This window comes from Thunnus albacares, chromosome 3 (assembly GCF_914725855.1).
Source record: "Thunnus albacares chromosome 3, fThuAlb1.1, whole genome shotgun sequence".
In the NCBI taxonomy this organism is placed as follows: domain Eukaryota; kingdom Metazoa; phylum Chordata; class Actinopteri; order Scombriformes; family Scombridae; genus Thunnus; species Thunnus albacares.
In genome coordinates this window covers 3764536-3830934 of record NC_058108.1, presented here as the reverse complement: position 1 = coordinate 3830934, position 66399 = coordinate 3764536, and the positions used below count along the sequence as shown (strand labels likewise).

Below are 66399 nucleotides of genomic sequence, written 5' to 3'. Positions count from 1 at the left end.
CTTTCTTAATGTTACTAAAGTGGAAACAAACTGTGTGAAACTGAGAAAGCAAGCAAAAAATTACAATTCTATGTTTTCATCTGCACACTCATAAAATATAAATTTAGCACAAAAAGTAAGGAAATTTGTGTTTGGTCGATTATTATTTGTTGTAACAATGCTTCTTGGCAATACATTTTATACCATTGGAAAGCCTGGTTATTTCCCTTTTAAATGGTGCCACATTTGTAAGGAACATGCATTTGTGAGATGAGCAGCAGAGCTGAGTGTGCGGGTTATGCCCATGAAAAATTTGCCAAATCTTCTCTTAACTTATTCTGCCATTGACTCTTGTTTGGTGGATTGGATGATTGAAGTTTGAAGAAACAAGACATATTGGCAATTTAACAATTTATTCATTTAACAGACAGGAGCCTCAGTAGCGTGTGGAAGAACCATACACAGCCACAACAGCCTGGCACCTCCTCCTCATGCTGGTCACCAGCCTGGTCACACATTGCTGCGGGATGGCATCCCATTCTTCAACCAGCATTTGTCACAAGTCAGCCAACATGGTTGTGTTGGTCACTCATGGACAGCACGCCCAAGTTGATCCCACATGTGTTCAATGGGGTTGAGGTCAGGACTGCTGGCAGGCCATTCCATCCTCTCCACTCCCAAAATCTGGAGGTAGTCTCTGATAAACTCCGCTTGGTGGGGGCAGGTGTTGTCATCTTGGAGGATAGAATTCGGTCCCAGACTGTGGAGATATGGGATTGCCACTGGTTGCCAAATCTCATCTCGATATCTCTCTGCATTGAGATTGCCTCCAGTGATGACAAGTCTCGTTTTTCCAGTGAGAGAGATGATGCCCCACACCATCACACTGTCTCCACCAAAAGATGTTACTCTATCGGTGCAGCAATCAGCATAGCATTCTCCATGTCTTCTCCACACTTTGATCCTATGATCCAACTGCCATAGGCAGAAGCACAAGATTACAATGCTCTGATCATTGATGTAGTTTTATCATCATACTTTCCAAAGTTATTCAGATTTGTCTTCAATGTGTCTCTCTCTTCAGTCAGGTTTTTGCAACTGGCATCAATGACTAAAACAGAATTTGCATAGTGTATCCATGGTATTAATCTATCAATGATTCAGTAGGTTGTTTCCTCTATTTGATATCATAGAGTTTCTCTATTGTATAGTGGCTATCTGTCCACTCCGTTACATATTCCATACATATGGAGAATGATCCCCCTGCTGTCAGGGTATGTGGACACTTCTTTAAGACACACAGGCTTGCTCGGCCACACCCTACGGTTTACCTATAAAATACCTGTGCTAATGTGGAATCACTGATTGTTTGATCTCCACCAGAGTCAGGGTACAATGTGTGATAATCTGTGTAATGACTTTGAAAGACAGAGAAAATGTGTGTGTGTGTGTGTGTGTGTCCTTTTGAGTGTATGAATTTGTGGTTTGTGGCTGAGAGATGTAATGACAGAAAGAGTGGAAAATGTACTGGAGGTGAGTTCGCTGAGGTGGAAGATGAATGGAAATCATTTCCATTTCTATTGATTACTGTTTTTCTCTGTTAACAAGGATTTCACAAGAAAATTCCACAAGCTCACATGGATCGGACTGACTAAGAGAGAGACCATATGGAAATGGGTGGATGGGACTCAGCTGACCAAAAGGTTCACACATTACTCTTTCATACAAATTAAATCAACCCTGAACTAAAGGCCTTAAAACTTTTTAAAAAACTTTTTAATAAATTAATCTGTAATGAATCACATGAGACTTTTGAATTTTGCAGTTTAAACCTGACCATGTTTTAGCATGTTGCTCTCTATCAAATGTTTGAATTGTTTTGTTTTTGTTGTTGTTGTTGTTGTTGTTGTTGTTGTTAAGATTATTTGTTTTTGGGTTTCAGCTACTGGAGCCCTGGGGAACCCAACGGATATGAAGGCAAAACTGAAGACTGTGTAGAAATAAGGCTCCATGACAAGGAAAACAGCTGGAATGATATACCATGTAAAGATCAAAACTTCTGGATCTGTGAAAAGATGGTGTCTCTGTAACGCAAGCTGGAAAGTCCCTCAGAGGAGGATGATGTAACAACTTCACTGCAGCAGATGCTAATTTCTTATTTTATGAACACAGCTGTAATGCTTGCCTGAATACACTGCCATGCTTGTATGGTTATCTTACTGAAAAGTGATAATTATTGGGCTGGATGTAAATTGTGAAAACTACTTCCATCTGTAATTTACAAAACCATAGAGCTGAGAGTTTTGATGGAGGCTCAGTCTTTATTTAGCCACTCTGACTTGTTCTTACTACGGTTTTTCATCCAGAACAGCAGCTCTCACCAGCTGTCCAGCTGCTAGCTTGTAGTTCTTGTCCTGTTTAAAAGAAAGCATTACGGCCAGGTCTGCATTGTAAAAAAAATGTATCTTAAGAGGCTTCCATGTTAAATGAAGGTTAAATTAGAAAAAAAATACTGCTGCCTACTTCTCCTTAAAATCTCTAAACTGTTCTTCCTCTTCTGCACCTAATGTGTGGTGTAAGAATCACCACCAGTTAAGACTTAGATACACTTGTCACCATGAGGCCTCATTGCCTACAACCTTAACCATTTCGTTGTATCCATTTAGTTAGATTTGTATATACAAAGTTATTTTATGTTATTATTTTGTCTATTTTTTTGCATTTCCCTCATGTCTTTTTGTTTTGATTTGTTTTTTCTTTTTTTTTGTAAGCCGACTTCAATGTCATGCCCTTACTGTCATTATCTGTTGTTGTTTTTCTGTGCTTGAGAAATAAAATAAAATGAAATAAAAATAACTATGCTTGTTTGTCCTACTTATCAAATGATGTTATAGTCAAACAGATGAAACAAACAAATCTCCACAGCATCATCAGCATGCAGTGAAACCTCATGCTGTCTCCCAACTCTCAATAATTTTTATATGAATATTAACAATAAACAAATACAGATAAACCTATAAACAACCGAGTGAAAAAAGATGAAGAAGCATGTTAATACAGATTGTTAGATGTAATGTATCAGGTTAGTAAAGCCTGTGTGGTATCAGGGTCTGCACTGCAGCCGTCTATCAATATAATTCGTCGACTCGACAATCAAGTTTGCACAACAATAACCCTAACCATATTTTGTCTGCAGTGTTTTATTTCTCTTGTTCTTCCGTTTGAATGTTTTTGCCAATGGCTTGATCACAATGGTAAATATTAATTGCATGTGGGGATAGCCAAGTCTCTGTGGGAGATGCATTCCTTATTCAAGTGAATGATCTTCTAAATCTGAACCTTTCCAGTCCATTAAACAAGCAGTCCCACTCCATTTAGTCGAATACCTTTTCAGCATCAAGTTAAATGACTACCTCCAAATGTTCAGGTGTATTATATTACAGTAAAATGACACCCACCAAAAGGTATGTTTTTTTGTTTTGTTTTTTTTAAATCAACCCCACCTGATTAGGTAAAGTAACACTGAAGAACTTTCCTTCAGCTAATTTAGGTAAATTAATTAGTAATTTGCCTAAATTCTTCTGTCCACATTTAATAATGAAACCTTTGTCTTTTTAATATCACTGAAATGGTTGCTTGCTTGTAAAGACTGTGGACTGTCTATAATCTGCTGTATTTGTGACACAATATAAAACAAATGTTGACCTAAATTTATTTGATTTGATATTGAAACACAAACTAATGACAAATATTATATTATAGATCCAGGTGCAAAAAAGGTTTCCTGCAGAGGTGTTGCAGTGTTTCTGGGTCTGCTGTGTCTTCTCCTCCTGGCTGCACTCATAGCTCTGGTCTTCCTGTGTAAGTATTTTACTCAGATGTTGCTGAAAGTATCACATAGGTGATGGTGTTTAACAATGTTTCTTCATTTGCTGTTTATGTGCCAAATACAGCCAAGAAGTTCATCGATGACTGTAGAAAAAAGGGGGACGTTCACATCCAATGACAGACGCCATCCTTGAACAGCAGGGGTTACCTTTTCCCACCTATATACAAACAAATATTATTATTCCATACTTGGGTCTCATGATAACAACTATCTCCATGACAACTGAACTACTCCAACTGCTGAGGAAAGCAACGTGATGTGTTTGAAAGCTTCGGAAACAATAAGCAAATTGGACCATGTGTTGATAACTAAAAAAATAAAAACAATTAGAGACTTGCTCTACATCCTTTTATATATTACAGATTTGCTTGTGATCAAATGTACAGTGTATATGGTAAACTATCAAAATCATAGTTCTCTTAAAATGTCCATGATAAAGGTATCACAAGTCGTCACATGTAACCAAAACAAGAGAACGAGACTGAGGCTGAACAATTGATCATTTTTATATTGATTTTTATATGCTATTTGAAAGTGTGCACCATTTGAAATGTATCATTTTGTATTATTAAGTGTTTTATCTGATTATATTACTTCAATGTAGAAACAAAATAAGTTTGTGATAAAATTATATGTTGTTTAATTGTAATTTAATTTTTAGAAAATTGTTGCTATTGAAATCATAGTATAGGTCAGAAAAATTGCAATTACATATATTTCTTGAACGGAGATGTCAACAGACCTTTTTCACAGCAGACATTTTGGTTTGTCATGTCAGGAAAAGCACAGGTGTTACTAATACAACTAAAAATGGCTCTGTTATATTCAAATGTCTCAGTAACGCCTGAGTAACTGTGAGCCAACAGGCAAAATAGCAGCACCTTGAAACTGAAGCAACTAAATGTAATTCAGCCTTTATTAATTTCATTAGTTATAAATGTGCTTGTCCTACTGTGACATGTCAAAGTGTCTTCTGTGAAAAAGGTTCGTTAGGCACAGTCTGTGAACATCCACACTGTCCTGAGAAGAGGTCTAATCAGACACAGTAAGTAAAATAACCTATTTCACCCATTTAAATGTCCAGCAGGTGGCACCAAAGCACAGCCTTTAATGTAAATAATCACTTTCCTTTGTGTTGTTCATCTTCCAAACAATAAACATTACTACATTTCAATCCCCACTATTCCCTACTTCCTGGTTACGTGCCACTATCACGATTCTGTATTGACCTCTACTGGCTAAAACCGGCATTGCATGTAGTACATTTGCAGATATCATTACATCCTTCTTACGTCACAGTGTATGAGACATTGTGATGTTCCATCAGACTGTAGTGCAGCATTTCAGGAGAGGCTTCAAGCCCAACAATGGTCTCCCTCTCTCCCTCAATGAGATTTTTTTCTGTGTTGAGACATTTACAAATATGTAATCTCATGTCTAGGTCAAGTTATAGTCTGTAATTGGATATGTTACACAAAGCTTTTTTTAATCTAAGGTGTTTGGTCAGAGAGAATGTTACAGGTGATGTGATGTGGACCTGATGGAAATAACAACAGGATATGGAGAGTAAACAGACTGCCTGCAATATTTTGTTGATTTTAATTATGTTTTTCTCCATTGGAAATAACTGCAGGTGTGAACTTGTGATTTGATGCATTGTGCATTGTGTGATGACAAACTGACTTGCTGACTGTATTTTTGAGAAACCAAAACTTTTCAGAGAATACATTTGCTGTTTTGCAAAAAGAAACACAGTTTTGGTGTTTGTGTTATTATGTGGAGTATGCAGTATTTTACTGCATCAAAACTATGGAGAAAAACTGTAACATAGAGATGAAGAAAAGAAGTGGGTTATCAGTTATGGACTAATATTTATGAAATCATAAATCATCATAGATCCAAGTCAGTAACATTTTACTTTAAAACCCCCTAGTTAGCATTTATAAGCAGAATACAAACATTTAATAAATGGTTTATAATACACTATAATGTAGTTGATAGCAGATCTATAAAAAAGTCTTTGTTAATGTATTTGTCAACAACTGTAACTCCTCATGTGGACACACCAAGTGGAGGCGGGTTTATAAACAGATAATGAATTACAATATAGTACAACAGAGTTGATAAAGATGGGATCATCCACAGAAAAATAGATATTACAAGTGGTGAGTTGGAAAATAAATATTGTATGATTTGAAGCCACCTGCAACAGCAGTTTGGACTCTATCAGACTTCACAGATTAAACTAAATGTTGTGATGTAAATAAGTTCATGATTTGCACATTTCAAAATGTCACTGATCTGATAAAAGCCAAGATATAATATGTCTTAAAGTGAAAAGAGCCTCTCACACATAACAAGTGATTAAACTCATTCCAAAAAAGGGAAGCAAAGCTTTTGACTATATTCACCCAGAGACAAAAAACAAAGTTTTGAAAAGTCTTGCAATATCTATACAGCATAAATACATTATAATCTGCATTTGAGTCCTTTACATTGTTTGCTTCATACACACCCTGTGAAATTTTTCAGTATTACCAATTTTACATGCAGCTATCAACTAAAAATAATACACCATCATTTTTATGGCACGCAATGACTCTGCCATATTAGGTTTGAAACAAGGTTTGAAACCAAGCATTATAATTTAATAAAGAGTAAGCTCTTGAAACTCATTTTTAGAGACAGATACCAGATCAACAGATCGCTGAAGTGTGAAAATATGAATACAACATCTGAGACCACAAGCACAACACATACCACACCCACATCCAACCATTTGTGCTCTGTTGGTAAATTGTCATGCACCACTTCACAAGTTGACATTACACTGTAGTACTTTATTTGCATTTAAATAGATTTTAAGAAAAGGCCAATTAATGGCTGATATATACAGTATACTGAAGGTCATACAATGTCAGGAAAGTAGTACATACTTTTTTAGAGCAGCCACCCTTGTTGCTGGAGTGAGAAGTCATATTAGGGGATAAAAAAGAGGTAGTTTCTGATTTAAAACTGTTTCATTGTTTGAAATCCACCAAAAAGAACGTCCTTTTATGTGGCTGCATCTACCGTCAATATATACTGTTATTGTTTTGCTTAGTTACAGATCAGTGTTCAGTAAATGATTTACACTTCAAACAAGGTTCAGAGCAAAAAGCCTAAAGATGCCAATGCCAGTTGGAATACTGTTGTGTTAATAGTAAAGTAAATTGATACGACTTTTTCATGATGGAAATTAATGATTATGTTTTTGTGAATGTAGTCATACAGTGAGAGCAAGTATATGGAAATCTTTTTTAATAAATCAAGACACTTTGAAACTTGTAATCAATTTTTACTAAAGTTTACCACCCAAAACTGATGAAACATGTACTTACAATGGTATATAAAGGCTTAAAAACACCTCACCAGAGGAGGAAAATTATTCAAAACTAATTTTAGAGGCCGTTGTTTGGTGTTGAATTGACTTGCATTGCTACAAGTTTGTTTTTTTGTGATCAAATCATGAGACAAACTCAAATGATCATGTAGCGTGTGTGGAAACAGGAATGATGAAGCTGAGGAATGTTTGTGTTGCTCGAGCGTGAGGCTCATCTATCTTGCAGGTACACAAGGATCTGCACTGGTTACAGCTGGAGCAGCAGTCAATGTGTCTAGTATCACAACATTGTTGAGTTGAGAAAGAAAAAACTTACTGAAAAAAGAGGAGGAACAAGAAGATTGTTGTTCTGTAAGGACAAAACATAAAAGAGGAATCAGACCACAGACCAGCACCATTAAATAAGACAACATTACTAACACCTTCATCAACAAGAAAAATATGGCAACAGTTTTCCATGAAGAGGAATCTGAGATGACGGTGATATATGAAAACCTCCATGATGATTCAGTCTGGAGTGTTGCACTGAAGAGTCGCTCTGATGAAGACAGTAGAGTGTCTGCTGCAGTGACTGCTAAGAAATCAGTTCACATAATTACAGTTCAATAATTTTCAAGATCAGTTTTAAACATTAAAGCAAGATGGACTACAATGTCAATATTAATCTGGTACACTAAATTGCAAGCTTTTTGGTCATGTAACTTTATTCAAAAGTTGTGCCGACCATTTGTCATGTTTTGTCACATGTATCCTGTGATACCATCTTGTTTTATTGGTTTTAGTTTTAGGTGACCATTAAACCACTTGTTGAAGTCAACAAATGTGGCTCACTTTTATTAGTACACTACAGTATGTACACAAGATTTACAATAGACTAGCCTGGATGACTTATCCTCAGCGACATTTAGACTTGCTGTTCAAATCACTAAGTTTTAGTAACTCTTTAAGGAACCAGTACCACTTTTTGGTCGAGTGTATGTATCAAACCAAAATTTGTACATTTTGATTAGTGAGAAGGTAGATTTGTGCTTTGAAGAAGACAAAAATAAAAAGTGAACAAATAACCCGTCTGCAACATTTTCCATTATATTTGTAAGAATGTGTGAAAATTTACTTTTGTGTTTGATGTGAGTGTGTGTGTGTGTGTGTGTGTGTGTGTGTGTGTGTGTGTGTTGGTGGGTCGGTGGGCAGTTTCTGCACACAGGAATAAAACTGTACAGACTGGTTGCTGTGAGCTTTGGACTCCTGTGTATCCTACAAGCTGCTCTCAACATTTCCCTGTGTCTTGTTCTCTGTGAGTCATCTTAATTTGTGTCTTTTACAAATTTATCACACTTACAAGCTATGACGATCATGTGCTCTGAGTGCTTTGGAGAAATGTTATGTTTTTATCTCTGTTTACTGTAGGGTTGGACAACTGATGAATATTAATTTACATATTTCAGAAAAATAAATTAAAACATCTTTTTAAATAGACCTATTCATAATATTCTCACAGTGGAACATATATCCATTTTTTGTACTGAACAATGATATAATTTACACTAAATTATAGTGGTTAAGAACGCCTTTAAGCATTTTTTTTGTTGAAATAAAAAATCAAAGTGAAGCAGTCTCTGTTTCACTATCAAATAATTAAACTCAATTTGTGGAATATTTTAGGGTTGGCAAAAGTTTCTGTAATAGACTCTGAAGGTCGGGTATCTGTTCTGTCTGCTGTCTCTATGGGAACGATGTTACACATTGTCAAGGTCCAATTATACCAGATCCACTGGTTATATTTTATTATAGATAATTACATATAATAAGTATAATAAGTATTATATTATATATATATTATATAATAAGTATAATAAGTACCACATAAAAGGAGTGAACACAAAAATGTTTAGACGCAAAAAATAAAACTGGATCTGTATCAACAGATTAAAAATAGATCAAAGCAATAGAAGGTAGATTATGAGATAGCAAGCACCAGCAAAAATTCAGTCACCCTTTGAGCTTAACCTGGAGTCTGGACTGTGGGAAGATACCAGAGACCCAAAGAAACCCACACAGACACACTGAGAATGTACAAAGTCCACAATGAAAGGCGACAGTGTTAAAAACTGAATCAACCTTGTGCATAATTAGTAAGATTTTATTTTTATTTTTAAATGGATTTTGAAAGAAAACGACAACCAGTGTAAAGAAGTTAAAGTCACATTGTCCTCTACATTTGTATCAACGATGGTAGACTAAATATTACAAACACTTTTCACAATATTGCAATACAATTCAACAGGGACACAACCTACAAAATAACCATGACGTTGAGTCAACACCTCTCAAAAACAGCTTCAACACAAACTAAACATTATAACCTTCATGAAGGGTGGATTTGTTGCTGGGCTGCTGTATTACTGCATAAGTTTCAGCTCTAGGTGGACCTAATACACTTTTAGCCATGATCGTGGTTCCTGGATTTTATGGCACCTGGACTCCTGCATCACTACTGTCTTTACATCAGGGACCACAATGGAAACAAGTGTCCTCCTGTCCGCACTGACTGTGAAAAGATCCCTCTTTGACACATTTCCAATGTAAGCAATGGGAGACAAAATCCACAAGTCCTCGTACTTTGTAAAAATTCATTCTTAAATTCAGCTGAAGTTAATATGAGCCACTGATCCTTTGCTAATCTGCAGTTTAGGGACAGTAACACAAAGAAAGAATGTCGTACTAAAAGATTGTAACTTTGGAAGATACTCACTTGCTGCAGATTACACAGGATTTTGTGGATTTTGTCCCTATTTTCTTACATTGAAATCACGTTAGGAAGAGATCTCCTCGGGGCCGTTACAGACAGGAGGAACGATGACGGCAAGTAAAAACTTTTTCAACGTAGCTACACACACACACCTGACTACTGATTTAAGATAGGCTTGGAAAATTGGTGGTTGGTTTCCCATCTGAAATAATTATTTTTAATTCTCTTTTTTAATCTATAGAGTCAGATTGATTGAGATGGAGAAATTTATCAATATCTTTTTCTGGTAGAAAATTGATTATAAAATTGAACTTCTTCTCAGGATAAATTTCTTTAGTTCAATGCTTTTTTATCCGCCTCCTGTTGGAGAAACTTCATTGCATAATCTCACTATATTTATGGAAAGAGAAAAGGTCAAGAATTATATTATTATTATTATATTAATTATACTTTCAGGCCTTCCAGTTTGTTTGATAATAAACTGGTTCAATTCTTCAAAAGTTTATATATGTGAGACTAAGCACATATGTTTCACATGTACACATTTTCTTTCTTATCTTTATCAAAATTGAAAAAAAAAAGAGATATTAAAAATTGTGGACCTATCCTTTAAGATATAGTGCAGTGTGGGACGTGACAGAATGAAGTTTAACCTGGTGAGACTGTCTGTCCCATTCTTATGATGACAACAAAACACTTTTATTTAGCGATAACATGTATTAGAAATTAATCAAAGTATGGATACATTACAGTCTATCATTTTCTAAACCAAGTTAGATATTTGTGTCTGATGCCACTTTGCCTGCAGCTTAGCAATGATCATGTTTCAGTGCTGTCTTTAGCTGAAAGCGGTAAATGAATCTTATCTTCATGTCTTAAACATACACTAGTTATATATAGTAGTAGATGCCATGGTGGTGTGTAAGCTGAGTTAGAGAAACATTTTCTTTTCACAGATCCATGAGTTTCTATTTCCACATACTGCATCATTCCAGCTGTCTTTGTCTCTGAACTTTGTTTCTACACAGTCTTCATTTCGTCCTTCATAATCGTTAGGCTCCTCAGAGATCCAGAAGCTGAAAACAAACCCAAAGGAAATGAGGTTTTAATAAAGAACACAAACCATCAAACATTTAATGAACAGCAACACACAGAATGTGCAATGATCATGTTTCGGTGCTGTCTTTAGCTGAAAGTGGTAAATGCATCTTATCTTCATGTCTTAAACATACAGTAGTTATATATATTAGTAGATGCCATGGTGGTGTGTAAGCTGAGTTAGAGAAACATTTTCTTTTCACAGATCCATAGCCTTCTCTCTCCACATATTATATCATTCCAGCCAGTTTCCTCAGGGTAGAACCTTGTTTCTACACAGTCTTCATTATTATTATTGTTAGGCTCCCCAGAGTCCCAGAAGCTGAAAACAAACCCAAAGGAAATGAGGTTTTCATAAAGAACACAAACCATCAAACATTTAATGAACAGCAAAACACAGAATGTGGCCAAGTTAAACTTAAAATCAAAAATATTTCCCTAAAAACTGTTGACAATGTAGTCAGCTTATAAAAATCTAAAGTCTACTCAGCTGCTATTGTGATTTGAAAGAGGCTTTAGTTTCACTACAAAGATTGATTTAGTTTGAATGAATATTAATGTGTGAACCTTGTTGTCAGCGGAGTCCCATCCACCCATTTCCACGTCCCCTCTCTCTCGCTGTCAGTCAGTCCAATCCACATCATCTTTTGGTATCGATTTATGAATTCCTTGTTTTTAAAGAGAAACATACAATAATCAATAAATATTTGACCAATTTCCGTCATTCTGTACCTTGGTGAACTTGCATTCAATCAATATTTCACTCTTTCTGTGTCTGTGATAAACACTGATTCATCCATTAGTACACACACACACACACACACACACACACACACAGACCTGTTCTTCTTCGCTGTTGACAACCACTAGGTCCATCCCTTTTTGCAGACAGTCAGTTCTACTCTCATTCCAGGTTTTCATGTTCGAAGAAATATAATAGAAACTACCGTTGAAATACTTCCATCCTTGTTGGGAGTAGTTAACTGTGAGCAAAAAAAAGGACAAATCCTTAATACGCCAGTAACAAGAATTAACAAATATATTTCCACTGAGGTATCAAAACTGCATCATATTATTCAGAAATATGCAAACAGGGATAATAAAGAAATCTATGCAAGAACAGAAAGATGATATATTACAGGCTTGGAGTCAAAGTGTTATAAATGTTTTATACAGTAGTAGAAATCCACAGAGTCATAACAAGAAAAGATAAGTTCTTAACTTTTCAAGTCTGTCCTAAAACAATAGTCAGGTGTCAGAATGAACATTGAAACATGTTTTTCTTGCTGTAATCATTCCTCCTGTTCATATGGGCAATTAAGAGATCTCTTCATAATGCACTTTCAATGTAAGTGATGGGGACAAAATCCACAGTCCTCCTTCCATGAAGATCTTTATTTAAAAATGTATGATATGAGGCTGCAGCTGCACAAATTAGTCAAATCAAGTCAAAATCTTTCAAAGTTTTTTTAGTGCCAAATTCCTTCTTTTTGTTACGATCCTTCCACTGCAGCTGAACAGGAAAACACTGTCCATCGAGACCCAAAGAGGGAAACTTTTCATTAAAAAAGACTAAAACTGTGGAAGATATCTGCTTCATTTGACTTACTCAGGTGACTGAAGCATCATATTATCTTCAGATAAACTTTTAAATACATCTTTGCCCAAACACGGACTGTGGATTTTGTCCCCCATCACTTACAATGTAAACACGTTTGGAGGGGATCTTCTAACAGTCAGTATGAACAGGAGGAATGATTACAGCGAGCAAAACCTGCTTCAATGTTCATTTGGGTTCCTGGCTGTTGTTTTAAGAGAGACTTGAAAAACTGTGAACCCGTCCTTTAATATCTAACTTTGACAAATATGTAACACCCTAAATAAACAATGATTACATGATCAGTTAATAACAGATTTAAAGATAATCAATCAGTTCAAATGTACATTATTGTCATTTGTTTGTCAGCTATATCCCAATAAATCGACATCAGTCCATCATTACTAATGACATTGGTTTATTTTTTTAACATTAACAGTCAGTATTAGGATTTTTACCACATAAATAATATAAATAGTTGTCAATCATTCACAATAAGATTCACACCACTTTCACACTAGATGATGATGAAATCTGAGTTAAATGATTTTTTTTATCAATCAAATCAGATTTTTTTCCTTTACATCACACAACACATAATGCTGACATTGTTTCCAGAGCACGAGTAGTCGGCTGAGACAACAGCACATAACATGGCTGCATATCAATCTTCTCTGCTGCTCATGTTGTCAAGTGTGACAAATGGACTGCAAAACTTTTTGTGATTGCTTGGTGCAGTTTAATTTTCACACTTACCAAAGTCAGTCAGCTTCTTCTTCAGCTCATCTCTCTCCTCAGTGAGGGTTTTAAAGCTGGCCTCAAAGTCCAGTGTCTTCTTGTCTGAGAGCAGAAAGAATAATATGAAGCTGTCATGCAACAGCATCAAAGCACGTCCACAAGTACAGAGATGATGTACAAAATGGAAATTGTGTTTTAATTATTAATGAAAGGTAAAGTTTAATATTGTTATACTGTACATAAACCATTCCCTCATACAAAGCCAAGGTGATATATGTGACTTTATATCTGCAAGACTAAAAGCAGAACATTTTGATTTGGGATTAATTTTTACTTTGATGGCCGATATTAATTACCTTGAAAAGCAGCTGGATTCACAAGATCACACGAGAATCCATCTTGTCAGGCTTCAAGTTCTGCACTTGTGTCCAAACCATCGATGGTTCAGACCAATCAGCATCCTATAAGGATTCTGGCGTGATCTTGTGATCTCGCAAATCCAGCTGCCTCGCAAGGTAGGACGATGACAGAGAGATAGTTCATCCAATCACCTGCTGAGATTACCATCAGTTGCAACAGAATTACAGCATGACCACAACATAAGAGACACTTCATTTTAAAACTGAATTTCCATTTAATATATAAGCAGATTTACAGGCTGAAAATTCTGACTTTGGTTTAATGTCTTAACAGCCCAAAATGTGATCCAAACCCTTCTTACTTGATCTTACAGCGTTGTTGTAACAGTAGTTTTAATATTATTTTGCTTTGTGATTATAAAGGCCCACAAACTTGTATCTCTCTCTGAATGTCAGCCAAACACATTTTTCTCTGCAATACCAAACAGGACAGAACTTTTAGAAACTGTTATGTTTGGACAGAAATATGTAACAGTAGACACTTAACACTTTACAGTCTTATATATAATAATCAGATGGTGAATTTCAATGCAGGGGAGACACAGATTGGACGAACAAACACAATTAAAAAGGACTCACAGAGAGCAAGACGCAGGGAAATGTTGAGAGCAGCTTGTAAGATACACAGGAGTCCAAAGCTCACAACAACCCCTCTGTACAGTTTTCTCCCTGGGTGCAGAAATCACACAGACTCAGAGTAATTATTACGTCTCTCAGCCTAATGATAGAGTTCTTTTAAACATGACAATGGAAAACAATTGTGAAGCTGAAACCCGAGTGCTTCGGCTAATAAATATTTTAATTCATTAAATTTAATTAATTCTTATGAATATTATTATTAAATATTTAATTTAATTAATTTTTTTTTTTTTAATTATTAAAATTTTCCTTAAATGGAAAAAATGATGACTGTCAACAGGACAGATTACTTCAAGGATGACATTTATGTACTATTTTTTAAATTGTTTTTTCTACTCACATTACACACCATAGTCTATAATAAAAGTTTGTCTTACCAACCGACTTGAGAGTGATAGCAGGTTACAGTCCTGTGCTTTGACTTTGGGTGGTGGAGCGTATTTCCAACATATAAAACTATTACTTGAAATAACATGACTGATATAAATCATATTCACATCTGTGGTTGACTAAACTCTATTTGAGAGGTGCTTCTAATCTTTAATAAAATACATTGTAAGCAATATGTTATATATAAGCCTCTTTCACAACAGACATTTTGACTTGTCATAGCAGGAAAACCACAGGTGTTACTAATAATATTAACGATGCCTCAGTAAGTCATGACAGTGTGACAGTGAGCCAGCAGGCACAATATCAGGACCCTGAAACTGAAGCAGCTAAATGTAATTCAGCCATTGTTAATTTCATTATGTACACCTGTGCTTTTTCTACTGCCACATTTAAAACTGTCCTCAGTGAAAAAGGCTGATGGGAGCTTTTTCTCCGTCTTCATGTGTCCCCCACACATCAGTGTCCTTGACAACTGCCTGTGTATGTTCGCCTCGGAGAAGTTCTCCTCTGAACGCCGTTTTGATGACACACAAGCGCAGTCTTTAGTGGGAGTCACGCATTGCACTACAGTATGTGGCATTTGTACAAAAAAAAGTATAAAAAATAATTTGGGATTAATAAATTCAAATGAATGTGCCTCTGAGTAAGAACTGAGATTAGTATTTATTGAGATTAATTAAAATGAACATGTAGTAATGATGGAAACTTTATGCCTTCAAACATTTGATCAAGTATTTGTAAAATTATGAAGAAATGTTCAAACAGGTTTAGAAATACAATAACAAATTATTGCTGATGATAGCCTGAATCTTCTTTTTCATCTTCCTCATCTTTGGTGCAAATACTTTGATATGAAGTAGTAGTAGTAGTCGTACTAGTAGTAGTAGTAGTACTAGTAGTAGTCGTAGTAGTAGTAGTCGTAGTCGTAATAGTAGTAGTAACAGTACTATAGCAACAATTCAAAGATTAAATTTGTGAAAATTTGTCATAATTTAGTGATTTGAACTACAGCTCTGAAAGTTTCTGAGGAGATAGGCAGGCCCCTTTATGTCATTGTGTATAAAGTGAGGGACCATCAAATAATTGACTCAAACAGATTGTACACTACATACTACAAGTGAAACAAGAAGGTAGAAAAAAAAATATATATATAAGGTCAACACAGTTACTGAATAAATTACACCATATTAAAACAGATCTATACATTATTTTATGCATTATAAAATGAACTCTCACAAACACTTAGCTATATCAAACTTTGCATTTCATGTTTACATTTTGATATTGTAAATAGAAAAGATGAATGTTTACAATATGATTACAATATTTGCCAATAAGGTTAAAACTGAGAATAAAGATGTTTGTTTAGTTATAAGATTTCTGTCTCACCAGGCTCTGCAGCAGCCATCATTTCATCGTCTTCAATGTTGCTGCTCAGCACCAAATTTTATCTACTTGAGTTAGACAAATATGTGTGAAGATGTTTCGATGTTAACTGCTTCCTCTTTTCTATTGTTTTTCTCTGCTTCTGCAGAAACACAGTTTTGGTCTCAACTTCCACCTTTATTTGTTCCCACAGGGCAATTGGTTTTGCAGCAAGACATAGATACAAGATGATAAAATACATAATATAATACATAATATAATATAAGTTTTGGTCTTCCTTATTTGCCATTCTTCCTCAACATAAATTTCTCCATATAACGGACTTTGACTGCTGCTCTGGCAGCAGTGAGTTTTCATGTGTTCAATAAACATAGATTAAACAAACATATGATTATGCCTTCATTTTGACAATGTAAAGGATAATTTGTCCTGTTATTTAGATAACAACCTGAGCCATTTAGTTTTAAGAAATATAGCAATAAGCTTTGGCTGCACTGGATACAGTTGCCCCTTTAACACCTCAAACAGTGAAATCTTGTCAAATCATCTCCTTGGAAAAAGAGGACGTCTGTATCCTTCAAAGAACATGCAGGAAAACACAGCAGAGTTTCTGTAAAGTCCATGTCCACCACTCATAAAAGACTTACTTGCCATATAAAGTAAAAAAAATAAAAGTGGCAATAGATCAATATTTGTTAATCCCTGCCAGTTTTTATCTACCACCACTGACCTGTCATATTAATTCTCCAACTATCATCTGCTGCTGACTGTGACTCATTTTAAACTCTCATCCAGAAACTTGACTTGATCTCCACTAAAGAGTTCTAAAAGGTGATGACCAACATGTACGACTTTCTATGACAGCAACACTTACAAGAAACAATCGTGTGGCTTCCCCTCAGCATGAGTGTATTTATACACCATGAATACATAGTGTTACGTGGTTTGCTCTGACTGCCAGAGCAGCAGTCAACGTCCGTTATATGGAGAAGTTTATGTTGAGGAAGAATGGCAAATAAGGAAGACCAAAACTTATATTATATTATGTATTTTATCATCTTGTATCTATGTCTTGCTGCAAAACCAATTGCCCTGTGGGAACAAATAAAGGTGGCAGTTGAGACCAAAACTGTGTTTCTGCAGAAGCAGAGAAAAAAAATAGAAAAGAGGAAGCAGTTAACATCGAAACATCTTCACACATATTTGTGTAACTCAAGTAGATAAAATTTGGTGCTGAGCAGCAACGTTGAAGACAGTGAAATGATGGCTGCTGCAGAGCGTGGTGAGACAGAAATCTTATAACTAAGCAAACATCTTTAGTCTCAGTTTTAACCTTATTGGCAAATATTGTAATCATATTGTAAACATTCATCTTTTCTATTTACAATATCAAAATGTAAGCATGAAATGCAAAGTGTGATAGCTAAGTGTTTGTGAGAGTTCATTTTATAATGCATAAAATAATGTATAGATCTGTTTTAATAAGGTGTAATTTATTCAGAAACTGTGTTGACCTTATATATATATTTTTTTTTCTACCTTCTTGTTTCACTTGTAGTATGTCGTGTACAATCTGTTTGAGTCAATTATTTGATGGTCCCTCACTTTATACACAATGACATAAAGGGGCCTGCCTATCTCCTCAGAAACTTTCAGAGCTGTAGTTCAAATCACTAAATTATGACAAATTTTCACAAATTTAATCTTTGAATTGTTGCTATAGTACTGTTACTACTACTATTACGACTACGACTACTACTACTACGACTACTACTAGTATTACTACTACTACTAGTACGACTACTACTACTACTTCATATCAAAGTATTTGCACCAAAGATGAGGAAGATGAAAAAGAAGATTCAGGCTATCATCAGCAATAATTTGTTATTGTATTTCTAAACCTGTTTGAACATTTCTTCATAATTTTACAAATACTTGATCAAATGTTTGAAGGCATAAAGTTTCCATCATTACTACATGTTCATTTTAATTAATCTCAATAAATACTAATCTCAATTCTTACTTAGAGGCACATTCATTTGAATTTATTAATCCAAAATTATTTTTTATACTTTTTTTTGTACAAATGCCACATACTGTAGTGCAATGCGTGACTCCCACTAAAGACTGCGCTTGTGTGTCATCAAAACGGCGTTCAGAGAAGAACTTCTCTGAGGCGAGCATACGCAGGCAGTTGTCAAGGACACTGATGTGTGGGGGGCACATGAAGACGGAGAAAAAGCTCCCATCAGCCTTTTTCACTGAGGACAGTTTTACATGTGGCAGTAGAAAAAGCACAGGTGTAAATAATGAAATTAACAATGGCTGAATTACATTTAGCTGCTTCAGTTTCAGGGTCCTGATATTGTGCCTGCTGGCTCACTGTCACACTGTCATGACTTACTGAGACATCGTTAATATTATTAGTAACACCTGTGGTTTTCCTGCTATGACAAGTCAAAATGTCTGTTGTGAAAGAGGCTTATATATTACATATTGCTTACAATGTATTTCATTAAACATTAGAAGCACCTCTCAAATAGAGTTTAGTCAACCACAGATGTGAATATGATTTATATCAGTCATGTTATTTCAAGTAATAGTTTTATATGTTGGAAATACGCTCCACCACCCAAAGTCAAAGCACAGGACTGTAACCTGCTATCACTCTCAAGTCGGTTGGTAAGACAAACTTTTATTATAGACTATGGTGTGTAATGTGAGTAGAAAAAACAATTTAAAAAATAGTACGTAAATGTCATCCTTGAAGTAATCTGTCCTGTTGACAGTCATCATTTTTCGATTCAAGGAAAATTTTAATAATTCTAAAAAAATAAATTAATACATTAAATTAATTAATTAATAATAATATTCATAATAATTGATTAAATTGAATTAATTAAAATATTTATTAGCCAAAGCACTTGGGTTTCTGCTTCACAATTGTTTTCCATTGTCATGTTTAAAAGAACTCCATCATTAGGCTGAGAGACGTAATAATTACTCTGAGTCTGTGTTATTTCTGCACTCAGGGAGAAAACTGTACAGAGGGGTTGTTGTGAGCTTTGGACTCCTGTGTATCTTACAAGCTGCTCTCAACATTTCCCTGCGTCTTGCTCTCTGTGAGTCCTTTTGAATTGTGTTTGTATGTCCACCCTGTGTCTCCCCTGCATTGAAATTCACCATCTGATTATTATATATAAGACTGTAAAGTGTTAAGTGTATACTGTTACATATTTCTGTCCAAACATAACAGTTTCGAATAATTCTGTCCTGTTTGGTATTGCAGAGAAAAATGTGTTTAGCTGACATTCAGAGAGAGATACAAGTTTGTGGGCCTTTATAATCACAAAGCAAAATAATATTAAAACTACTGTTACAAAAAAGCTGTAAGATCAAGTAAGAAGGGTTTGGATCACATTTTGGGCCGTTAAGACATTAAACCAATGTCAGAATTTTCAGCCTGTAAATCTGCTTATATATTAAATGGAAATTCAGTTTTAAAATGAAGTGTCTCCTATGTTGTGGTCTTGCTGTAATTCTGTTGCAACTGATGGTAATCTCTCTGTTGTAAATGGCCAACTTATTGCACAATTTGCATGAAAGTCTTTCTTCTCTTTCAGACCATTCTTACAGTACCAGCTACAACACGTTGAAGAGGAACTTGAGTGACTGTGGTTAGTACAGTGATGAACTACACCAATAACAAGGACCTGTATCCGAAGTTGTATAAGTGTAATATTTAGAAAATGCTTCATGTCAGATGAAAGCTGCCATTTAAATGTTGTCAGTGTCAGAAAGACTGGTATCATGATCCACTGATGTACATGGGTTCAGTTTGGGACCAAGAGTTCATAAGTTCCTGAAATGTGTCACTGAGTTAGTTGCTCTTGCAACAGCCAACTGGCCATCAGTGATTCATTCATGGTTGAGCATCAATGGCATCCAATTATTGAATTAAATAAAAATTATATTATATTACAAGCTATGATGATCACGATCACTTGCTCTGACTGCTTCCTAAATGTTCCAGTCTACATATATTTTCATCAGTGTGTAGATCACTTGATCAATGACAACATAGACCTCACCTCAGTTTGTGTTCTCAGGCTACGTTGCAGTCTCTGATATTATCTTCTGTTTGGCAGCACATAAGAGTTTGTGGTTGACTGACTTTTAAAGACAGAGGTACATGTATGGGAAAGTTTATAATCAGAAACAATCAGAAAGTTTAATAGCAGTAACACAACTGATGGCTGTTTAATTGATGCAAAGCTTGTGTGATACTATACCACTGAGAAAGAAGAGGATGGAACATTAAAACTTTTAGTTCATGCTATTAATTTTGGCCATCAAAGTAAAAATTAAACCCCAGTCAAAATGTTCTGCTTTTAGTCTTGCAGATATAAAGTCACACATATCACCTTGGCTTTGTATGAGGGAATGGTTTATGTACAGTACAACTATATTAAACCACCTATCATTAATAGATTAAAACCATAGCCTGTAAAATATATGGATGTAGCCACCGTGACATCACTCATTGGTTTCTGAAGAGTGATTTTGAAGCTCAAAGTGGGCGGTCGAATGAAACAAGCCACCTAGCAGCTAGCAACCTGACACTCAAAGCAGCTACTCCCTTAGAAATGCATAACTTTACGACTTAATAAATTTAAACAGGTGAGTTATAAAAAAATTCACCCCCGTACAGTTGTCATGAAAGGGGAAGTTAGCTATAGAGACCAAAACCATTTTTTGTACCAGGCTGTAGACATGTTTATTTCTGCTGTAAAGTTGGTCATTTTAACATGGGGGTCTATGGAGATTGACTCGCTTTTGAAGCCAGCATCTAGTGGCCACTTGAGGAACTGCAGTTTTTGGCACTTTCCCATTGGCTTCATTTTTCAGCCCCAGAGGTTGCCGCTTGAGTATAACACAATTTCCATATTGTTTTAAAGTACATCATCTCTGTACTTGTGGACATGCTTTGATGCTGTTGCATGACTGCTTCATATTACTCTTTCTGCTCTCAGATAAGAAGACACTGGACCTTGAGGCCAGCTTTAAAACCCTCACTGAGGAGAGAGATGAGCTGAAGAAGAAGCTGACTGACTGTGGTAAGTGTGAAAATTAAACTGCACCAAGCAATCACAAAAAGTTTTGCAGTCCATTTGTCACACTTGACATCATGAGCAGCAGAGAAGATTGATATGCAGCCATGTTATGTGCTGTTGTCTCAGCCGACTACTCGTGCTCTGGAAACAATGTCAGCATTATGTGTTGTGTGATGTAAAGGAAAAAAATCTGATTTGATTGATAAAAAAATCATTTGACTCAGATTTCATCATCATCTAGTGTGAAAGTGGTGTGAATCTTATTTTGAATGATTGAAAACTATTTATATTATTTATATGGTAAAAATCCTAATATTGACTGTTAATGTTAAAAAAATAAACCAATGTCATTAGTAATGATGGACTGTTGTCGATTTATTGGGATATAGCTGATAAACAAGTGGCAATAATGTACATTTGAACTGATTGATTATCTTCAAATCTGTTATTAACTGATCATGTAATCATTGTTTATTTAGGGTGTTACATATTTGTCAAAGTTAGATGTTAAAGGACGGGTTCACAGTTTTTCAAGTCTCTCTTAAAACAACAGCCAGGAACCCAAATGAAGCAGGTTTTGCTCGCTGTAATCATTCCTCCTGTTCATACTGACCATTAGAAGATCCCCTCCAAACATGTTTATAGTGTAAGTGATGGGGACAAAATCCACAGTCCTCGTTTGAGCAAAGATGTATTTAAAAGTTTATCTGAAGATAATATGATGCTTCAGTCACCTGAGTTAGTCAAATGAAGCAGATATCTTGCACAGTTTCAGTCTTTTTTAATGAAAAGTTTCCCTCTTTGGGTCTCGATGGACAGTGTTTTCCTGTTCAGCTGCAGCGGAAGGATTGTAACAAAAAGAGGGAATTTGGCACTAAAAACTTTGAAAGATTTTGACTTGATTTGACTCATTTGTGCAGCTGCAGCCTCATATCATACATTTTTAAATAAAGATCTTCATGGAAGGAGGACTGTGGATTTTGTCCCCATCACTTACATTGAAAGTGCATTATGAAGAGATCTCTTAATTGCCAATATGAACAGGAGGAATGATTACAGCAAGAAAAACATGTTTCAATGTTCATTCTGACACCTGACTATTGTTTTAGGACAGACTTGAAAAGTTCAGAACTTATCTTTTCTTGTTATGACTGTGTAGATTTCTACTACTGTATGAAACATTTATAACACTTTGACTCCAAGCCTGTAATATATCATCTTTCTGTTCTTGCATAGATTTCTTTATTATCCCTGTTTGCATATTTCTATAATATATAATATAATATAATGCGGTTTTGATACCTCAGTGGAAATGTATTTGTTAATTCTTGTTACTGGCGTATTAAGGATTTGTCCTTTTTTTGTTGTTTACAGTTCATGACCAACAAAGATGGAAGTATTTCAGCGGTAGTCTCTATTATATTTCTTCGAACATGAAAACCTGGAATGAGAGTAGAACTGACTGTCTGCAAAGAGGGGCGGACCTAGTGGTTGTCAACAGCGAAAAAGAACAGGTCTGTGTGTGTGTGTGTGTGTGTGTGTGTGTGTGTGTGTGTGTGTGTGTACTAATGGATGAATCAGTGTTTATCACAGACACAGAAAGAGTGAAATATTGATTGAATGCAAGTTCATCAAGGTACAGGATGATGGAAATTGGTTAAATATTTATTGATTATTGTATGTTTCTCTTTAAAAACAAGGAATTCATAAATCGATACCAAAAGACGATGTGGATTGGACTGACTGACAGCGAGAGAGAGGGGACGTGGAAATGGGTGGATGGGACTCCGCTGACAACAAGGTTCACACATTAATATTCATTCACACTAAATCAATCTTTGTAGTGAAACTAAAGCCTCTTTCAAATCACAATAGCAGCTGAGTAGACTTTAGATTTTTATGAGCTGACTACATTATCAACAGTTTTTAGGGAAATATTTTTGATTTGTCATCGTTTTAAGTTTAACTTGGCCACATTCTGTGTGTTGCTGTTCATTAAATGCTTGATGGTTTGTGTTCTTTATTAAAACCTCATTTCCTTTGGGTTTGTTTTCAGCTTCTGGCACTCTGAGGAGCCTAACGATTATGTAGGACAAAATGAAGACTGTGTAGAAACAAAGTTCAGAGACAAAGACAGCTGGAATGATGCAGTATGTGGAAATAGAAACTCATGGATCTGTGAAAAGAAAATGTCTCTCTAACTCAGCTTACACACCACCATGGCATCTACTACTATATATAACTACTGTATGTTTAAGACATGAAGATAAGATTCATTTACCACTTTCAGCTAAAGACAGCACTGAAACATGATCATTGCTAAGCTGCAGGCAAAGTGGCATCAGACACAAATATCTAACTTGGTTTAGAAAATGATAGACTGTAATGTATCCATACTTTGATTCATTTCTAAAACATGTTATCGCTAAATAAAAGTGTTTTGTTGTCATCATAAGAATGGGACAGACAGCGCAGAGTCTCACCAGGTTAAACTTCATTCTGTCACCTCCCACACTGCACTATATCTTAAAGGATAGGTCCACAATTTTTAAAATCTCTTTTCTTTTTTTCAATTTTGATAAAGAGAAGAAAGAAAATGTGTACATGTGAAACATATGCGCTTAGTCTCACATATATGAACTTAAAAGAATTGAACCAGTTTATTATCGAACAAACTGGAAGGCCTGAAAGTATAATTAATATAATAATAATATTATAATTCTTGACCTTTTCTCTTTCCATAAATATAGTGAGATTATGCAATGAAGTTTCTCCAACAGGAGGCGGATAAAAAAGCATTGATCTAAAGAAATTTATCCTGAGAAGAAGTTCAATTTTATAATCGATTTTCTACCAGAAAAAGATATTGATAAATTTCTCCATCTCAATCAATCTGACTCTATAGATTAAAAGGGAATTAAAAATAATTATTTCAGATGGGAAACCAACCACCAATTTTTCAAGCCTATCTTAAAACAGTAGTCAGGTGTGTGTGTGGCTACGTTGAAACAGTTTTAACTTGCCGTCATCGTTCCTCCTGTCTGTAACGGCCCCGAGGAGATCTCTTCCTAATGTGATTTCAATGTAAGAAAATAGGGGACAAAATCCACAAAATCCTGTGTAATCTGCAGCAAGTGAGTATCTTCCAAAGTTACAATCTTTTAGTACGACATTCTTTCTTTGTGTTACTGTCCCTAAACTGCAGATTAGCAAAGGATCAGTGGCTCATATTAACTTCAGCTGAATTTAAGAATGAATTTTTACAAAGTACGAGGACGTGTGGATTTTGTCCCCCATTGCTTACATTGGAAATGTGTCAAGAAGGGATCTTTTCACAGTCAGTGTGGACAGGAGGAGACTTGTTTCCATTGTGGTCCCTGATGTAAAGACAGTATTGATGCAGGAGTCCAGGTGCCATAAAATCCAGGAACCACGATCATGGCTAAAAGTGTATTAGGTCCACCTAGAGCTGAAACTTATGCAGTAATACAGCAGCCCAGCAACAAATCCACCCTTCATGAAGGTTATAATGTTTAGTTTGTGTTGAAGCTGTTTTTGAGAGGTGTTGACTCAACGTCATGGTCATTTTGTAGGTTGTGTCCCTGTTGAATTGTATTGCATTATTGTGAAAAGTGTTTGTAATATTTAGTCTACCATCGTTGATACAAATGTAGAGGACAATGTGACTTTAACTTCTTTGCACTGGTTGTCGTTTTCTTTCAGAATCCATTTTTAAAATCTTGCTAATTATGTACAAGGTTGATTCAGTTTTTAACACTGTCGCCTTTCGTTGTGGACTTTGTACATTCTCAGTGTGTCTGTGTGGGTTTCTTTGGGTCTCTGGTATCTTCCCACAGTCCAGACTCCAGGTTAAGCTCAAAGGGTGACTGAATTTTTGCTGGTGCTTGCTATCTCATAATCTACCTTCTATTGCTTTTATCTATTTTTAATCTGTTGATACAGATCCAGTTTTATTTCTATGTGTCTAAACATTGTTGTGTTCACTCCTTTTATGTGGTACTTATTATACTTTTTATACAATATATATATAATATATAATATAATACTTATTATATTAATTATATTAATATAATACTTATATTATTCTCAAATGTACAAATTTCTGTTAACATTACAGCCTCTGATCGTTTTAGCCTTGTATTCCTCTTCATATGAATAAATATTTTTCCTACGTGTGTTTTAAACAACAGCATCTTCTAACCTGAGTGTCCTCAGACTTCTGAGTGATCACCATCAGTTATTGATATGTTAAAAAGGATCTTGATTGATATTGACAAATGCCACCAAAACACTTTTTATAGAGATTAAATACATGCAAATTATAACAGAATCCAACAAAACAGATCATAACCCCAAAAATGACTCAACCTGAAAGTTCTCTAATTACAGATTGAAAACCACAAATGTGTCATAGAAATTGGAGATAAAACAGAAAACCACACTGTTTACAGTACATACTGAGTGTAAGGAGGAAGACGCACCATCAATACAACATGCAACAAGGCAAGAAATGTTCTGAAATCATTCAAGGGTTTTTCCAAAAGGGCTCTTCAGGCTGTTATCTGAACATGTCAGAGGAAATCTATGGCTGTCACTATTATGAAAACGTTGGACATTTCAGCCATTAGAAAAGATGTTTAGGAAAGAATTTACATAAAGTACAATTGGTTTTATACTTAACATTTTCTCTTTTATCTTGGTTTTGTGAGTGTCCTTTTGTTCATTTCTGATTTTATTATTTATTTTGTCGTCTGATCTACCTTTTTAGCAGATCAGTCTTTTGACAGTTATGACCTTGAATAGCAGACCAAGCTACAACAGAAAGCTTTTCACTGCCATTATTTACAGAATGTATTTGATGGCTCGAACTGTTTATTTCAGTTATTTACACATGTATGCTCCTTAAACATATTTGTGATCTTGATATTTGTTCAAGAATGCATCATCTTTTAACTTTAATATAGTTAAGTACATAGTTATATTATATTTTTTCAGCTATTGCTAACAATGTTAGAGGAGTTGGGTGAAGCATACTGGACACAAATTTGACCATCAAGCGTTCTAAAAGAGCCTAACTTTTTTTCCCCTGATTTTGATAACAAAAAGAAATTAAATGCATGTATGTGAAACATATGAGCTTAGTCTCACACATATAAACTTAAAATCATATATGTTTTCAAGCATACACAGAAAAGCTACTATTTTTCTTTTAATATATAAAGCAAAATCAGGTTTTTGACAGTATCTTGCTCCATACATCACAGTATTAGAGACCATTGTTGGGCTTGGAGTCTCTCCTGAACTGCTGCACTACAGTCTGATGGAACATCACAATGTCTCATACACTGACGCAAGAAGGATGTAATGATATCTGCAAATGTACTACATGCAATGCCGGTTTTAGCCAGTAGAGGTCAATACAGAATCGTGATAGTGGCACGTAACCAGGAAGTAGGGAATAGTGGGAATTGAAATGTAGTAATATTTATTGTTTGGAAGATGAACAACACAAAGGAAAGTGATTATTTACATTTAAGGCTGTGGTGGCCACCTGCTGGACATTTAAATGGGTGAAATAGGTTATTTTACTGCCTGTGTCTGATTAGACCTCTTCTCAGGACAGTGTGGATGTTCACAGACTGTGCCTAACGAACCTTTTTCACAGAAGACACTTTGACATGTCACAGTAGGACAAGCACATTTATAACTAATGAAATTAATAATGGCTGAATAGCATTTAGTTGCTTCAGTTTCAGGGTGCTGCTATTTTGCCTGTTGGCTCACTGTTACTCAGGTGTTACTGGGACATTTGAATATAACAGAGCCATTTTTAGTTGTATTAGTAACACCTGTGCTTTTCCTGACGTGACAAACCAAAATGTCTGCTGTGAAAAAGGTCTGTTGACATCTCCCTTCAAGAAATATATATAATTGCAATTTTTCTGACCAATACTGTGATTTCAGTAGCAACAATTTTCTAAAAATTAAATTACAATTAAACAACATATAGTTATACCAAACCTTATCACAAACTTATTTTGTTCCTACATTGCAGTAATGTAATCAGATAAAACACTTAACAATACAAAATGATACATTACACACACAAAAAAATAATACATTAGTGATATACTTGACACTACACAATTATATTCAAATATAATCATGATGTAAAAAAGTGGTGTTAAATTTTGATAACTGCTGAGCAACTGGCCAGTTATTGGAAAGTCATGTCAGTCATGTTTTGACAGCCTGATATCTGGCCTCTAATGATGAGATAATGTTAACATTCACTTCACAGTGTGACTGGACAAGCTTCACAGCTCTGAATCCTGGAGGTCTCAATTCAGAGCTTTTAAAACAATGTGATGTGCTTAAAAGTTTAACTGACAATTCTGTTCAAATGTCTGTTCAACAGTGGTGTTTTATTCTTTTACAACTTTGACTCTTGACACAGGCATATAGGAGAACATGACAGCAAGCAACAGCCAAGATTTCTTTTTTGTTGTTTCTTGAACTCATATAATTAATGTTAATTAACAACACCTGAGTAAATCTGCCACAGACATTTGTTATTATAGCGATGAAACAAACAGTTGCCAACTTCAACTTTGCTACAGTTTATCAAGATATGTAACTTACATTTCAAATGGTGCACACTTTCAAATAGCATATAAAAATCAATATAAAAATGATCAATTGTTCAGCCTTGTCTTGTTCTCTTGTTTTAGTTACATGTGACGACTTGTGATACCTTTATCATGGACATTTTAAGAGAACTATGATTTTGATAGTTTACCATATACAGTGTACATTTGATCACAAGAAAATCTATAATATATAAAAGGATGTAGAGCAAGTCTCTAATTGTTTTTATTTTTTTAGTTATCAACACATGGTCCAATTTGCTTATCGTTTCCAAAGCTTTCAAACACATCACGTTGCTTTCCTCAGCAGTTGGAGTAGTTCAGTTGTCATGGAGATAGTTGTTATCATAAGACCCAAGTATGGAATAATAATATTTGTTTGTATATAGGTGGGAAAAGGTAACCCCTGCTGTTCAAGGATGGCGTCTGTCATTGGATGTGAACGTCCCCCTTTTTTCTACAGTCATCGATGAACTTCATGGCTGTATTTGGCACATAAACAGCAAATGAAGAAACATTGTTAAACACCATCACCTATGTGATACTTTCAGCAACATTTGAGTAAAGTACTTACACAGGAAGACCAGAGCTATGAGTACAGCCAGGAGGAGAAGACACAGCAGACCCAGAAACACTGCAACACCTCTGCAGGAAACCTTTTTTGCACCTGGATCTATAATATAATATTTGTCATTAGTTTGTGTTTCAATATCAAATCAAATAAATTTAGGTCAACATTTGTTTTATATTGTCGACAGTCTTTACTCCAAATGTTTTTACACTGTAACTTATTATGCTTACTATTTAATTCATTTTTAATATTTGTACTTTATTTCCTTAATTATAATGATGATTTCCTTAATTATTAATTACCAATTACTCTGTTGCTTCTGTTGAGTTTGTATATGTGTCACATTTTGTACATCTCTTCCTGAGGTCTCCTTTTTTTCAGCCCATTACCGTAATATAAAGTGAGTTTTTCTAAGGATAGAGGTTGTTTTATGTTTTACAGATTCTAAAACCCTCTAAGACATTTATTTCAGGCTATATAAATAACATTGACTTGAACTTCACTTGATATACTGTAGGAAAAACTGAAAGAGATACAATGAATAAAGAAGAACATATTACTTTAAGTTAGTCTGATTTTTATGTAGACACAAAGCTGAAAAGAGAAGTCACAAGGTTTTCTGGTGCCCTCAGCTAAAAAAGAGGTAGTTTCTGATTTAAAACTGTTTCATTGTTTGAAATCCACCAAAAAGAACGTCCTTTTATGTGGCTGCATCTACCGTCAATATATACTGTTATTGTTTTGCTTTGTTACAGATCAGTGTTCAGTAAATGATTTACACTTCAAACAAGGTTCAGAGCAAAAAGCCTAACGATGCCAATGCCAGTTGGAATACTGTTGTGTTAATAGTAAAGTAAATTGATACGACTTTTTCATGATGGAACTTAATGATTATGTTTTTGTGAATGTAGTCATACAGTGAGAGCAAGTATATGGAAGTCTTTTTTAATAAATCAAGACACTTTGAAACTTGTAATCAATTTTTACTAAAGTTTACCACCCAAAACTGATGAAACATGTACTTACAATGGTATATAAAGGCTTAAAAACACCTCACCAGAGGAGGAAAATTATTCAAAACTAATTTTAGAGGCTTGTTGAATTGACTTGCATTGCTACAAGTTTGTTTTTTTGTGATCAAATCATGAGACAAACTCAAATGATCATGTAGCGTGTGTGGAAACAGGAATGATGAAGCTGAGGAATGTTTGTCTCGCTCGAGCGTGAGGCTCAATATTAATCTGGTACACTAAATTGCAAGCTTTTTGGTCATGTAACTTTATTCAAAAATTGTGCCGACCATTTGTCATGTTTTGTCACATGTATCCTGTGATACCTTCTTGTTTTATTGGTTTTAGTTTTAGGTGACCATTAAACCACTTGTTGAAGTCAACAAATGTGGCTCACTTTTATTAGTACACTACAGTATGTACACAAGATTTACAATAGACTATCCTGGATGACTTATCCTCAGCGACATTTAGACTTGCTGTTCAAATCACTAAGTTTTAGTAACTCTTTATGAAATCAGTACCACTTTTTGGTCGAGTGTATGTATCAAATCAAAATTTGTACATTTTGATTAGTGAGAAGGTAGATTTGTGCTTTGAAGAAGACAAAAATAAAAAGTGAACAAATAACCCGTCTGCAACATTTTCCATTATATCTGTAAGAATGTGTGAAAGTTTACTTTTGTGTTTGATGTGAGTGTGTGTGTGTGTGTGTGTGTGTGTTGGTGGATCGGTGGGAAGTTTCTGCACACAGGCATAAAACTGTACAGACTGGTTGCTGTGAGCTTTGGACTCCTGTGTATCCTACAAGCTGCTCTCAATATTTCCCTGCGTCTTGTTCTCTGTGAGTCATCTTAATTTGTGTCTATTACAAATTTATCACACTTACAAGCTATGATGATCATGTGCTCTGAGTGCTTTGGAGAAATGTTATGTTTTTATCTCTGTTTACTGTAGGGTTGGACAACTGATGAATATTAATTTACATATTTCAGAAAAATAAATTAAAACATCTTTTTAAATAGACCTATTCATAATATTCTCAGAGTGGAACATATATCCATTTTTTGTACTGAACAATTATATAATTTACAGTTTTACACTAAATTATAGTGGTTAAGAACGCCTTTAAGCATGTTTTTTGTTGAAATAAAAAATCAAAGTGAAGCAGTCTCTGTTTCACTATCAAATAATTAAACTCAATTTGTGGAATATTTTAGGGTTGGCAAAAGCTTCTGTAATAGACTCTGAAGGTCGGGTATCTGTTCTGTCTGCTGTCTCTATGGGAACGATGTTACACATTGTCAAGGTCCAATTATACCAGATCCACTGGTTATATTTTATTATAGATAATTACATATAATAAGTATAATAAGTATTATATTATATATATATTATATAATAAGTATAATAAAAGGAGTGAACACAAAAATGTTTAGACACAAAGAAATAAAACTGGATCTGTATCAACAGATTAAAAATAGATAAAAGCAATAGAAGGTAGATTATGAGATAGCAAGCACCAGCAAAAATTCAGTCACCCTTTGAGCTTAACCTGGAGTCTGGACTGTGGGAAGATACCAGAGACCCAAAGAAACCCACACAGACACACTGAGAATGTACAAAGTCCACAATGAAAGACGACAGTGTTAAAAACTGAATCAACCTTGTACATAATTAGCAAGATTTTATTTTTATTTTTAAATGGATTTTGAAAGAAAACGACAACCAGTGTAAAGAAGTTAAAGTCACATTGTCCTCTACATTTGTATCAACGATGGTAGACTAAATATTACAAACACTTTTCACAATAATGCAATACAATTCAACAGGGACACAACCTACAAAATGACCATGACGTTGAGTCAACACCTCTCAAAAACAGCTTCAACACAAACTAAACATTATAACCTTCATGTAGGGTGGATTTGTTGCTGGGCTGCTGTATTACTGCATAAGTTTCAGCTCTAGGTGGACCTAATACACTTTTAGCCATGATCGTGGTTCCTGGATTTTATGGCACCTGGACTCCTGCATCAATACTGTCTTTACATCAGGGACCACAATGGAAACAAGTCTCCTCCTGTCCACACTGACTGTGAAAAGATCCCTTCTTGACATATTTCCAATGTAAGCAATGGGAGACAAAATCCACACGTCCTCGTACTTTGTAAAAACTCATTCTTAAATTCAGCTGAAGTTAATATGAGCCACTGATCCTTTGCTAATCTGCAGTTTAGGGACAGTAACACAAAGAAAGAATGTCTTACTAAAAGATTGTAACTTTGGAAGATACTCACTTGCTGCAGATTACACAGGATTTTGTGGATTTTGTCCCTTATTATCTTACATTGAAATCACGTTAGGAAGAGATCTCCTCGGGGCCGTTACAGACAGGAGGAACGATGACGGCAAGTTAAAACTTTTTCAACGTAGCTACACACACACACCTGACTACTGTTTTAAGATAGGCTTGAAAAATTGGTGGTTGGTTTCCCATCTGAAATAATTATTTTTAATTCTCTTTTTTAATCTATAGTCAGATTGATTGAGATGGAGAAATGTATCAATATCTTTTTCTGGTAGAAAATTGATTATAAAATTGAACTTCTTCTCAGAATAAATTTCTTTAGTTCAATGCTTTTTTATCCGCCTCCTGTTGGAGAAACTTCATTGCATAATCTCACTATATTTATGGAAAGAGAAAAGGTCAAGAATTATATCATTATTATTATATTAATTATACTTTCAGGCCTTCCAGTTTGTTTGATAATAAACTGGTTCAATTCTTCAAAAGTTTATATATGTGAGACTAAGCACATATGTTTCACATGTACACGTTTTCTTTCTTATCTTTATAAAAATTGAAAAAAGAGAGATATTAAAAATTGTGGACCTATCCTTTAAGATATAGTGCAGTGTGGGAGGTGACAGAATGAAGTTTAACCTGGTGAGACTCTGCGCTGTCTGTCCCATTCTTATGATGACAACAAAACACTTTTATTTAGCGATAACATGTATTAGAAATTAATCAAAGTATGGATACATTACAGTCTATCATTTTCTAAACCAAGTTAGATATTTGTGTCTGATGCCACTTTGCCTGCAGCTTAGCAATGATCATGTTTCAGTGCTGTCTTTAGCTGAAAGTGGTAAATGCATCTTATCTTCATGTCTTAAACATACAGTAGTTATATATAGTAGTAGATGCCATGGTGGTGTGTAAGCTGAGTTAGAGAAACATTTTCTTTTCACAGATCCATGAGTTTCTATCTCCACATATTACATCATTCCAGCCGTTTTTGTCACTGTAGAACTTTGTTTCTACACAGTCTTCATTTCGTCCAACAAAACTGTTAGGCTCCCAAGAGAGCCAGAAGCTGAAAACAAACCAAAAAGAAAGCTTTTAATAAAGAGCACAAACCATCAAGCATTTAATGAACAGCAACACACAGAATGTGGCCAAGTTAAACTTAAAACGATGACAAATCAAAAATATTTCCCTAAAAACTGTTGATAATGTAGTCAGCTTATAAAAATCTAAAGTCTACTCAGCTGCTATTGTGATTTGAAAGAGGCTTTAGTTTCACTACAAAGATTGATTTAGTTTGAATGAATATTAATGTGTGAACCTTGTTGTCAGTGGAGTCCCATCCACCCATTTCCACGTCCCCTCTCTCTCGCTGTCAGTCAGTCCAATCCACATCCTCTTTCGGTATTGATTTATGAATTCCTTGTTTTTAAAGAGAAACATACAATAATCAATAAATATTTAACCAATTTCCATCATTCTGTACCTTGATGAACTTGCATTCAATCAATATTTCACTCTTTCCATGTCTGTGATAAACACTGATTCATCCATTAGTGCACACACACACACACACACACACACACACACACACACACACACACACACACACACACACACACACACACACACACACACACACACAGACCTGTTCGTCTCTGCTGTTGACAACCACTAGGTCCGCCCCTCTTTGCAGACAGTCAGTTCTACTCTCATTCCAGGTTTTGATGTTCGAAGAAATATAATAGAAACTACCGTTGAAATACTTCCATCCTTGTTGGGAGTAGTGAACTGTGAGCAAAAAAAAAGGACAAATCCTTAATACGCCAGTAACGAGAATTAACAAATACATTTCCACTGAGGTATCAAAACTGCATTATATTATTCAGAGATATGTAAGCAGGGATAATAAAGAAATCTATGCAAGAACAGAAAGATGATATATTACAGACTTGGAGTCAAAGTGTTATAAATGTTTAATACAGTAGTAGAAATCTACAGAGTCATAACAAGAAAAGATAAGTTCTTCACTTTTCAAGTCTGTCCTAAAACAATAGTCAGGTGTCAGAATGAACATTGAAACATGTTTTTCTTGCTGTAATCATTCCTCTTGTTCATATTGGCAATTAAGAGATCTCTTCATAATGCACGTTCAATGTAAGTGATGGGGACAACATCCACAGTCCTCCTTCCATGAAGATCTTTATTTAAAAATGTATGATATGAGGCTGCAGCTGCACAAATTAGTCAAATCAAGTCAAAATCTTTCAAAGTTACCGTTTTTTTAGTGCCAAATTCCCTTTTTATGTTACGATCCTTCTGCTGCAGTTGAACAGGAAAACACTGTCCATCAAGACCCAAAGAGGGAAACTTTTAATTAAAAAAGACTAAAACTGTGGAAGATATCTGCTTCATTTGACTAACTCAGGTGACTGAAGCATCATATTATCTTCAGATAAACTTTTAAATACATCTTTGCTCAAACGAGGACTGTGGATTTTGTCCCCATCACTTACACTGTAAACATGTTTGGAGGGGATCTTCTAATCGTCAGTATGAACAGGAGGAATGATTACAGCGAGCAAAACCTGCTTCAATGTTCATTTGGGTTCCTGGCTGTTGTTTTAAGAGAGACTTGAAAAACTGTGAACCCATCCTTTATATCTAACTTTGACAAATATGTAACACCCTAAATAAACAATGATTACACAATCAGTTAATAACAGATTTAAAGAGAATCAATCAGTTCAAATGTACATTATTGTCATTTGTTTATCAGCTATATCCCAATAAATAGACAACAGTCCATCATTACTAATGACATTGGTTTATTTTTTAACATTAACAGTCAATATTAGGATTTTTACCATATAAATAATATAAATAGTTGTCAATCATTCACAATAAGATTCACACCACTTTCACACTAGATGATGATGAAATCTGAGTCAAATGATTTTTTTATCAATCAAATCAGATTTTTTTCCTTTACATCACACAACACATAATGCTGACATTGTTTCCAGAACACGAGTAGTCGGCTGAGACAACGGCACATAACATGGCTGCATATCAATCTTCTCTGCTGCTCATGTTATCAAGTGTGATAAATGGATTGCAAAACTTTTTGTGATTGCTTGGTGCAGTTTAATTTTCACACTTACCAAAGTCAGGCAGCTTCTTCTTCAGCTCATCTCTCTCCTCAGTGAGGGTTTTAAAGCTGGCCTCAAGGTCCAGTGTCTTGTTATCTGAGAGCAGAAAGAATAATATGAAGCTGTCATGCAACAGCATCAAAGCATGTCCACAAGTGCAGAGATGATGTACTTTAAAACAAAATGGAAATTGTGTTTTAATTATTAATGAAAGGTAAAGTTTAATATTGTTGTACCGTACATAAACCATTCCCTCATACAAAGCCAAGGTGATATATGTGACTTTATATCTGCAAGACTAAAAGCAGAACATTTTGACTGGGGTTTATTTTTTACTTTGATGGCCAAAATTAATAGCATGAACTAAAAGCTTTAATGTTCCATCCTCTTCTTTCTCAGTGGTATAGTATCACACAAGCTTTGCATTAATTGAACAGCCATCAGTTGTGTTACTGCTATTAAACTTTCTGATTGTTTCTGATTATAAACTTTCCCATACATGTACCTCTGTCTTTAAAAGTCAGTCAACCACAAACTCTTATGTGCTGCCAAACAGAAGATAATATCAGAGACTGCAACGTAGCCTGAGAACACAAACTGAGGTGAGGTCTATGTTGTCATTGATCAAGTGATCTACACACTGATGAAAATATATGTAGACTGGAACATTTAGGAAGCAATCAGAGCAAGTGATCGTGATCATCATAGCTTGTAATATAATATAATTTTTATTTAATTCAATAATTGGATGCCATTGATGCTCAACCATGAATGAATCACTGATGGCCAGTTGGCTGTTGCAAGAGCAACTAACTCAGTGACACATTTCAGGAACTTATAAACTCTTGGTCCCAAACTGAACCCATGTACATCAGTGGATCATGATACCAGTCTTTCTGGCACTGACAACATTTAAATGGCAGCTTTCATCTGACATGAAGCATTTTCTAAATATTACACTTATACAACTTTGGATACAAGTTGTTGTTATTGGTGTAGTTCATCACTGTACTAACCACAGTCAGTCAGGTTCCTCTTCAACGTGTCTCTTTCTTCGGTCAGGCGTTTGTAGCTGGTACTGTGAGAATGGTCTGAAAGAGAAGAAAGACTTTCATGCAAATTGTGCAATAAGTTGGCCATTTACAACAGAGAGATTATCATCAGTTGCAACAGAATTACAGCATGACCACAACATAGGAGACACTTGATTTTAAAACTGAATGTCCACTTAATATATAAGCAGATTTACAGGCTGAAAATTCTGACATTGGTTTAATTTCTTGACGGTTATTTTGCTTTGTGATTCTAAAGGCCCACAAGCTTGTATCTCTCTCTGAATGTCAACCAAACACATTTTTTTCTGCAATACCAAACAGGACAGAACTTTTACAAACTGCACACAGCTGCACAAATTAATCAAATCAAGTCAATTGTTACTGTTTTTTTAGTGCCAAATTCCCTCTTTTTGTTAAGATCCTTCCGCTGCAGCTGAACAGGAAAACACTGTCCATCAAGACCCAAAAAGGGAAACTTTTAATTAAAAAAGACTGAAACTGTGGAAGATATCTGCTTCATTTGACTAACTCAGGTGACTGAAGCATCATATTATCTGCAGATAAACGTTTAAATACATCTTTGCTCAAACAAGGACTGTGGATTTTGTCCCCATCACTTACACTGTAAACATGTTTGGAGGGGATCTTCTAATAGTCAGTATGAACAGGAGGAATGATTACAGCCAGCAAAACCTGCTTCAATGTTCATTTGGGTTCCTGGCTGTTGTTTTAAAAGAGACTTGAAAAACTGTGAACCCGTCCTTTAATATCTAACTTTGACAAATATGTAACACCCTAAATAAACAATGATTACATGATCAGTTAATAACAGATTTGAAGAGAATCAATCATTCTAAATGTACATTATTGTCATTTGTTTATCAGCTATATCCCAACAAATCGACATCAGTCCATCATTACTAATGACATTGGTTTATTTTTTTAACATTAACAGTCAATATTAGGATTTTTACCATATGAATAATATAAATAGTTGTCAATCATTCACAATAAGATTCACACCACTTTCACACTAGATGATGATGAAATCTGAGTCAAATGATTTTTTTATCAATCAAATCAGATTTTTTTCCTTTACATCACACAACACATAATGCTGACATTGTTTCCAGAGCACGAGTAGTCGGCTGAGACAACAGCACATAACATGGCTGCATATCAATCTTCTCTGCTGCTCATGTTATCAAGTGTGACAAATGGATTGCAAAACTTTTTGTGATTGCTTGGTGCAGTTTAATTTTCACACTTACCAAAGTCAGTCAGATTCTTCTTCAGCTCATCTCTCTCCTCAGTGAGGGTTTTAAAGCTGGCCTCAAGGTCCGCTGTCTTCTTATCTGAGAGCAGAAAAAGTAATATGAAGCTGTCATACAACAGCATCAAAGCATGTCCACAAGTACAGAGATGATGTACTTTAAAACAAAATGGAAATTGTGTTTTAATTATTAATGAAAGGTAAAGTTTAATATTGTTATACTGTACATAAACCATTCCCTCATACAAAGCCAAGGTGATATATGTGACTTTATATCTGTGAGACTAATAGCAGAACATTTTGACTGGGGTTTAATTTTTACTTTGATGGCCAAAATTAAAAGCATGAACTAAAAGCTTTAATGTTCCATCCTCTTCTTTCTCAGTGGTATAGTATCACACAAGCTTTGCATTAATTGAACAGCCATCAGTTGTGTTACTGCTATTAAACTTTCTGATTGTTTCTGATTATAAACTTTCCCATACATGTACCTCTGTCTTTAAAAGTCAGTCAACCACAAACTCTTATGTGCTGCCAAACAGAAGATAATATCAGAGACTGCAACGTAGCCTGAGAACACAAACTGAGGTGAGGTCTATGTTGTCATTGATCAAGTGATCTACACACTGATGAAAATATATGTAGACTGGAACATTTAGGAAGCAGTCAGAGCAAGTGATCGTGATCATCATAGCTTGTAATATAATATAATTTTTATTTAATTCAATAATTGGATGCCATTGATGCTCAACCATGAATGACTCACTGATGGCCAGTTGGTACTTTTTGTGATTGCTTGGTGCAGTTTAATTTTCACACTTACCAAAGTCAGTCAGCTTCTTCCTCAGCTCATCTCTCTCCTCAGTGAGGGTTTTAAAGCTGGCCTCAAGGTCCGCTGTCTTCTTATCTGAGAGCAGAAAGAGTAATATGAAGCTGTCATACAACAGCATCAAAGCATGTCCACAAGTACAGAGATGATGTACTTTAAAACAAAATGGAAATTGTGTTTTAATTATTAATGAAAGGTAAAGTTTAATATTGTTATATGTTATGGGTTGGAAATGCCACAAGTTAAGTTTTTTGTGTAAACAGACACCCCCTAAGTTTTCTGTTAATTATTTGAACTAATCTAACTCTGTTTATACAGTTTTGACATCAGGTCAATACTCAAAGATGTCAGTAGGCAGTGCTCTAATGCCACTGTGGATACCTGAGGGAGATCACTTGTATCTGCTCTGCTCATGCGCAGCTCAATATTAAATGAGCATCGGCTAGAGCAAGATGCTAACTTTGGCTCTCTCCCTTATTAATCCACAGGTATGTTAAAACTTGCTTTTCTATGATTAGCTTTGTTTACTAGCTAATGTAAATGCATTGCAAATTGTTCTGTGAAGTTGTGATATGGTTTAGAGATGTATTTGGAACGTATTTTTGTTGCTGTATGTTTTTGTGGGCGCCACCATTGATAATAGTTACCTCCGTGAATTTCGGTTTTCTACAATTTTGTCAGTGAAAGTTACAGACCTTTGCATGTGGTAACATATAAAAATGTGTTTAAAAGATTGGTTTAGAGCATAAGCCAGTCAGTCGCGAGTTAATGGTAAATAGAGATGCTATATTCAAACCAGTTTCACTTCCGGTCGCTCGTTAACAAGGTAGAGTCGCGCCATTTTGTTAAGAGGTTAAGTGCAAGTGCAAGTGAGAGTTATGCTAATGTTGCAGAAAGGTTCTGTGTACGTCATATCAGTGTAGGATGAGTGTAACTGTGGTGTATGTGTTAAAATAGGAGTGATTGTAGTAATGTCAGTAAAGTAAGTGTGTTTTGGGTAATATAATTTTTGTGCTGTATATTATATTTTATACATATTATATATATATATATATATATATATATATATATATATATATATATATATATATATATATATATCTTAGATTATATTTTATACATATATTACATTATATTGTAGTTAAGCCTATTATTTATTTAGAAATGTAAGTCATATTTTAAATTCGTGTGAAGTTATTTTTCTTTAGACAAAATGTTTTATATTGTTTATTGTGAATTTGGTTTCAACATTTATTTTATTTTTGTAACATGTTTTGGTGTGAATGTCAAATATCCAACGTGTCTCTTTCTTCGGTCAGGTGTTTGTAGCTGGTACTGTGAGAATGGTCTGAAAGACTTTCATGCAAATTGTGCAATAAGTTGGCCATTTACAACAGAGAGATTACCATCAGTTGCAACAGAATTACAGCATGACCACAACATAGGAGACACTTCATTTTAAAACTGAATTTCCATTTAATATATAAGCCGATATACAGGCTGAAAATTCTGACATTGGTTTAATTTCTTAACGGTTATTTTGCTTTGCGATTCTAAAGGCCCACAAACTTGTTATACTTGTTATGTTATCAAGTGTGACAAATGGACTGCAAAACTTTTTGTGATTGCTTGATGCAGTTTAATTTTCACACTTACCAAAGTCAGTCAGATTCTTCTTCAGCTCATCTCTCTCCTCAGTGAGGGTTTTAAAGCTGGCCTCAAGGTCCGCTGTCTTCTTATCTGAGAGCAGAAAGAGTAATATGAAGCTGTCATACAACAGCATCAAAGCATGTCCACAAGTACAGAGATGATGTACTTTAAAACAAAATGGAAACTGTGTTTTAATTATTAATGAAAGGTAAAGTTTAATATTGTTATACTGTACATAAACCATTCCCTCATACAAAGCCAAGGTGATATATGTGACTTTATATCTGCGAGACTAAAAGCAGAACATTTTGACTGGGGTTTAATTTTTACTTTGATGGCCAAAATGAATAGCATGAACTAAAAGCTTTAATGTTCCATCCTCTTCTTTCTCAGTGGTGTAGTATCACACAAGCTTTGCATTAATTGAACAGCCATCAGTTGTGTTACTGCTATTAAACTTTCTGATTGTTTCTGATTATAAACTTTCCCATACATGTACCTCTGTCTTTAAAAGTCAGTCAACCACAAACTCTTATGTGCTGCCAAACAGAAGATAATATCAGAGACTGCAACGTAGCCTGAGAACACAAACTGAGGTGAGGTCTATGTTGTCATTGATCAAGTGATCTACACACTGATGAAAATATATGTAGACTGGAACATTTAGGAAGCAGTCAGAGCAAGTGATCGTGATCATCATAGCTTGTAATATAATATAATTTTTATTTAATTCAATAATTGGATGCCATTGATGCTCAACCATGAATGACTCACTGATGGCCACTGATTGCAAGAGCAACTAACTCAGTGACACATTTCAGGGACTTATAAACTCTTGGTCCCAAACTGAACCCATGTACATCAGTGGATCATGATACCAGTCTTTCTGGCACTGACAACATTTAAATGGCAGCTTTCATCTGACATGAAGCATTTTCTAAATGTTATACTTATACAACTTAAGATACAAGTCTTTGTTATTGGTGTAGTTCATCACTGTACTAACCACAGTCACTCAGGTTCCTATTCAACGTGTCTCTTTCTTCGGTCAGGTGTTTGTAGCTGGTACTGTGAGAATGGTCTGAAAGACAAGAAAGACTTTCATGCAAATTGTGCAATAAGTTGGCCATTTACAACAGAGAGATTACCATCAGTTGCAACAGAATTACAGCATGACCACAACATAGGAGACACTTCATTTTAAAACTGAATTTCCATTTAATATATAAGCAGATTTACAGGCTGAAAATTCTGACATTGGTTTAATGTCTTAACGGTTATTTTGCTTTGTGATTCTAAAGGCCCACAAACTTGTATCTCTCCCTGAATGTCAGCCAAACACAGTTTTTCTGCAATACCAAACAGGACAGAACTTTTAGAAACTGTACACAGCTGCACATATTAATCAAATCAAGTCAATTGTTACTGTTTTTTTAGTGCCAAATTCCCTCTTTTTGTTACGATCCTTCTGCTGCAGCTGAACAGGAAAACACTGTCCATCGAGACCCAAAGAGAGAAACTTTTAATTAAAAAAGACTGAAACTGTGGAAGATATCTGCTTCATTTGACTAAGTCAGGTGACTGAAAAATCATATTATCTTAAGATAAACTTTTAAATACATCTTTGCTCAAACGAGGACTGTGGATTTTGTCCCCATCACTTACACTGTAAACACGTTTGGAGGGGATCTTTTAATAGTCAGTATGAACAGGAGGAATGATTACAGCCAGCAAAACCTGCTTCAATGTTCATTTGGGTTCCTGGCTGTTGTTTTAAGAGAGACTTGGAAAAACTGTGAACCCATCCTTTAACATCTAACTTTGACAAATATGTAACACCCTATATAAACAATGATTACATGATCACTTAATAACAGATTTGAAGAGAATCAATCAGTTCAAATGTACATTATTGTCATTTGTTTGTCAGCTATATCCCAATAAATCGACATCAGTCCATCATTACTAATGACATTGGTTTATTTTTTTAACATTAACAGTCAATATTAGGATTTTTACCATATAAATAATATAAACAGTTGTCAATCATTCAAAATAAGATTCACACCACTTTCACACTAGATGATGATGAAATCTGAGTCAAATGATTTTTTTATCAATCAAATCAGATTTTTTTCCTTTACATCACACAACACATAATGCTGACATAGTTTCCAGAGCACGAGTAGTCGGCTGAGACAACAGCACATAACATGGCTGCATATCAATCTTCTCTGCTGCTCATGTTATCAAGTGTGACAAATGGATTGCAAAACTTTTTGTGATTGCTTGGTGCAGTTTAATTTTCACACTTACCAAAGTCAGTCAGATTCTTCTTCAGCTCATCTCTCTCCTCAGTGAGGGTTTTAAAGCTGGCCTCAAGGTCCGCTGTCTTCTTATCTGAGAGCAGAAAAAGTAATATGAAGCTGTCATACAACAGCATCAAAGCATGTCCACAAGTACAGAGATGATGTACTTTAAAACAAAATGGAAATTGTGTTTTAATTATTAATGAAAGGTAAAGTTTAATATTGTTATACTGTACATAAACCATTCCCTCATACAAAGCCAAGGTGATATATGCGACTTTATATCTGCAAGACTAATAGCAGAACATTTTGAATGGGGTTTAATTTTTACTTTGATGGCCAAAATTAAAAGCATGAACTAAAAGCTTTAATGTTCCATCCTCTTCTTTCTCAGTGGTATAGTATCACACAAGCTTTGCATTAATTGAACAGCCATCAGTTGTGTTACTGCTATTAAACTTTCTGATTGTTTCTGATTATAAACTTTCCCATACATGTACCTCTGTCTTTAAAAGTCAGTCAACCACAAACTCTTATGTGCTGCCAAACAGAAGATAATATCAGAGACTGCAACGTAGCCTGAGAACACAAACTGAGGTGAGGTCTATGTTGTCATTGATCAAGTGATCTACACACTGATGAAAATATATGTAGACTGGAACATTTAGGAAGCAGTCAGAGCAAGTGATCGTGATCATCATAGCTTGTAATATAATATAATTTTTATTTAATTCAATAATTGGATGCCATTGATGCTCAACCATGAATGACTCACTGATGGCCACTGATTGCAAGAGCAACTAACTCAGTGACACATTTCAGGAACTTATAAACTCTTGGTCCCAAACTGAACCCATGTACATCAGTGGATCATGATACCAGTCTTTCTGGCACTGACAACATTTAAATGGCAGCTTTCATCTGACATGAAGCATTTTCTAAATGTTATACTTATACAACTTAAGATACAAGTCTTTGTTATTGGTGTAGTTCATCACTGTACTAACCACAGTCACTCAGGTTCCTATTCAACGTGTCTCTTTCTTCGGTCAGGTGTTTGTAGCTGGTACTGTGAGAATGGTCTGAAAGACAAGAAAGACTTTCATGCAAATTGTGCAATAAGTTGGCCATTTACAACAGAGAGATTACCATCAGTTGCAACAGAATTACAGCATGACCACAACATAGGAGACACTTCATTTTAAAACTGAATTTCCATTTAATATATAAGCAGATTTACAGGCTGAAAATTCTGACATTGGTTTAATTTCTTAATGGTTATTTTGCTTTGTGATTCTAAAGGCCCACAAACTTGTATCTCTCCCTGAATGTCAGCCAAACACAGTTTTTCTGCAATACCAAACAGGACAGAACTTTTAGAAACTGTACACAGCTGCACATATTAATCAAATCAAGTCAATTGTTACTGTTTTTTTAGTGCCAAATTCCCTCTTTTTGTTACGATCCTTCTGCTGCAGCTGAACAGGAAAACACTGTCCATCGAGACCCAAAGAGAGAAACTTTTAATTAAAAAAGACTGAAACTGTGGAAGATATCTGCTTCATTTGACTAACTCAGGTGACTGAAACATCATATTATCTTAAGATAAACTTTTAAATACATCTTTGCTCAAACGAGGACTGTGGATTTTGTCCCCATCACTTACACTGTAAACACGTTTGGAGGGGATCTTCTAATAGTCAGTATGAACAGGAGGAATGATTACAGCCAGCAAAACCTGCTTCAATGTTCATTTGGGTTCCTGGCTGTTGTTTTAAGAGAGACTTGGAAAAACTGTGAACCCATCCTTTAACATCTAACTTTGACAAATATGTAACACCCTATATAAACAATGATTACATGATCACTTAATAACAGATTTGAAGAGAATCAATCAGTTCAAATGTACATTATTGTCATTTGTTTGTCAGCTATATCCCAATAAATCGACATCAGTCCATCATTACTAATGACATTGGTTTATTTTTTTAACATTAACAGTCAATATTAGGATTTTTACCATATAAATAATATAAACAGTTGTCAATCATTCAAAATAAGATTCACACCACTTTCACACTAGATGATGATGAAATCTGAGTCAAATGATTTTTTTATCAATCAAATCAGATTTTTTTCCTTTACATCACACAACACATAATGCTGACATAGTTTCCAGAGCACAAGTAGTCGGCTGAGACAACAGCACATAACATGGCTGCATATCAATCTTCTCTGCTGCTCATGTTATCAAGTGTGACAAATGGACTGCAAAACTTTTTGTGATTGCTTGGTGCAGTTTAATTTTCACACTTACCAAAGTCAGTCAGATTCTTCTTCAGCTCATCTCTCTCCTCAGTGAGGGTTTTAAAGCTGGCCTCAAGGTCCGCTGTCTTCTTATCTGAGAGCAGAAAGAGTAATATGAAGCTGTCATACAACAGCATCAAAGCATGTCCACAAGTACAGAGATGATGTACTTTAAAACAAAATGGAAACTGTGTTTTAATTATTAATGAAAGGTAAAGTTTAATATTGTTATACTGTACATAAACCATTCCCTCATACAAAGCCAAGGTGATATATGTGACTTTATATCTGCAAGACTAAAAGCAGAACATTTTGACTGGGGTTTAATTTTTACTTTGATGGCCAAAATGAATAGCATGAACTAAAAGCTTTAATGTTCCATCCTCTTCTTTCTCAGTGGTGTAGTATCACACAAGCTTTGCATTAATTGAACAGCCATCAGTTGTGTTACTGCTATTAAACTTTCTGATTGTTTCTGATTATAAACTTTCCCATACATGTACCTCTGTCTTTAAAAGTCAGTCAACCACAAACTCTTATGTGCTGCCAAACAGAAGATAATATCAGAGACTGCAACGTAGCCTGAGAACACAAACTGAGGTGAGGTCTATGTTGTCATTGATCAAGTGATCTACACACTGATGAAAATATATGTAGACTGGAACATTTAGGAAGCAGTCAGAGCAAGTGATCGCGATCATCATAGCTTGTAATATAATATAATTTTTATTTAATTCAATAATTGGATGCCATTGATGCTCAACCATGAATGAATCACTGATGGCCAGTTGGCTGTTGCAAGAGCAACTAACTCAGTGACACATTTCAGGAACTTATAAACGCTTGGTCCCAAACTGAACCCATGTACATCAGTGGATCATGATACCAGTCTTTCTGGCACTGACAACATTTAAATGGCAGCTTTCATCTGACATGAAGCATTTTCTAAATATTACACTTATACAACTTTGGATACAAGTCCTTGTTATTGGTGTAGTTCATCACTGTACTAACCACAGTCACTCTGGTTCCTCTTCAACGTGTCTCTTTCTTCAGTCAGGTGTTTGTAACTGGTACTGTCAGAATGGTCTGAAAGAGAAGAAAGACTTTCATGCAAATTGTGCAATAAGTTGGCCATTTACAACAGAGAGATTACCATCAGTTGCAACAGAATTAAAGCATGACCACAACATAGGAGACACTTCATTTTAAAACTGAATTTCCATTTAATATATAAGCAGATTTACAGGCTGAAAATTCTGACATTGGTTTAATTTCTTAACGGTTATTTTGCTTTGCGATTCTAAAGGCCCACAAACTTGTATCTCTCCCTGAATGTCAGCCAAATACAGTTTTTTCTGCAATACCAAACAGGACAGAACTTTTAGAAACTGCACACAGCTGCACAAATTAATCAATTCAAGTCAATTGTTACTGTTTTTTTAGTGCCAAATTCCCTCTTTTTGTTAAGATCCTCCCGCTGCAGCTGAACAGGAAAACACTGTCCATCGAGACCCAAAGAGGGAAACTTTCAATTAAAAAAGACTGAAACTGTGCAAGATATCTGCTTCATTTGACTAACTCAGGTGACTGAAGCATCATATTATCTTAAGATAAACTTTTAAATACATCTTTGCTCAAACGAGGAATGTGGATTTTGTCCCCCATCACTTACACTGTAAATACGTTTGGAGGGGATCTTCTAATAGTCAGTATGAACAGGAGGAATGATTACAGCGAGCAAAACCTGCTTCAATGTTCATTTGGGTTCCTGGCTGTTGTTTTAAGAGAGACTTGAAAAACTGTGAACTCGTCCTTTAACATCTAACTTTGACAAATATGTAACACCCTACATAAACAATCATTACATGATCAGTTAATAACAGATTTAAAGAGAATCAATCAGTTCAAATGTACATTATTGTCATTTGTTTATCAGCTATATCCCAATAAATCGACATCAGTCCATCATTACTAATGACATTGGTTTATTTTTTTAACATTAACAGTCAATATTAGGATTTTTATCATATGAATAATATAAATAGTTGTCAATCATTCAAAATAAGATTCACACCACTTTCACACTAGATGATGATGAAATCTGAGTCAAATGATTTTTTTATCAATCAAATCAGATTTTTTTCCTTTACATCACACAACACATAATGCTGACATTGTTTCCAGAGCACGAGTAGTCGGCTGAGACAACGGCACATAACATGGCTGCATATCAATCTTCTCTGCTGCTCATGTTATCAAGTGTGACAAATGGACTGCAAAACTTTTTGTGATTGCTTGGTGCAGTTTAATTTTCACACTTACCAAGGTCAGTCAGCTTCTTCTTCAGCTCATCTCTCTCCTCAGTGAGGGTTTTAAAGCTGGCCTCAAGGTCCAGTGTCTTCTTATCTGAGAGCAGAAAGAATAATATGAAGCTGTCATGCAACAGCATCAAAGCACGTCCACAAGTACAGAGATGAACTAAAAGCTTTAATGTTCCATCCTCTTCTTTCTCAGTGGTATAGTATCACACAAGCTTTGCATTAATTAAACAGCCATCAGTTGTGTTACTGCTATTAAACTTTCTGATTGTTTCTGATTATAAACTTTCCCATACATGTACCTCTGTCTTTAAAAGTCAGTCAACCACAAACTCTTATGTGCTGCCAAACAGAAGATAATATCAGAGACTGCAACATAGCCTGAGAACACAAACTGAGGTGAGGTCTATGTTGTCATTGATCAAGTGATCTACACACTGATGAAAATATATGTAGACTGGAACATTTAGGAAGCAGTCAGAGCAAGTGATCGCGATCATCATAGCTTGTAATATAATATAATTTTTATTTAATTCAATAATTGGATGCCATTGATGCTCAACCATGAATGAATCACTGATGGCCAGTTGGCTGTTGCAAGAGCAACTAACTCAGTGACACATTTCAGGAACTTATGAACTCTTGGTCCCAAACTGAACCCATGTACATCAGTGGATCATGATACCAGTCTTTCTGGCACTGACAACATTTAAATGACAGCTTTCATCTGACATGAAGCATTTTCTAAATATTACACTTATACAACTTCGGATACAAGTCCTTGTTATTGGTGTAGTTCATCACAGTACTAACCACAGTCACTCTGGTTCCTCTTCAACGTGTCTCTTTCTTCGGTCAGGTATTTGTAGCTGGTACTGTAAGAATGGTCTGAAAGAGAAGAAAGACTTTCATGCAAATCGTGTAATAAGTTGGCCATTTACAACAGAGAGATTACCATCAGTTGCAACAGAATTACAGCATGACCACAACATAGGAGACACTTCATTTTAAAACTGAATTTCCATTTAATATATAAGCAGATTTACAGGCTGAAAATTCTGACATTGGTTTAATTTCTTAACGGTTATTTTGCTTTGTGATTCTAAAGGCCCACTTAACACTTTACAGTCTCATATATAATAATCAGATGGTGAATTTCAATGCAGGGGAGACACAGGGTAGACGTACAAATACAATTCAAAAGGACTCACAGAGAGCAAGACACAGGGAAATGTTGAGAGCAGCTTGTAAGATACACAGGACTCCAAGGCATACAACAACCACTCTGTACGGTTTTCTCCCTGGGTGCAGAAATCACACAGACTCAGAGTAATTATTATGTCTCTCAGCCTAACGATAGAGTTCTTTTAAACATGACAATGGCAAACAATCATGAAGCAGAAACCCGAGTGCTTTGGCTAATAAATGTTTTAATTAATTAAATTTAATTAATTATTATAGATATTATTATTAATTAATTAATTTTATTGATTTATTTTTAATTGTTTTTTCTACTCACATTACACACCATAGTCTATAATAAAAGTTTGTCTTACCAACCAACTTGAGAGTGATAGCAGGTTACAGTCCTGTGCTTTGACTTTGGGTGGTGGAGCGTATTTCCAACATATAAAACTATAACTTGAAATAACATGACTGATATAAATCATATTCACATCGGTGGTTGACTAAACTCTACTTTAGAGGTGTTTCTAATCTTTAATGAATACATTGTAAGCAATATGTAATATATAAGCCTCTTTCACAACAGACATTTTGACTTGTCATAGCAGATAAACCACAGGTGTTACTAATAATATTAACCATGTCTCAGTAAGTCATGACAGTGTGACAGTGAGCCAGCAGGCACAATATCAGGACCCTGAAACTGAAGCAGCTAAATGTAATTCAGCCATTGTTAATTTCATTATTTACACCTGTGCTATTTCTACTGCCACATGTAAAACTGTCCTCAGTGAAAAAGGCTGATGGGAGCTTTTTCTCCTTCTTCATGTGCCCCCCACACATCAGTGTCCTTGACAACTGCCTGTGTATGTTCGCCTCGGAGAAGTTCTCCTCTGAACGCCGTTTTGATGACACACAAGCGCAGTCTTTAGTGGGAGTCACGCATTGCACTACAGTATGTGGCATTTGTACAAAAAAAAGTATAAAAAATAATTTGAGATTTATGAATTCAAATGAATGTGCCTCCAAGTAAGAATTGAGATTAGTATTTATTGAGATTAATTAAAATGAACATGTAGTAATGATGGAAACTTAATGGCTTCAAATATTCGATCAAGTATTTGTAAAATTATGAAGAGATATTCAAACAGGCCTAGAAATACAATAACAAATTATTGCTGATGATAGTCTGAATCTTCTTTTTCATCTTCCTCATCTTTTGTGTAAATGTTTTGATACGAAGTAGTAGTGGTACTAGTGGTAGTAGTAGTCGTCATAGTAGTACTAGTACTAGTAGTAGTCGTAGTAGTAGTAGTCATAGTAGTAGTAGTAGTAGTAGTCGTAGTAATATATAAGGTCAACATAGTTACTGAATAAATAACACCATATTAAAACAGATCTATACATTATTTTATGCATTATAGAATGAACTCTCACAAACACTTAGCTATCAAACTTTGCATTTCATGTTTACATTTTGATATTGTAAATAGAAAAGATTAATGTTTACAATATGATTACATTATTGGCCAATAAGGTTAAAACTGAGACTAAAGATGTTTGTTTAGTTATAAGATTTCTGTCTCACCAGGCTCTGCAGCAGCCATCATTTCACCGTCTTCACCGTCTTCAACGTTGCGGCTAAGCACCAACTTTGATCTACTTGGGTTAGACAAATACATGTGACAATATTTCCTTGGAACAGCAACAGATTTGATAACTGCTTCCTCTTTTCTATTTTTAGGGCCTGAGCCCAAAGGGCGAAGACCCTATTGTTTTTCGTGTGTTTGTTTCTTTCTTCTTCTTCTTCTTCCTTTTATTAATACGCCACTTTAACTCTAAATTTGACCCCCTAAACATGCTCAAAAACTCACCAAATTTGGCACGCACATCAGGTCTGGTAAAAAATTTGATAAAATGTAAAAATTAACCCCCGAAGTGCCAAAATGTGCTCGAGAGCGCCACCTATGTATCTAAAACGGCCGCCACGGCCCGTAGGAATGTCATAGAGAGATCGAACCAAAACTCAATTACTCGTCTCATCAAGACCTACAAATCATATGCTGACACCCTTGACCTAAATCCAACAGGAAGTCCGCAATCTGAATTTCAAAATATGATTTTGTGCCAATTTTGGACCTTGAATAAACGCTATCTCCTCCTAGGGCGTTAATGGTATCGGCTTCAAACTTTAATACATAACTTATCACACTGTGTTGAGCAAAAGTTATTAAAAACTTTGTAATAACTCGAACGGTTTAGATTTAGTAAGCCCTGAAAGTTGGAGTGTGACATTACACCTTACAATGTAAACCAATGGGGAGGCAATCTCTGGGCATGGACTTTGTGCCAAACTGGGGCATCTGGTGTCTAAACTATAAGTCCGACCACTTTCAAACCTGTATCAATGTATTCGCGACGAAAATTCCTACAAAAAAATGTGATTTTTATGTAGGATTTGGCCAAAGTTATGGGATTTATGAGGATATTTCACAAGTAGAGTACACTAATATCCTTCTCTGCAGTTGAGAGGGAGAGAGAGAGAATGGGGGGGGGGGGATGGGTGGAGCAGCAGATTCGTTATGTAGTTTATTAGACAGACAGGAATAATGTGTAGGATTTAATCATTGGTTCACAGCCTGAAGCGGAGGGTGGCAGTAATGCACCTAATATTCTGGTTGTCAACCATTGTTATAAACCAGAAAGAGGAGGGTAAAATATTTTCCCGCACAGAGTGGTACATCCTGTCAGCCGAGGGATTTCCTATCTGTGCAGCTGAACACAGCAGTTCTCTACGTACTGTTTTACCGTGATGGTCACGGTGTTTTTTCCATAGGTTTCACTTACTCAGCTGGCCGACAGACCCGCTGGTTCTCTCCACCTTAACCTAAATAACATATTGGGGCTCGGTGCTCCGGTTGGATCTAAACAGAGAGCCAGGGTTAGCTAAGAGGCTAGCAGAGGCTAACTGGTTGTGCTTCTTTCCGGTCATGCTGCAGTTAACGCTCCGCTGCCCTTACAAGCGTCGCCACTTCCTGTATCCGTCGTTTCAACTTTCAATCCCTCTAGAATTCATATACTTTTATGGTTGCAATTAGTAGTCGCACAGTGTACAAGTATTTTTTTTCCACTTCGCACACATCTATTTTTAGCCAAGGACAAAGTTGGGCATTAAGACGGACTACACACACACCCTGCTCGCTTTGTGAAGCGACCAAGTAAGAGGCATAAGTCTAGGCAGGGGCAGAGTAGTTGTGTGTTCTTTTCAGCATCAGTTGCTGTTGTTTAGCTTTTAAGCTTTATTGCTATTGTTCTTGTTGTGTGAGTTGACGGACTGTCGAGTCCATTTTTCTCTGCTTTACTCTGAGGAGTATTTTAAGTTTGCTGCCTGTTAGTTATGTTCACTACGCTAGACTATTTTGTGCTTGTCCCGCTCGGGACTACTGCTGTCTTTCTGCCGCCGTGAGTGAGAAAGTAACTGCTTTGTCAATCTGAAACCAGACAACGTGCGTTACAGACTGCCGTCCGTACGTGCGCTCTTTGTGGACAAAAGAGCCGCTTCTCTTCCTCTCACGATCGCTTTCCCTCCTCCCTCTCTTGCTACTAACACACACACTCACACGCGCGCACAGATACACGCACCGACATCTTTTTGCACATCTGATGGTCAGATAACATCGGACAAAGCTTTGCGTTGTCTTTCGTTATCCGCCATCAGACACGTGTGTTTTTCACGGAATTGGGTGAGGGCAAGACGCCGACCACCAGTCACCTTGTAAGACACCGCCGTACTAATGCCATCGAGTCTCGCGTGAAGTGACTTACTCCCACAGTCACGTCCGCGTCGCAGACCGTCGACGTCATCACGTCAGGCCCCGTCGCCATCTCTCTCATACACACACACATATATACATACATACATATACGCATTCCCCTGCAAGTGTCCAACTCTGTGCAAAGCTGTTTGTGTTTTGTTTGGTAGAATTAGATTTTAGAATAGCTGTTTATTGAATGAAGTATTTGTTAACTTTGTTAATTTTGCTAAGTTTAATAAACACTGTTATATCTTTAAAGAGAAGTTCTTTTGTCATTATTGTGTGTAACATATTGTGAAAAGTGGCTGATTGAAGGAGTCAGAGCTTGAATTCAACCCTTCTTTGTTCACCCTTGAATGTTGATATCTCTCAGATATTAACATTCTAGGTGAACTCCCATTTATGAGATTACCTTGTTCGGTTATTAGTCCCGGTTTCTGGGTGGTGCTCCGTATTTGCTAGTTCATATTAATAATTCTATTAATTGTTATAATTAATCAATATTGATAATTGATAATTATAGCAAATACTCAACTGTGTTCCTCACAGATCCTACAGTTGGTGCCTGAATTATTGATGAAGGTTAACAATATTTTGATTTCATAATCCATAATTGTCTGTGAACAGAGGGGTGGGCTCACAGAGAGACACTGGTTAGTATTGTCTGTCAAAAGACTCTCACACTGATCATCTCAAAACTATTTCTTGGTTCCCAGAAGCTTAGCTGACTGCGCCGCGGCCCGCTGTGCGCAAGGGCGCGAAGGCCCGTTCAACGCTGCTTGCAGCTTTAATTTATCTCTGCTTCTGCAGAAACACAGTTTTGGTCTCAACTTTCACCTTTATTTGCTCTCAGAGGGAAATTGGTTTTGCAGCAAGACATAGATACAAGATGATAAAATGCATAATTGTGTGATTGCTGGAAACAATCACACATTGTTCTTGTCAGTCTTTATTCTTATTCCGTCTTCCGTACGTTTTTTGCCGCATTTCAACCGCTGCATACTTTGTACTATAAAAGCCATTCAACTGTCAATCTGTGCAACTCATTCAGCAGATGTGTGCTTGTATTTTTCTGAAATGTAACATGTTTCAGCGATTTTATATAATTTTTTAAAACATTAAAATTTATAATGGCAGTCTATGGGATGAACCGTCCAACTGAGTTGGAACCTTGGTCACTTTGACACTCAACTGCTCGGAAGTCCCTTATCGTACAGACGCCATTAAAACTGTAAAAAGTTCACAAAACTTTGAACTTTCAAAGTTATCAGATTGTTTAGTGATATCTTTTGTAGTTTTTCAGCAATTTAAACCCAAAGTCAGGGGTGTTTCAGACTTTTGCAGGTCTCACGAGTGTGTCATGTGATCAGGCACAGTGGAGAGCACAGATAATTTTAGACCAGAAATGTTTTTCTAAACTGCTGTCACTCCCACAATTTTAACTCCTCAAGCACATATCTTGCCTCAGTATGTTGCCACAAGCCTCCTCTCTCTCAAAATGTAAATACATTTCACATAGGACTAATAGTTTTTTGAGATCTGAACCTTAATTGATAGAGATGTTCTCATTGACTGCAATACAGTCTGCAGGATGTGTGTCTCCTCTCACTGCAGTTTCTTAAACTTACAGGTTCTCTCTTCCTTCAAACACTTTTTACACATATCATTCATTCTCACATTAAACTAGTCTTGCTTTCACTAATGATGTACAAATCTCTGGGCTTCAAGCTCTAGTTTGAGACAAGTACATTTTCCTCATCAAAATGGAGATTTTTTCCTCTCATTAATGGGAATGTCTGTTGGCTCGGTGGTTTAGAACACTGCTCTCACAGTCAACTATCTCTTAGATGACATGTGTTCAATACCTGCTCCCTGTAGTGCTCCTCATAATATTGCTGTCATGTACAAAGTTGCTTTCCATCTCTAACATGTACTGTAAGTCAACTCCCCTTTAGCTTACATTAACATTATTACCTAAAATGTGGATTGCTATTCTTGTTAAATACATCTTTTCCAACGTCATAGATCCAGTCTGAGTAGTTCAGTGGTTTAAGCTCATGTAACTTCTCAACTCCTTTTAGATCCAAAGGTTGTGAATGGAGCCCCGCTTAGGGCACAGCTCAGTAGAGTTGAAGGATGAAGGAGTCCAGGTGATGTCAATCTGCTTAATGAGCTGAGCTCAACTGCTTTTTTGTCAATTTCATGCAATTGACAGACTAAATAGCAGAATCTAGGCCAGTATTGCTTGTGACATGTTAGCTCAGTGCATAGCATGTCTGTCTTACAAACATGAAGGTGTAGGTTCAATTCCACCTGTTGCAGATTTTAATCTTGCTAGATTTTTCAATAGTGTTCAGCTTCCAGTTATGCAATCTAAATTCGCTTTCAGCAATCACATGCAATTTCTACAGAAATTGCATTTTCTAGTATAATACATAATATAAGTTTTGGTCTTCCTTATTTGCCATTCTTCCTCAACATAAACTTCTCCATATAACGGACGTTGACTGCCGCTCTGGCAGTCAGAGCAAACCACGTAACACTATGCATTCATGGTGTATAAATAAACTCATGCTGAGGGAAAGCCACTCGAGGGTTTCTCGTAAGTGTTGCTGTCATAGAAAGTTGTACATGTTGGTCATCACCTTTTAGAACTCTTAAGTGGAGATCAAGTCAAGTTTCTGGATGAGAGTTTAAAATGAGTCACAGTCAGCAGCAGATGATTGTTGGAGAATTAATATGACAGGTCAGTGGTGGTAGATAAAAACTAGCAGGGATTAACAAATATTGATCTATTGACACTTTTATTTTTTTGCTTTATATGGCAAGTAAGTCTTTTATGAGTGGTGGACATGGACTTTACAGAAACTCTGCTGTGTTTTCCTGCATCTTCTTTTAAGGATACAGATGTCCTCATTTTCCAAGGAGATGATTTGACAAGATTTCACTGTTTGAGGTGTTAAAGGGGCAACTGTATCCAGTGCAGCCAAAGCTTATTGCTATATTTCTTAAAACTAAATGGCTCAGGTTGTTATCTAAATAAAAGGACAAACTATCCCTTAAATTGTCAAATTGAGGGCATAATCATATGTTTGTTTAATCTATGTTTATTGAATACATAAAAACTCACTGAGAGGTCATTGACTGTAAGAAGCTTGCACTTGCATGATCACAGTGGTTACTTGTCACAGGCAGGGCTCACTTGAAATGTGTAAAATTTTTGTGGGTAAAGCCCCAAGTCTTCCTTGGTAAGTACCTAGGAGAGACTTCCAGTTGATGTTTAAGACATTTACACATTTAAAAAGTATCTGAATCACATTACAGATAATACATTACAGCTATTATTTTCTACAACCAAAGCAGTGAACTTATAGCTGGATATTTGAATCTATGCATCAATAACTTTTCTGGCTCAGTCCTCATTAAGCTGACTAAATGTGAAACATGGTTTACATGTGAAATGAAATGAAAAAGACACATTTTCAGTTGTAGTCAGGTTAGTGTGGATGTGATATCAGCACTGCTTTAGTTTAACTGAAATTGAGAAATGTATCTTTTTGTCCTGATATTGCCTGCTGGGTTTGGATGCACAGCTACAGAGAAGCTTACTTTTCACAAATCCAGAAGTGTGAAACTTGACATCTTTCATCATTCCAGCTCTTTTCCAAATCATAATACTTTATTTCCACACAATCTTTCTTTCCAAGACCATTAGGCTCCTTAGGATCCCAGTAGCTGAAATAAAAAATAAAAAAACTTATTTATCAAAAATTTATCAAATAACACAACCCAATAAGCATTTTATTATGCAATCAATGCATCAACGAAATTAAGTTATGAATTTTGAACAATTCCAAATCATAATCTTTCCTTTTTTGCATGTGTTACCAATGTTTTTCTTTAAGATTAAAGACCAAGTTAGTTATTTGTGCACTGTGCAAGATATTTACTTTACTTTACCTTTACTTCTGCACAAGACAATGATGTAATTTTAATTTTAAAAATGTGTAAACCTTGTGGTCAGCGGAGTCCCATCCACCTATTTCCATGTCTCCTTTTTCTCTGAGTCAGTCAGTCCAATCCATGTTCTTCTTGAACTGGCTTGTGAAATTCTTGTTTATGAGGAGAGAAACAAATTGTAAACAACATAGTAAAGATAAAACTGATTGACTTTGTCTGTACTATGTCTTTCCTATGCAAAGATTCATACAGATATATCCACACACACACGCAAAAACACAGTTGTTGTTCTTTGCTGTTGATAATCATCAGGTCTGCACCTTTGAGCAGACAGTCATCTGTGCTCTCTTTCCAGGTTTTCTTGATTGAAAAAATGTAATAGGCACTATGGTTGAAATACACCCATCCTTGTTGAGAATAGTGAAAAACAGAAAGAACCTGAATATCTCACTATCAACACGAATTAACAAATTCATGTGCAAGTAGTGTGTGACTTATGCTATAACCGAAGATCTAACTAAAAATTAGTCAAAAGGTCTGTCTGTCAGAGTCACTGAATGCCAGCAACAAAGCATGTGGTGATAACATGATTAACGTTTTCACATGATTATTACACTTTTTAAGTGTAAGTATGACTGAATGCAAGCATGACTTTGCTGTTCTGTCTTAATTTGCCCACTATTTCACTTACATTGTGGATTCTTGATTACTGTTATGACTAGTTTTATTCTCATACTGTACTCACCTAAATGTTTCAGCTGTCTCTTTAATGAGTCTCTCTCTTCAGTTAGGGCATTGTGCTGTAAAACTGCCATTTGAGTGCATTATTTGCAACAGAATCAGATGATGTCCGCAACAAAAGAGACAATTCACTTCAGAAGTTACATATCGTTACATAGTAACCATGAGTAGTTTGTTTAATATTTGCAAACTATTCGTATGCTCTTATACAGCTACAAACCAAAGAGGCAAGGTGTATGTATGAGTGATCTATATGCTGGATCTCATGAATGCTCATAGGCTAAAAATTGTGAATAGAGTTCAATATAATAGCCAAAAAAAAAAAACGTAAACTTAAAATTGGAAAGTTTGATCCTAATTCTGTTCTTTCTTAATGTTACTAAAGTGGAAACAAACTGTGTGAAACTAAGAAAGCAATTACAATTCTGTTTTCATCTGCACACTCATAAAATATAAATTTAGCACAAAAAGTAAGGAAATTTGTGTTTGGTAGATTATTTCTTTGTTGTAACAATGCTTCTTGGCAATACATTTTATACCATTGGAAAGCCTGGTTATTTCCCTTTTAAATGGTGCCACATTTGTAAAGAACATGCATTTGTGGGATGAGCAGCAGAGCTGAGTATGTGGGTTATGCCCATGAAAAATTTGCCAAATCTTCTCTTAACTTATTCTGCCATTGACTCTTGTTTGGTGTTTGGTGGATTGGATGATTGAAGTTTGAAGAAACAAGACATTTTGGCAATATAACAAGTTATTCATTTAACAAACAGGAGCCTCAGTAGCGTGTGGAAGAACCATACACAGCCACAACAGCCTGGCACCTCCTCCTCATGCTGGTCACCAGCCTGGACACACACTGCTGTGGGATGGCACCCCATTCTTCAACCAGCATTTGTCGCAAGTCAGCCAACGTGGTTGTGTTGGTCACTCTGGCACGGACAGCACGCCCAAGTTGATCCCACAAGTGTTCAATGGGGTTGAGGTCAGGACTGCTGGATAGGCCATTCCATCCTCTCCACTCCCAAAATCTGGAGGTAGTCTCTGATAAACCCCGCTCGGTAGGGGCAGGCGTTGTCATCTTGGAGGATAGAATTCGGTCCCAGACTGTGGAGATATGGGATTGCCACTGGTTGCCAAATCTCATCTCAATATCTCTCTGCATTGAGATTGCCTCCAGTGATGACAAGCCTCGTTTTTCCAGTGAGAGAGATGCCGCCCCACACCATCACACTGTCTCCACCAAAAGATGTTACTCTATTGGTGCGGTAATCAGCATAGTGATCTCCATGTCTTCTCCACACTTTGACCCTATGATCCAACTGCCATAGGCAGAAGCACAAAATTACAATGCTCTGTTCATTGATGTAGTTTTATCATCATACTTTCCAAAGTTATTCAGATTTGTCTTCAATGTGTCTCTCTCTTCAGTCAGGTTTTTGCAACTGGCATCAATGACTAAAACAGAATTTGCATAGTGTATCCATGGTATTAATCTATCAATGATTCAGTAGGCTGTTTCCTCTACTTGATATCATAGAGTTTCTATATTGTATAGCGGCTATCTGTCCACTCCGTTACACATTCCATATATATGAAGAATGATCCCCCTGCTGTCAGGGTATGTGGATACTTCTTTAAGACACACAGGCTTGCTCGGCCACACCCTACGGTTTACCTGTAAAATACTTGTGCTAATGTGGAATCACTGATTGTTTGATCTCCACCAGAGTCAGGATACAGTGTGTGATAATCTGTGTAACGACTTTGACAGACAGAGAAAATGTGTGTGTGTGTGTGTGTGTGTGTGTGTGTGTCTTTTTGAGTATGAATTTGTGGTTTGTGGCTGAGAGATGAATTGACAGAAAGAGTGGAAAATGTACTAGAGGTGAGTTCGCTGAGGTGGAAGATGAATGGAAATCATTTCCATTTCTATTGATTACTGTTTTTCTCTGTTAACAAGGATTTCACAAGAAAATTCCACAAGCTCACATGGATCGGACTGACTAAGAGAGAGACCATATGGAAATGGGTGGATGGGACTCAGCTGACCAAAAGGTTCACACATTACTCTTTCATACAAATTAAATCAACCCTGAACTAAAGGCTTTAAAACTTATATGTTTGTAAAAAGTATATGTTTATGCTAGATTAATAAATTAATCTGTAATGAATCACATGAGACTTTTGAATTTTGCAGTTTAAACCTGACCATGTTTTAGCATGTTGCTGTCTATCAAATGTTTGAATTGTTTTGTTGTTGAAGAGTGGAACCCTATGACACCCATGTCCATAGGGTTGCTGGTAGTAGTATGGCTGCACAGTGTGTGTCCATGGCACCTCAAGGTTTGTATGATGTGATAGTGTTCTCAGATTGTAGCAAGCTGGTGAGCCAAGTCGACCATATGTGAAGACCTTAGGTCGCCTGTGCTGTCTAGGCTGCTGAGGCCCTGGCTCACTGGTCCTGTTGTGCTCACTTGGGACAGGTGAAGGGATAGCCTCTTCCACAGGTAGGTCCTCAACATAACTGTCCTCTTGGTCCGGTAAGTGCTCCAGTTGGTTTATCACTTCATGTTCTCTCTCTGATTCAGATGACGCGTTTTCCTCTAACTGTATTTGTTCAGCAGGTTTATCTGTCCTCTCAGGATTTGACGTCTGAGGTTGACATGGCTGAAATGGCTGCTGAGGTTGCACTGGATAATATTCATCGTCGTCCTCCTCTTCCTCTGACTGCTCCACTTCCTCAGTTGTCTCTACAGTTCTTTTCTTTCTTCTCGTGGCTGGACAGACATTTCGAGTGGCAGATGGTCACACGGTAGGAGAAGATTGCGGTGTAATATCCTTGATCTCCCTTTTTCCTTCTCAGGTCTGAGTTCATAGACAGGGATGTCTTCTCTGACCCTACGGACAACTGTATGGACCACACCCTCCCAGTGGTTTCTCAACTTGCCTGGACCACCACGAGGTGTCATGTTCCTGATTAAAACGCGATCACCAGGCTGTAATACTGAGCTTTTCACTTTACTGTCATAAAGTCTTTTGCTCCTTGTGGCCGCTTTGTGAGCATTCTCTCTTGTGATCTGGTATGCCTCTTCCATGCCCTGTTTCCACTTTTCCATGTAGTGATGATGATTACTGTCTCCTTGTTCTGGGGTCAAGTTAAACAACATGTCAACTGGCAAGTGTGGAGAGCGTCCATATAACAAGTAAAAAGGAGAGAAACCAGTCACCTCACTTTGAGTACAATTGTACGCATAGATAAGTTTGTTCAGTGAGTCTTTCCAGTTGGTCTTTTGTCTTTCTGTGAGTGTCTTTAACATTTGTAGTAGTGTTCGATTAAACCGCTCCACCTGTCCATTCCCTTGGGGGTGGTAGGGAGTAGTTCTCGACCCTGCAACTCCACAATAGTTTTGCAGTTGTGCAAACAGCTGATTTTCGAATTCGCCACCCTGATTATGGTGTATTCTTGTCAGGAAGCCAAATCTTAGAGCATAGTCATTAAAGATTTTGTCTGCAGCTGTCTTGCCTGATTTGGAAGTCCTGGCGTACGCCTGGGCGAAGCGTGTAAAATGGTTGATGATGACAAGAATATATTCATGACCACCCTTGCAATTGTCAAGGTGGAGAAAATCAACAGAGACAAGCTCAAATGGGTGAGTTGTGACAATGTTAGTCAGTGGTGCTCTTGTGTCACGGCACGGCTTCTTGTGTTTAAGACACACACATCTTCTCATGACATAATCCTCTATCTCTCGTTGCATATAGGGCCAGTAGAACCAGTCCCGTATCAGTGACGTTGTCCTATCTACACCTTGATGGCCCATTTCATCGTGGAGTTCCCTCAACGCTGTACTTTTGTGCTTTCCTGCTGTTTTTCTGTATAAGACTCCATTCTCACTCATCTCTAATTTGTCCCATTCTCTCAGAAGACAAGTAATCTGTGAGCTGAGTTGTTTCAGTCCTGGACCTGATGGCTTTTGCTCTGATAGTTTACACTGAATCACAGGTCCAATAGTCAGATCACTCCTCTGGTCCTGTTTGATCTGTCCTGTTGTCAGCGGGATGACGGATGTGTCTGTAGTTATGGTTGCACACTTGGCCGAGACACCCATGGACCATGACACACTAGATTCATCATGATTTTCCACTGCCTGTGAAGTTGCTCCTAGCACATCATATGACATTTCCTCTGAGCCCTTCTCCATATCTATAGGCATCCTAGACAGACTATCTGCATCGATGTTTTCCTTACCAGGGCGATATTTGATCGTAAAATGGAAATCTGCTAATTCCGCTACCCATCGGCACCCTGTTGCATTCAATTTGGCAGTAGACAGTACATAGGTGAGTGGATTATTGTTGCTATAGACTGTGAAGAATGGCGCATAGTAGAGGTAATCACGAAATTTTTCTGTGATCGCCCACTTGAGGGTTAGAAACTCTAACTTGCCTGAATGCAGATGGTAATTCTTCTCGGCTGCAGTTAAAGTACGAGAGCCATAAGCGATTACACGGAGCTTTCCATTCTGCTTTTGATACAATACTGCACCTAGTCCTTGGTTTGATGCATCAGTATGCAGAATAAACAGCTGCGAGAATTCTGGGAAGCCTAGAACAGGAGGCTGAGCTAGACAGTCTATCAACTCCTCTAATACCGACTGATGCATGTCGGTCCACTGAATAGGTGTACTCAATGGAACTCCTCTGCTGTTTCGTTTTGTTTGCCACTTTCTCCTTTTGTGTTGCAGGGTTTCAGTTTCTGCAGGTCCTTTAAGCAGGTCATACAGAGGGCTGGGAATCCGTGAGAAATCCTTGATATACTGTCTGTAATAACTCAACAGTCCCAACACTGCTCTTAACTCACCAACAGTACCTGGCTGTTTGTTTTTCAGAACCATCACTGCAGCAGTATCGGCGGGATCTATCCTGTTTCCCTCTGCAGACACAATCCTGCCGAGGTACTGTACTTCTGCTTTAAAGAGGTCACACTTCCTGTGTTGTGTCCTGGTTTTAGTTTTATTCCATGCTCCCTCAGCCATCACAGGACCGTCCTGACGTCATTAACATGATCATCAGTGATCTCTGAGTCTGGGTAGCCTTTGCTGAGCCCATTTTCAATTTGCCTAGCCAGACTGGAAAAGGTGAGTCTATCTTTTTGTCAGGGCTCCCCTATTTGGCCTGATATCTTAAAATCTTTGCGCCACATAGAGCCATTTGGCAGTGCTGAAGCCATGTTCTTCACTGGGATGCTAGAACTCAAAGGTAGGTTCATGCTATTTTTCATCAGATCATGCATTGCACGTAAGCTTGCAATTTAGTGTACCAGATTAATATTGACATTGTAGTCCATCTTGCTTTAATGTTTAAAACTGATCTTGAAAATTATTGAACTGTAATTATGTGAACTGATTTCTTAGCAGTCACTGCAGCAGACACTCTACTGTCTTCATCAGAGCGACTCTTCAATGCAACATTCCTGACTGAATCATCATGGAAGTTTTCATATATCATATTTCATATATATAACGGAAAACCGTTGCCATATTTTTCCTGTTGATGAAGGTGTTAGTAATGTTGTCTTATTTAATGGTGCTGATCTGTGGTCTGATTCCTCTTTTATGTTTTGTCCTTACAAAACAACAATCTTCTTGTTCCTCCTCTTTTTTCAGTAAGTTTTTTCTTTCTCAACTCAACAATGTTGTGATACTAGACACATTGACTGCTGCTCCAGCTGTAACCAGTGCAGATCCTTGTGTACCTGCAAGATAGATGAGCCTCACGCTCGAGCAACACAAACATTCCTCAGCTTCATCATTCCTGTTTCGACACACGCTACATGATCATTTGAGATTTTCTCATGATTGGATCACAAAAAACAAACTTGTAGCAATGCAAGTCAATTCAACACCAAACAACGGCCTCTAAAATGAGTTTTGAATAATTTTCCTCCACTGGTTAGGTGTTTTTAAGCCTTTATATACCATTGTAAGTACATGTTTCATTAGTTTTGGGTGGTAAAATTTAGCAAAAATTGATTACAAGTTTCAAAGTGTCTTGATTTATTAAAAAAGATTTCCATATACTTGCTCTCACTGTATGACTACATTCACAAAAACATAATCATTAATTTCCATCATGAAAAAGTTGTATCAATTTACTTTACTATTAACACAACAGTATTCCAACTGGCATTGGCATCGTTAGGCTTTTTGCTCTGAACCTTGTTTGAAGTGTAAATCATTTACTGAACACTGATCTGTAACTAAGCAAAACAATAACAGTATATATTGACGGTAGATGCAGCCACATAAAAGGACGTTCTTTTTGGTGGATTTCAAACAATGAAACAGTTTTAAATCAGAAACTACTTCTTTTTTATCCCCTAATATGACTTCTCACTCCAGCAACAAGGGTGGCTGCTCTAAAAAAGTATGTACTACTTTCCTGACATTATATGACTTTCAGTATACTGTATATATCAACCATTAATTGGCCTTTTCTTAAAATCTATTTAAATTCAAATACAGTACTACAGTGTAATGTCAACTTGTGAAGTGGTGCATGACAATTTACCAGCAGAGCACAAATGGTTGGATATGGGTGTGGTATGTGTTGTGCTTGTGGTCTCAGATGTTGTATTTATATGTTCACGCTTCAGCAATCTGTTGATCTGATATCTGTCTCTAAAAATGAGTTTTCTCTTTATCAAATTATAATGCTTGGTTTCAAACCTTGTTTCAAACCTAATATGGCAGGGTACTGAGTCATTGTGTGCCATAAAAATGATAGTGTGTTATTTTTAGTTGATAGCTGCATGTAAAAATGATAATACTGAAAAATTTCACAGGGTGTGTATGAAGCAAACAATGTAAAGGACTCAAATGCAGATAGACAGAAGCAGTTCAGATAATATTAAGGCTGACAGACAAAGGCAGCAAGTCCAAACAGAAGTAGTAAAAAATCCACAGGTAAACAGGGCAGGAAAAAGGTACAAGCAGGTTCAGATTCGGATGCAAGTAAAAGTGGCTGGAACACAATAGCACGTACCAACATTGACAACATGGGTGGGATGATTTTGGAATGAGAACAGGTGAATAGGTGTATGTGGCAATCAGGTAACTGGGATAAGTGGGAAAGTAAGGGCATCTGGCTGTCAGGTGGTAAATGGAAAGTCTAGAAAGTACCTAAGAAATGCGTGGGCCCAGGGACAGATGAGTAGACTGAGAAATATGAAGCAATTGGGATCATGACAATCCAAACACTTCCTCAAAGCTAAGACCCATTTCCTGACTCACATCCTTCTCCAGAATTACAGAGAAAGTAGTGTCTGTACAATTTCTGGATAGTCTGTAAAACAGTATTACATCTAGTAAAATCCACTCTGGTTTCTGCAGATCATAGAGCAGCAACATATATTGTTCTGAAGTCAGAGTGAGGAGGTCAGGGTTGATGCAGGACATACAAGATGCAGGACTCTGGCAACAGAGGGCCAGGTTTGGATCCTGAGTGCCATGTGTGGGTTAAGGTTAGGTAACAAAACACTTTTATTAAAGTTAGTGTTTCATTTATATATTATGTTGTGCTTCAAGGCATTGTTGACTTTTCTCTGTATTAAACAGAGACCACAATCTTTCCCTAACCTTAACTAAAAGCTGCCAGTGCCAAAACATCACTATAAAGTGTTAAATATTGTTGTGGTTTCTACTAACGGATATTGTACTGCAAGATCGGATATTTTGGTTAAATAAAAAAAAAAAAAAAAATTATATATATACAAAAAATGTATGTTCTACAACTTAAGCGTGACATGTTTGTACACTTTATTCCCCCTGATTTTATATACTTTATTGTCTTCTCTGTGCCTTTTATTTACCTCATGTTTTTTGTTATGAAAATGCTTGACATGAAAAAGCCAAGATATGTTAAAAAATTATTTTTAGATAGATACCCTGAGAACACATTGTTAAAGGCAGTGAGACTATAGAGAAGTAACAGCATCTGAAACCATGAAAACAGTGCATATCAGAACCCATATTTCCCACCATTTGTGCTTTGCTGGCAGATTTTGATGCCTGAGGAGTTCCTCAGTTGCATTTATAGTTCTGTATTTTATATCAGTTATATCAGGATATCAGTTGTACGTACTTTTCAGAGCAGCCAGGTTTGAAGGTGGGATTTGAAGATGGTGGTCATGGAGGGATTTTTAAAACAAAAGAAGCTGCAGGTTTGAGATCTTTAGGAAGCAGTAGCATCATTGAATTCCTATAATCCGCCTAAAAATAAATCCCGTCATGTGAATGTAGCCTCATATACAGTGAAGATACACTGTGTTCCTGTTGCCTTATACAGTACAAGCTGTGATCAGTGCTCAATTATTGATTAATTCTCCATTTAAACCAGGGTTATGATCTTAGATCACTTCAGACTATGTTTTGTTTGAAAATGATTTTCATTGAAGTGTTGTAGTAGTTATAGTGGAAATCTCCCCAACCTCCATCTGTGTGTGCATGACACCAGTTTATAGATAGAGTTGACTCTTAAGCCCGGGGGGGGGGGGGGCGGAATCATTCCATGTTGTATAGTGATATACTGTACTGTGCTGATCTCGAAGAACTACAGTTATAGGCAAGTATTTCAACTGGGCCTTTCCCAGATATAGGAACAGAAAAAAAGTCCAAAAATCTGGGTTCATTCCATGGGTCACATGTTAAGTCAGTATAAAAGTGTGTAGTATGTTTGGCCCATGAAGGCAAAATGCAGAAACTTGAATTATGGTAGGATTGTACAGTCTGAAAGACCCATTTATAATGTATTTATGCTGTATAAATATTGCAAGACTTCTCAAAACTTGTTTTCTGTCTCTGGGTGAATATAGTCAAAAGCTTTGCTTCCGTTTTTTGGAATGAGAACAGATGAATAGGTGTATGTGGCAATCAGGTAACTGGGATAAGTGGGAAAGTAAGAGGGCATCTGGCTGTCAGGTGGTAAATGGAAAGTCTGGAAAGCACCTAAGAAATGCGTGGGCCCAGGGACAGATGGGTAGACTGAGAAATATGAAGCAATTGAGATCATGACAATCCAAACACTTCCTGTATAAATATTGCAAGACTTCTCAAAACTTGTTTTCTGTCTCTGGGTGAATATAGTCAAAAGCTTTGCTTCCCTTTTTTGGAATGAGTTTAATTACTTGTTATGTGTGAGTGGCTCTTTTCACTTTAAGACATATTATATCTTGGCTTTTATCAGATCAGTGACATTTTGAAATGTGCAAATCATGAACTTATTTACATCACAACATTTAGTTTAATCTGTGAAGTCTGATAGAGTCCAAACTGCTGTTGCAGGTGGCTTCAAATCATACAATATTTATTTTCCAACTCACCACTTGTAATATCTATTTTTCTGTGGATGATCCCATCTTTATCAACTCTGTTGTACTATATTGTAATTCATTATCTGTTTATAAACTGGCCTCCACTTGGTGTGTCCGCATGAGGAGCTATAGTTGTTGACAAATACGTTAATAAACACTTTTTTTATATATCTGCTATCAACTACATTATAGTGTATTATAAACCATTTATTAAATGTTTGTATTCTGCTTATAAATGCTAACTAGGGGGTTTTTAAAGTAAAATGTTACTGACTTGGATCTATGATGATTTATGATTTCATAAATATTAGTTTATAACTGATAACCCACTTCTTTTCTTCATCTCTATGTTTTTCTCCATAGTTTTGATGCAGTAACAGGCACAAAAAACAGTTTTTTAGAATAGATAACACAAAACAGCAAATGTATTCTCTGAAAGGTTTTGGTGTCTCAAAAATACAATCAGCAAGTCAGTTTGTCATC

At 36.2% G+C, this 66399-nt stretch overlaps 1 protein-coding gene across 2 annotated transcripts; it reads right to left on the bottom strand.

Annotated features, from left to right (window-relative positions):
- Nucleotides 1-10035: 10035 nt before the first annotated feature.
- On the bottom strand, nt 10036-49794 carry LOC122978837 (C-type lectin domain family 4 member M-like). Of its 2 annotated transcripts, none has more exons than XM_044345864.1 (17): nt 49616-49794; nt 48054-48143; nt 47656-47730; nt 46847-46930; nt 45536-45610; nt 44532-44615; nt 43222-43296; nt 42222-42305; nt 40912-40986; nt 39912-39995; nt 38250-38333; nt 37425-37508; nt 36115-36189; nt 35111-35194; nt 33595-33737; nt 11665-11765; nt 10036-11075 (listed from the first exon to the last, which is right to left on the bottom strand). In XM_044345864.1, the coding sequence occupies exons 1-17, from the start codon at nt 49707-49709 to the stop codon at nt 10931-10933; spliced, it is 1536 nt and encodes a 511-aa protein (XP_044201799.1). In that variant the 5' UTR covers nt 49710-49794; the 3' UTR covers nt 10036-10930. The 2 variants fall into 2 exon arrangements, with proteins under 2 accessions (XP_044201799.1, XP_044201800.1); XM_044345865.1 differs by lacking the exon at nt 10036-11075 and adding an exon at nt 11199-11419.
- Nucleotides 49795-66399: the final 16605 nt, after the last annotated feature.

What these genes read in the sequence shown, in the direction of transcription:
- LOC122978837 (XM_044345864.1), bottom strand. Translation starts at nt 49,709, where the DNA reads ATGTATTTGTCTAACCCAAGTAGATCAAAGTTGGTGCTTAGCCGCAAC. An exon ending in GATGGCTGCTGCAGAGCCTG is followed by an intron (nt 48,144 to 49,615) that starts GTGAGACAGAAA and finishes TTCTGCACCCAG; the next exon opens with GGAGAAAACCGTACAGAGTG. An exon ending in GAGGAACCAGAGTGACTGTG is followed by an intron (nt 46,931 to 47,655) that starts GTTAGTACTGTG and finishes TTCTGCTCTCAG; the next exon opens with ATAAGAAGACACTGGACCTT.